Below are 72,089 nucleotides of genomic sequence, written 5' to 3' on the forward strand. Positions count from 1 at the left end.
GTATCTATTTTACATTAGCATTCCTGTAGCAGCTTGAAAGAGTGAGGTTAGAATGATATGGCTCTCTGTTTCAATATTTATATATTTTTAGAACTGTCACATTGAAAAGCTCCTAAAAAACTCTGTCTTGAGTACTCAACCTCAACCAGCAAACATCTTGAAAAGAATTAACACCCAGGTCTGAATTTGAGACTCCACTACACTAATTCCAGGTTACCTAGACCCCCAAAATTCACTTTTTTTTTTTTTAAATTACATTTCCTAAAATGGTTCAAAATAAGGCAGCAATGTGGTTGAAAATAACTTTAGGAGGACCTATAGTTAGGGAAATATATCAACTTCAGTCATTATTAAAAATATATAGATAACTACCTCTTCAACAATGTAGAGAGAACACATAAGGCAGAGCATTTAAACCTATTTCTGAACTTCTGATCACAGCTTTTTAGGATCTGGCGGTACATATATTTATTGTAATATTTGGTGCTTTCTAAACGCTAACTTGGCCAAAGGTTTCTAATGTAAAGAAATAATTTCAGGAAACATATCCTCATAGCAGTTCTCAAAGTATGGTCTAGAACAGCATCAGCAAATTCACCTCTCCCTCCATGACTCCCCTTAATAAAAAAGTGAACAGGAGAGAGGAGAAGAAATTTGTGTTTTAACACCCCACGTGATTCTGCTGCAGACTAGAGTTTGAAAATCATCATCCTAGGAAAACACTGTAAGTTAGGGATCCACTGTTAGTAACAGAGAACCGAGGTAACAGTAGCTTAAAGTATGTACCAGTTTTTTTCACCCATAAAAGAAACTGAAGTGGGTGGCTTTGATGGTTCAAATGTCATATTTTCACTCTTTCCTTGCAATAGAACTTGTATCCCCATGGTTTTAAAATGGCAGCTGAAATTCCAGCTACCATAAACATATTCTAGACAGTAGGAGAAAGCAAGACAGGTGAAGGAAAGTGAACCAAGTAATCCATCTTTTAAGTGTATTCTCAGATGCCCCAATGACTTCTGCTTCTTCTTATTTGTGATCTCTAGTTGAAAGCGAGGCTGGGAAATAACATTTGGTCATATTATTGCTCAGAATAAAAATACACAGAAGCCAGGGAGAATGGGTACTAGAAGGAAACCAGCAACTTTTAGAGCCTTCCTTAGAATAGAGCTAAACATAAAAAAATTAGGCTTTCAGAATATTATTCTGAATGAGCACTTCTTTTTAAAGATTTTATTTATTTATTTGACAGACAGAGATCACAAGTAGGCAGAGAGGCAGGCAGAGAGAGAGAGAGGAGGAAGCAGGCTCCCCATTGAGCAGAGAGCCCGATGCGGGGCTCGATCCCAGGACCCTGAGATCATGACCTGAGCTGAAGGCAGAGGCTCAACCCACTGAGCCACCCAGGCACCCCTGAATGAGCACTTTTAACCAGACATAAAACACCTTCTTTTGGGTGCCTGGGTGGCTCAGTGGTTTAAGCCGCTGCCTTCAGCTCAGGTCATGATCTCGGGGTCTTGGGATCGAGTCCCACATCGGGCTCTCTGCTCAGTGGGGAGCCTGTTCCCTCCTCTCTCTCTCTGCCTACTTGTGATCTCTCTCTCTGTCAAATAAATAAATAAAATCTTAAAAAAAAAAAAACCTTCTTTGATCTGTTAGAGGAATGGCAGCATCCTTGTGTAAGATAAAGCATTTTGCTCACTTTGACAATCAGAATAGTCATTTATCAGAATAAATATATACAGTTCATTGCACATAGGTTGAGGCTATGTTTAATATACACCGACCAAATGTCCTATGCAATTTTTGACAGGGTGATATGTCAAAGAACATGTAACATATGAAAAGCAATCAGTTAAAAAAAAATCCATTCTCTTCAGAATTGTAATTCCTTTTTCAGAAAGTAATTCAAGGAAAGGAGAAGCTATATGTACAAAGCTGTTCACAGTACTGTTATATATGGCAGCAAAGAAAACAATTAAGTAACTTGCAATCCAAATATCCTATAACAAAGGAAAGGCTGAGTGAATTATAGAGTGATCATTAGATAGCCATAAAGATCATGCAGGAACATGGGAATATAATTGTAAATATATTGGCAGTGGGCAGAGAGATAAAAAGCATACATGTATGTGGATAAGATTAGAAAAACATTCAGAGTGAATGGGGGAACCGTCCTACACTGTTGGTGGAAATGCAAGCTGGTGCAGCCACTATGGAAAACAGTATGGAGGTTCCTCAAAAAATTGAAAATAGAGCTACCCTATGACCCAGCAATTGCACTACTGTGTATTTAAAGATACAAATGTAGTAATCTGAAGGGGCACCTGCACCCCAATGTTTATAGCAGCAATGCCCATAGCAGCCAAACTATGGAAAGAGCCCAGATGTCCATCGACAGATGAATGGGTAAAGAAGATGTGGTCCAGGGGGAGGAGTCAAGATGGCGGAGGAGCAGCAGGCTGAGATGATGTTAGGTAGCAGATCAGCTAGATAGTTTATCAAACCATTCCGAACACCTACAAATCTAACAGGAGATCAAAGAGAAGACGAGCAGCAATTCTAGAAACAGAAAATCGACCACTTTCTGAAAGGTAGGACGGTAGAGACGTGAATCTAAAGCAACAGAAAGATAGACCGTGGTGGGAAGGGCCAGCTCCCAGCAAGCGGAGGAGCAACGAAGCACAAAATCTGAACTTTTAGAACTCTGCTCCACTGAGGGACATTGCTCCAGAGGCTAAGCAGGGCTGGAGTCATTGTGGGGACAGTGTAGTCTCAGGTGCCCCGGGGTCACTGAAGGATAGGGGGTATCTGAGTATTGCAGAGCTCACAGGTATCAGCGCAGGGAAGCCAGCTACAGAGACGAAGCTGAGGAGTGAGCTCTCAGCTCGGGGTTACCTTAAACTGTGATCTGTGGCATAGTCAGACCACTGCTTTTTGAGCAGGGACCCCACAAGTGACAAATCTGGGGATACTTCCCGCCTGGAAGAGCAGCAGTGATCTGCTGGGTTTGGAGACTCCAGGCGAGGCTGTGTGCCAGAGACAGAGACGCTCAGTCACAGGCTGGGTGAGCTCGACACGCAGCTGGAGGCCAGGGAGATGGGAGTGATTGAGCGCTTTTCTCTGAGGGTGCACTGAGAAGTGGAGCTTGAACTCTCCACTCCTCTGGGCGGGAGATTGGGAGGCCACCATCTTCATTCCCGTCCTCCAGAAAACTATGGAAAGTGTTCAGGGAACAAAAGCTCCTGAGAGCAAAACTGAGCGGATTACTTAGCCCGGCCGCTGGCAAAGGCAGTGCAATTCCACCTTGGGCAAAGACACTTGAGAATCATTACAACAGGCCCCTCTCCCAGAAGATCAGCAAGAACATCCAGCCAAGACCAAGCTCACTGATCAAGAACAGCAGAGTTCCAGAGAAGGAGAAAGCAAAGCATGAAATTCATGGCTTTCTTCCCATGATTCTTCAGTCTTGCAAAATTAATTATTTTTTTTAAATTTTATTTCTTATTTTAATTTTTTTAAGTTTTACTCTTTCCACTTTTAATGTTTTTTAACTAGTTTATCATAACAATACCTTTCATAAAAAAATCTTTTTGAACCTTCATTTTTATAGTCATATTTTATCCTTCATTGTATCTAACTTTATTTTTTGTATACACACAGGGTTTTTTCTTCTAAAAAGTTTCGGGATCTAACTTCTTCTAATAGATCAAAATATACCCTAAATCTAGCACAGGGCTTTGTTCTAGTCTCCAGCCTGAGCAAATTCTCTCCACTTTTTTTTCTTTCTTTTCCCAACCAACTTATCTTATCAATTCCTTTTTTAGAATTTTTAAAAAATTTTCATCTTTACAGTCATATTCCGTCCCTTCATTGTGTTTACCCTTATTTTTGTGTATGTTTTTCTTTCTTTAAAATTTGGGAGGTAGTTTCTTCTAAGAGACCAAAGTACTCCAAAAGTTAAGTGGGTGGCGCTGTTCTATTTCCCAGTCTAATATCTATATTTTCTTTCTTTCTTTCTGAACATTTTAACCCCTTTGTCCCCGCACAGTTTGGGGTCTCTTCTGATTTGGTTAACTCACATTTTTCTGGGGTCTTTGCCACCCTTTTAGTATTTTATTCTCTCCTTCATATATTCTTATCTGGATAAAATGGCAAGGCAGAAAAACTCACCACAAAGAAAAAGAATAAGAGGCAGTACCAAAGGCTAGGGACTAAATCAATACAGACATTGGTAATATGTCAGATCTAGAGATCAGAATGACGATTCTCAAAGTGCTAGCTGGGCTCGAAAAAAGCATGGAAGATATTAGAGAAATGCTGTCTGGAGAAATACCCCCCCCCCCTTTTCTTTTTAAGATTTTATTTACTTATTTACTTATTTGACAGACAGAGATCACAAGTAGGCAGAGAGGTAGGCAGAGAGAGGAGAAAGCAGACTCCCCACGGAGCAGAGAGCCTGATATGGGGCTCAATCCCAGGACCCTGGGATCATGACCTGAGCCGAAGGCAGAGGTTTTAATCCACTGAGCCACCCAGGTGCCCCATAAAAGCCCTTTCTGGAGAAATAAAAGAACTAAAATCGAATGAAGCTGAAATTAAAAAAGCTATTAATGAGGTAAAATTAAAAAATGGAGGCTCTTACTTCTAGGATAAATGAGGCAGAAGAGAGAATTAGTGACATAGAAGACCAAATGACAGAAAATAAAGAAACTGAGCAAAAGGGAGACAAACAACTACTGGACGATGAGGGGAGAATTTGAGAGATAAGTGATACCATAAGAAAAACAACATTAGAATAATTGGGATTCCAGAAGAAGAAGAAAGAGAGAGGGGAGCAGAAGGTATATTGGAGATAATTATTGTGGAGAATTTCCCCAATATGGCAAAGGGAACGAGCATCAAAATTCAGGAGGTGCAGAGAACCCCCCTCAAACCCCCCTCAAAATCAATAAGAATAGGTCCACACCCTGTCATCTAATAGTAAAACTTACAAATCTTAGTGACAAAGAGAAAATCCTGAAAGCAGCCCAGGACAGGAACTCTGTAAATACAATGGTAAAAGTATTAGATTGGCAGCAGACTTATCCACAGAAACCTGGCAGGCCAGAAAGAACTGGCATGATATATTCAGAGCACTAAATGAGAAAAACATGCAGCCAAGAATACTATAACCAGCTAGGCTATCATTGAAAATAGAAGGAGAGATAAAAAGCTTCCAGGACAAACAAAAACTGAAAGAATTTGCAAACATCAAACCAGATCTACAGGAAATATTGAAAGGTGTCCTCTAAGCAAAGAGAGAGCTTAAAAATAGTAGACCAGAAAGGAGGGGAGACAATATACAGTAACAGTCACCTTATAGGCAATACAATGGCACTAAATTAATATCTCTCAATAGTTACCCTGAATGTAAATGGGCTAAATGCCCCAATCAAAAGATACAGGGTATCCGAATGGATAAAAAAACAAAACCCATCAATATTCTGTCTACAAGAAACTAATTTTAGACCCAAAGACACCTCCAGATTTAAAGTGAGGGGGTGGAAAACAAATTTACCATGCAAATGGACATCAAAAGAAAGCTGGGTGGCAATCCTTATATCAGATCAATTAGATTTTAAGCCAAAGAATATAATAAGAGATGAGGAGGACTCTATATCATACTCAAAGAGTCTTCCCACCAAGAAGATCTAACAATTTTAAATATATATGCCCCTAACATGGAAACAGCCAACTATATAAACCAATTAATAACAAAATCAAAGAAACACATCAACAATAATACAATAATAGTAGGGGAAATTAACACCCCCCCCGAAAAGGACTGATCATCCAAGCAAAAGATCAACAAGGAAATAAAGGCCTTAAATGACATATTGGACCAGATGGACATCACAGATATATTCAGAACATTTCATCCCAAAGCAACAGAATACAAATTCTTCTCTAGTGCACATGGAACATTCTCTAAAATGGATCACATCCTGGGTCACAAATCAGGTCTCAACCAGTACCAGAAGATTGGGATCATTCCCTGAATATTTTCAGACCACAATGCTCTGAAGCTAGAACTCAATCACAAGAGGAAATTTGGAAAGAACCCAAATACATAGAGACTGAAGAGCATCCTTCTAAAGAATGAATAGGTCAACCAGGAAATTAAAGAAGAATTGAAAAAATTCATGGAAACAAATGATAATGAAAACACAATGGTTCAAAAATCTGTGGGACACAGAAAGGCAGTTCTGAGAGGAAAATATATAGTGGTACTAGCCTTTCTCAAGAAACAAGAAAGGTCTCAAGTACACAACCTAACCCCACACCTAAAGGAGCCAGAGAAAGAACAATAAAGAAAACCTAAACCCAGCAGGAGAACAGAAATAATAAAGATCAGAGCAGAAATCAATGAAATAGAAACCCAAAAAACAGTAGAATAAGTCAATGAAACTAGGAGCTGGTTCTTTGAAAGAATTAATAAGATTGATAAACCCCTGGCCAGACTTATTAAAAAAAAAAAAAAAAGGAGAAAGGACCCAAATAAATAAAATCATGAATGAAAAAGGAAAGATCACAACCGACACCAAAGAAATACAAACATTTATAAGGACATATAATGAGCAAGTATACACTAGCAAATTTGACAATCTGGGAGAAATGGATGCATTACTAGAGACATATAAACTACCAAAACTGAACCAGGAAGAAATAGAAAACCTGAAAAGACCCATAACTAGTAAGGAGATTGAAGCAGTCATCAAAAATCTCCCAAAAAACAATAGCCCAAGGCCAGATGGCTTCCCAGGGGGAATTCTAGCAAACATTTAAAGAAGAAATAATTCCTATTCTCCTGAAACTGTTCCAAAAAATAGATATGGAAGGAAAACTTCCACGCATTTTATGAGGCCAGCATTACCTTGATCCCCAAACCAGACAAAGATCCCCTCAAAAAAGAGAATTACAGACCAATATCCTTGATGAACACAGATGTGAAAATTCTCACCAAAATACTAGCCAATAGGATCCAACAGTATATTAAAAGGGTATTCACCACGACCAAGTGGGATTTATTCCAGGGCTGCAGGGTTGGTTCAACATCCACAAATCAATCAATGTGATACAATACATTAATAAAAGAAAGAACAAGAACCACATGATACTCTCAATAGATGTTTAAAAGCATTTGACAAAGTACAGCATCCTTTCTTGATCAAAACTCTTCAAAGTGTAGGAATAGAGGATACGTACCTCAATATCATCAAAGTCATGTATGAAAAACCCACAGCGAATATCATTTTCAATGGAGAAAAACTGAGAGCTTTTCTGCTGAGGTCAGGAACACGGCAGGGATGTCCATTATCACCATGCTATTCAACATAGTACTAGAAGTCCTAGCCTCAGCAATCAGACAACGAAAAGAAATTAAAGGCATCCAAATTGGCAAAGAAGAAGTCAAACTATCACTCTTTGCAGATGTTATGATACTTTATGTGGAAAACCAAGAAGACTCCACTCCAAATCTGCTAGAACTTGTACAGGAATTCAGTAAAGTGTCAGGATATAAAATCAATGCACAGAAGTCAGTTGCATTTCTATACAACAACACCAAGACAGAAGAAAGAGAAATTAAGGAGTCACTCCCATTTACAATTGCACCCAAAACCATAAAATACCTAGGAATAAGCCTAACCAAAGAGGCAAAGAATCTGTACTCATAAAACTATAAAGTACTCATGAAAGAAATTGAGGAAGAAACAAAGGAATGGAAAAATGTTCCATGCTCACGGATTGGAAGATCAAATATCGTGAAACTGTCTATGTCAACTAAAGCAATCTACACGTTTTATACGATCCTTACCAAAATACCATCTATTTTTTTCAAAGAATTGGAACAAATAATCCTAAAATTTATATGGAACCAGAAAAGACCTCGAATAGCCAGAAGAATGTTGAAAAAGAAAGCCAAAGTTGGTGGCATCACAATTCCAGACTTCAAGCTCTATTACAAAGCTGTTATCATCAAGACAGCATGGTACTGGCACAAAAACAGATACATTAATCAATGGAACAGAATAGAAAGCCCAGAAATAGACCCTTAACTCCATGCTCAACTAATCTTCGACAAAGCAGGAAAGAATGTCCAATGGAAAAAAGACAGTCTCTTCAACAAATGGTGTTGGGAAAACTGGACAGCCACATGCAGAAAAATGAAATTGGACCATTTCCTTACATCACACACAAAAATAGACTCAAAATGGATGAAGGACCTCAATGTGAGAAAAGAATCCACCAAAATCCTTAAGGAGAACACAGGCAGCAACCTCTTCGACCTCAGCCGCAGCAAATTATTTCTAGGAACATCGCCAAAGGCAAGGGAAGTAAGGGCAAAAATGAACTATTGGGACTTCATCAAGATCAAAAGCTTTTTGCACAGCAAAGGAAACAGTTAACAAAACCAAAAGAGAGCCGACAGAAGAAGATATTTGCAAAGGACATATCAGATAAAGGGTTAGTATCCAAAATCTATAAAGAACTTAACTAACGCAACACCCAAAGAACAAATAATACAATCAAGAAATGGGCAGAGGACATGAACAGACACTTCTGCAAAGAAGACATCCAGATGGCCAACAGACACATGAAAAAGTGTCCACATCACTCGGCATCAGGAAAATACAAATCAAAACCACAATGAGATACCATCTCACACCAGTCAGAATGGCTAAAATTGATAAGTCAGGGGATGACAGATGCTGGTGAGGATGCAGAGAAAGGGGAACCCTCCTACACTGTTGATGGGAATGCAAGCTGGTGTAACTACTCTGGAAAACAGCATGGAGGTTCCTCAAAAAGTTGAACATAGGGCTACCCTACAACCCAGCAATTGCACTACTAGGTATTTACCCTAAAGATACAAATGTAGTGATCCGAAGGGGTACGTGCACCCGAATGTTTATAGCAGCAATGTCCACAATAGCCAAACTATGGAAAAAACCTAGATGTCCATCAACAGATGAATGGATAAAGGAGATGTGGTGTGTATATACAATGGAATACTATGCAGCCATCAAAAGAAATGAAATCTTGCCATTTGGGATGACATGGATGGAACTAGAGGGTATTAGACTTAGCTAAATAAGTCAATCAGAGAAAGACAATTATCATATGATCTCCCTGATATGAGGAAGTTGAGTAGCAACATAGGGAGTTTGGGGGGTAGGAAGTATAATGAAAGAAGATGGGATCGGGAGGGAGACAAACCATGAAAGACTCTTAATCTCACAAAACAAACTGAGGGTTGCCAGTGAGAGTGTGGTATGGAGAGGGTGGTTGGGTTACAGACATTGGGGAAGGTACATGCTATGGTGAGTGCTGTGAAGTGTAAACCTGGTGATTCACAGACCTGTACCCCTGGGGCAAATAATACATTATATGTTAATTAAAAATTTTTTTAATTAAAAAAAAGATGTGGTCCATCAAAAAATATAAAATCTTGCCATTTGTAGCGATATGGATGGAACTTAAGGGTATTATTCTAAGCAAAATAAGTAAATCAGAGAAAGACAATTATCATATGATTTCATTCATATGTGGAATTTAAGAAACAAAATAGTGGAGCATAGGGGAAGGGAGGGAAAAATGAAAGAAGACAAAGTCAGAGAGGGAAACAAACCAAAAGAGATGCTTAACTCTAGGAAACAAACTGAGGGTTGCTGGAGGGGTATTGGGTAGGGGGATGGGGTACTTAGGTGAACGGTATGAAGGAGAGCATGTGATGTAATGAGCACTGAGTGTTATATAAGACAGATGAAACACTGAACTCTACTTCTGAAACTAATAATACACTACATGTTAATTAACTAAATTTAAATAAATTTATAAAAAAAGGAGCATTCAGAGAACTATAATGGTTTTGTCAGGATGTTAGAATTATGACTATAAATGATTTCTGTTTATATTTCTTTTATTCTATAACAATGAAAACAAAAAAGTAAAATAAATTCACTCAAGTCAGGGACCACAATTTTTCCTCAGATTCTCTTCTGGTTGTTTGTCTTCTCCATGATCCAATCCCGGTGCTCCCAGGAAGGACTTTGCTGCTCTGCGTGAAGGCCACACCTGAGGCCAAGTGAAGAGTCAACACACCCATGTGTGTGAAGACACTGATCATTTGTCTTTGAAGCAAAGTTCAAGCTGTTTGCTATGCATTTTCCCAGGAATATCTTTCCAGCAGTGGGAATAAATTTGCAATCATCTGCTCTCTCTGCCAGGGTTTCCCCATAATTAGTTTCACAAAATGAGAAGTCACATGTTCTAGTTCCTATGTAGATTTCTAGATCCCAAAGGCAATAAAAAACACATAGAACTGACTCCTAGGAATAGAGCCTAAGGGTCTTCAATATGATGCGGAATAACCCCACCCCCAACCAGTATCAGAAAAAGTCCAAGTCCTTCCACGAGATTACTGTGGATGCGCATCGGTTGCAGTCTGGCCAGAGTGAGAATTATCCAGAGGTTAAGAGTAGATGTTAATTTTTACTATGTCAAAGATTCCCAACATGGCCTTATTCCTTGAGGCAGATTGTGATTTGTGGATGTGACATGTGTACTCCTTGCCAGCTTGGGAGGCTGGTGACAATTATGGCTTTATATAGGATGACAGAGGAAAACTGGTCAGGGGCATTTTCCGAGTGGGTGGGAGGCATGGAGATCAGTCACGTGAAATGGTCCTTAGCTTTGCAGAGTAGGAAATGAGCCACCGACCAAACTTGAGGGCCCTGGAGGAATCCAAGTCAAGGGGCTCACCCTGAGGCAGGAGTCCTGGTGTGCGGGAGAAAAAGGCTTCATTCTCCAGGGACCAAGGAAGAGCTATGAAGAGCTCTCTCTCCTTGCTCTATAACTCCCACAAAGTAATCCAGCACAAAGGAATACTTGTATTGATATTTCACTTTAGGAGTCAGTCTGGAGGAGAATGAAGACAGAGATTCTGAAAGATTCCTTCAAATTGAAAAATTTAGGTCCAGGTGCCCATATTTTGTGGATAACCCACACAACAAACTCTTTAACTCTGAAGTGAAATCACCCGTGCTTTTCAAATACTGGGTGAGTGTCATAAACGGAAAGTCTTTGTGGGGAACCAGTACTATCAGAGAAAGGAAACATCACAAATGCCAGGGGTTTGGTTTTTGGAGCATATTTTATTTTTCAATCCTAGAGAATTAACATCTGCTAGCAGTGTAACACAAAAATTTAACATCAATCTATTTAAAACTCCTATAATGGGAACTATGTTTTTCAAAAATGGTAAAAAACAACACAAAACAAAAAAAACCCCAGACACACAACAAAAACAGTTGTAACATACATATAGTACATCCACTTTCCATTCGCAAAGAAGACTGTCATTTTTCTTTTCGTGAAATTTGTCAAAATATATATGTCTGTATAATATTCACATTCTGGAAGGCAAGAGAAATCTTCAAATTTAACTGTAAATTTAAACATTTTATTTGTGTATGTGTGTATGTATGTATACATATACATATATGTATGTATATACATATGTATATGTACACATATATATACATATATCTTAGAACCAAAACATTAAAAATAGCAGCAACATTGATCTTTAAATATTATAATGTTATAGTAGATTGTTCATATAATGTCGATCTATTTTAGTAGCTTTTTCATTATTAATATCTAATACAACATACAAACTTTAAGGTCCTGGTCTTGTTGCCGAGTAACTTAGAACCTAGATTCCATAAATACTATGCAAAGAATCATTATAAAACACAGACTACAGAACATTTTCTAGACCAGAAAAAAAAATCATACAGAAAGGTTTTAGCGGAAAAATCAGGTCTCAAGGAGGTTCAAAGACATGTAAGGAAACTGCAGGATTCCCAAGGCAAAAGAGATGACCTGACAAGCTCCCTGAAATGTTGAATTGAATCCCAGGAAATATGTCAATGTGGACAAAAAGGCACTGCCGTGTCTTTGTGAGGCCGTGTTTCATTGGAATATGGCATGAAAGTGATTAACAACTGGAAACTTTCCAGAGATAGAATCATTTCTCACCAGGAGGCAAGACACTGGACAGGAGATCAATATTTATTTTCCAGCCTTTACATTTATTCTGATCGCCAACAGCATAAAAAACAAGATTTCAGCAGGACCTTGTGTACTGAAGCCTAGAAGGTTGGAAAAACTGATCCAAGCCACTGGAACGATGTGCTGATCCTGTTGGCTTAAAAAGAACTCCAGATGTGGTAACAGGGATTTCTTTGAACCCAGCTTCATTTACAGAAGTTGCTCCTGCAACTGTGACTTCTTTTATATTTCAAAGGTTTTGCAGAAGTCAATGGTTAGGTCTCACAATGGGGCTGGATCTCTGTCTGCCCTGTGATGAGACTCAGCTCTGGTATTTATTGTTAACAGTTTGTTTTCATTTTCAAACCAGTTCACACACTGTTTTAATTGATTCTCTCTCTCTCACACACACACAAACACACACACGAATGTGTGAGGAAGCCAGGGTATGCATCCAAGTACTATCAGAAAAACAGAGGCTCCCACAGATCAAAATGACTTAACTTGTCACAGACACAAACACAATCAAACTCTAAGTGTCTTCTACAGAACTTAACTCTATCCAACAATTATTTTTTTTATTTTTATTTTTTTTTGGATTTACTTATTTTGGGGTGGAGAGAGGCAGTGGGAAAGAATCTTAAGCAGACTCCTCACTGAGCACGGAGCCCCACACGTGAGGCTCGATTTCATGACCCTGAGATCATGACTTGAGCTGAAATCAAGAATCAGACACTAAACTGACTGAGCCACCCAGGGGCCCTCAACAGTTACTTATTTTTAAGAAGAGGAATTTGGTCATAGTTGTTTCTGGAGAATAAAGTAATTTGAAGGGGGTAGGGGGAAAAAAGAGAAAGAAAAATGAGTTCCAGAGAAGAAGGTGAGAGAAGTGGTGCCACTTGGCTCTCAGTATCATAAACATTTTAAAACCAACAAAGTACATTTCACAGGTAGAACACAGGCACTTACAAAAATATTTACTCTAGTCTTCCAAATAGTCTCACATTGGCCTTGATTACTACATCTTTATGTAGATGCTGAGGCTGACACTGAAACATAAGATCAGCAAAAAATTTTTACATGAGTTCCATGTTTCCTGAGATGTAAAAAAAAATACTACAACCTGTTCTTACCCTGTTCCTGTCCCACTTCACCCCCGGTACAAGACAGTGACATTAAAATAGATGTATATTTGATTCGTCTGGTAGTTTTCTAAGGTGTAGGTTTTACAAAATACCATTAATGAATATTCTTCCTATGTCATTAAGAAACTTAAATTTTCCTCTATCTAAGCTGAGGAGACTTCAGTAGACTTAAATAGTTTTTGTAAATTTAAGCTTGGATTCTACTTGGATAGTTACTGGAGACGTAAGCAAAAATTTTAAATTACCGTAATAGTTAATTTAGAAAGCTGTCATATTTTACAAACCTTTTCGAGAAAATTCAGTGATTCTTAGCTTAATGGTTCCATAAAACAAAATTACACTAATTCCACTATAAAAGAACCCTACATATAAGGATAATCTAGGAGCTAGAAGACTTAGGTTCAACATTTGGGAGTGTAACACTTTGAACTATTAATCAAGTTCTTATATTTAATCAATAATTTTAAAGAACTAATTGAATTAAAAAGAGATCATTCACGAAGCCATTGTGTAACATGATGTGAAAGTCCTACAGATCCCTTTGTTTCTCTTCAGGCACCATTTATCCCAATCCCCTCAGGCCCCACCCAGCCTCCCTGACATTCACCCACTGTAAATGCCCCGCCAACAGAGTCTTTGGACTCTGAACTCAAAGGGTGAGGCACCAATAGGAAAATTATGCTTTGGCAAGGAAGAAATTGGACAATCGTTTGAGCTTTCCTGAGGTAGTGGTTTCTCCTTCAAATATTCTAATGGTTAAGAAAAGTCTAGGGAGCTGAATTAAAAGACAAGTGGAGTGTTGGTCACTGAACATAAACACTACCCTGAAACTGGTGGTTTCAATGGTTACATGATTATCCCACACTCCAACACCTTTTCTGTAGAATCTTGATTGCTATGAGGAAAATGTAAGATATTAAGGTTGCTGTGGGGCTAGGGCAAGCCTTGAAGGCATTGTACAACTCATTGCAATTTGGATTAAATTCCTACGTGTTTCTATAAAAGTACCTGGCATACAGCTGGAGCTCAGTAGTTTCTGAGCTCTGATAATGGACCATTTAGAATCTCTGATTTAGCTCCATAAGGTTACAAGGAAACAAACATAAAAACACCCAACCAAATTCAGGCTAATTGTCGCCTTTGTGCATGGAATTATGGACACCTCGCAAACTATGAGGAGGTTAAGTTCAAGTGGAACCCCAGTATGCCCAGTAGGGCATACAAGTCCATAAGAGCTCTATTTATCAGACACCTTCCTTCTATCATGATTTCATCATGATGTGATTATGGGATTTTTAGCCCTAAGTAAGTTTTTTGAAGATAAAGTGATCCATTGTCTCTGGTGCTCTTCAAGCATTTCCGCCAGGCATTTAATCAAGACAGGATCCACCTTAGAATCAAATTTATTAGCAAACCAATGCCCGTCATTTATCAGCCACCTTAATTCTGCCGCCCCAAAGATACACACACTTCGAAGGTGGGAGCCCGTACATCGTGGATACAAGAGGCCTTCGTGATAGTTCCATTTGACAAGGCGGGTCTTACTCTGCAAGTCAGACACATCTTGGGCTGACCTAGAAATCTCCCCAGGTATTCCTGGTACCCGAATTAAGGTAGCCCAAAAATGTTCATCCGGCGAGTACGTATCTTCAGACCAGGCAAAAAAGTCTTTAACGAGGGAGTTGTTGAAAATGTATTTCACAAATGCCCGACTTAAAACAAAATAAGCACTGCCAACAAATATCTCAATGTTATGAGGGGGGGCTTCCTTGGAGACGTTTGTCCTTACTGGTAGCTTTACATATTCATAAGGCATCTGTCTGAGTTCATAGTGATAAGTGAATCTTTTCATTTTACTGGTTGGGGGTTTCACCGTTTCTAACATATTTGCTCCGTTGAGTTTCTTCAACTCTGATACCAATTCAAAATTTGACTTCAATGGAAAATCTTGCCCACACAGATTGATAACGTATTTCCACCGAACTGAGGACTTGAGGAGGTCTGACAAGCAATTCAGATCGGCCTGGAGTCTGGAAATGTGCGCATATTGCACTGTCTCCAATTTGGAGGCAATGAAAACATTGGAGAAGCACTTGGCTAAATTGTTCATGGCAACTTTGAAGACATCAGGTGACTTATGGTCATAGTGGATGCAGTAAATATTGTGCTGGTGGTATATAGCATGGAGTAGCCTTTCAACCATAATGGCATCTTTGTGAACGACCAAAGAGTAGGCTATGGGGAAGCTCTTCTCCTCCCTTGAAACGGGCTTTTGATGGTACCTTCGCAGGGTCTGATAAATGTCACAGTCACTGGTTATTGCCACGACATCCTCATCATCCAAGTCAATGATGTCTCTCCTTCTTATTTCCAGACTCTTGCCGATTTCCAAAGGTGCCTGTTCATAGACCCCTGAGCAGTTCACGTCATACCTGACTTCATTCTTCACATTAGTGTACCTGTTCCTTACAAAAGGCGAGGTACTCAGGAAGGACTCGACCAAGTAAATATCTCTTTGAGGGAAGAAGAGGCTTTTCACATTTAGAAGCTTCAACAGGGAGAACAGCCACAGAGTTACAAATAAGATGAAAACTTTCTGCTGTGCTGGGTATTTAAAACATTTGAATGCCTTCATTCTGTAAGAGGAAAGAGGAGTAATTCAGTTGAAATATGAGAAAGAGAACTAAGAGAAAATTAGTTCAGTTCAATCAAAATTCACTGGGTAGTACCTTTTACATGCCAGGCAGAATGCTGGGCCCCGTGGTAAATAAGACAAGGTTCTCTCACCATTATGAGAATCCAGAAAAAAAAAGGAATGAGAATATACAGAATGATAGTATTTTGCGGTATCTGTGTTAACTATATCTGAATTGTGAGAGATGTTGGTTACCAAACAGAATGGCCAATTATGTAAACTCCTAAAATATGGGTACTGTGTAACTTTTACTATCTGCATTTCTGCTTAGCGTATTTGGGGAGAGATTACTCCAGTTTGGGCAGAACTGGTCTACACAGTTAGATGTCATTTAGGGGTCAGGGGAGATGCGAATGCCCCACCTGAGCCTAAAAGGGGCATCCATAGTGAGTCTCCCTTCAGATCCTTATGAGATCTAGATCTGAAGTCAGATGGGGAAAGCCCATTGTTACAGACTGCATCTTTATGTCTCTCCCTGACTCACATTTTGAAACCTAAGCCTTGGGGTGATGGCATTAGGAGATGGAGGCTCTGGGAGGTGATTAGAACATGAGGATGGGGCCCTGGTTGATGGGAGTAGTGCCTTTATAGAGCTCCCTTTACCCTTTCACCATGTGAAATATGGATTAATTACATTCACACCATGTGAAAAAGTCTGAGACTAGCCTGCATCTGCCCTTGTGGGACGATCCCCATGACACACAGTGAAAGGGAAATGAGCAAAATGTGTAGCTGTGTACAGTGTGCTCACATGTGCGTCAAAAAAAAAAAAAAAAAAAGTGATATAAATAGCATCTACACCCAAACAGCGCACGTTGGCAAACTTTTCCTTCCTCTGTCACAACCACTCAACAGCGGCCATTGTAGTGGGAAAGCAGCTGCAGATAATGTGTTAAAGAGAGGGCTTGGCTGTGTTCTAATAAAACTTTATTTACAAAAAGGCAGGTGGCTGGCTATTTCTAGAGGGATACTGTATAGACACGACACCAGGAAGAGGAGCTGCTTTGCAGGGCAGGATGGGACAGGATGGGGGATTAGCAGCCTGGGTAGGAAGAAGATTTATTAATCACCAAATATCCTTCTGTATTTGATTTTTAAAAAATGATTATATGCTTTTTTTTTTTTTCCTCAGATAAAAAACAGACTAATCAAATGGAGGCACAGATGAATTTATTTTGGAAGGAGCAGGAGCATCCCAAGGTCTGAGGACAGGAGGGCCAGCTGAGTTCATAGGGCTGCTTCAGAGAGGTTCAAATCCTGAGACCTGTGGAGGTCTGAGGAGTCCGTGTGCAATTTCTTAATGATGAGGGAACTGAAGTCTGGCTGAGGACAAAGCAAAAGCTGACACCGTGCAACCTCCACCCACCCCCAACTCCTGGGTGGGACATATGGGACATTCTTTAGGAATCTCCCAGCTATCTTAATGTTAATACCTTGCTAGAGGTAAAAACCTTGACAATGGTAAGGCCTCAAGGCCTCCAGTATCTTGTAGGTCCTCTTTAGCATATGAAAGTTCTTTTGAAACCTCCCTTTTTCCTTACCTCCGCCCTCACAACCCCTGGGCAGCAGCTCTTTCTGCCCAGAGGGCATGTCCCTGTGCTTTAATAAACCACCACTTTGCACCAAAGATGTCTCAAGAATTCTTTCTTGGTCATCAGCTCTGAACCTCACTTACATCCTAAAACTTCATCATTAACACATATCAGTAAATCTTACATGAGGACATAAATCCTTGTTCCCAATTTCCTTAGAATTAACAAGCCATTTGAACCTGATTTATTTTTTCATATTTCTTTACAGGTCAATTGAAATAGCTCTCCTGGGAAAGGCATGGCACGTCCACCTTCACTGGAAAGACTTTCGTTAAAGAACAACACCTTACTGACAACAAACTGTCCTCCCCAATACCACCACAGCCTCTCCCAGGTGGGTTTCTCTGGGGTCCTGTTTCTGAACTGCTCTTCTCACACACTCTGTCCCTAGTTCTCTGGACTGTGACACATTGCTGACACCTTTGTCTCCAGCCTCACCTGCTGCCCAGGCTTCTGACATGAACGTCCAGTTGCGTGATGGACATCTCCACATCTCCACCAGATATCCCGCAGGCACCCTACCTCCAATGAATCCCAGACTGAACCTGACATCTCCTCTCCTGTGTTTTTGTGTCAGTGTATGGTGAGACCAACCACTCAATAACCCAAGCTTGACATGTGAGAGCCAGAGTCTGACTCTTATCCACATTATCAGATCATCTCATAAAGACCATCCCTTCTTCTCCAACTGCATTAACTGATCAGCATCCAGGGAATGCCTGCCAGGCTTGTGGCCCTGGGTCTCGGCTTTCTGCTCCCCTGAAGCAAACTGAAGTGGGTTCCATACACTCAGGCTCAAGCCCAAGGTTCCTGCCAGTTGTTACAGAGCATGGGAGAATGGACTCTGGATACACAGGGCCACACAAACTGCTTGAGCATGCACTCAGAAGTACGTGTTGTGATAAAATTTGACTTACAAGATTTATCAGTCCCAAATCAACCTATCTCATCATTGTCCTAATGCATGGTAAGTAGGCATACATAGGAAGGAGCTTAAATAAATGGTTAGGATTAGAATGAATCCTACCCAAAGTAAATTTTTGCTTTTTCGTTTCTCCCTTTATTGGTCTAAGGGATCTCTACTTAGCGTCCGTTACTAGTTCCCCTGATACACAGTGGTATAATGAAAAGATCCCTCCCTCTCTTCTTTCTTTCCTCCCTCCCTTCCTCCCTAAGATTGTATTTATTTATTTGAGAGAGAGAGAGAGCATGAGTGGGTAGGAGAGGGAGAAGCAGGCTCCTTGCTGAGCTAAGCAGGGAGTCTGATGGTGGGACTTGATCTGGGGACTCCAGGATCATGACCTGAGCCCAAGGCAGACACCCAACCAACTGGGCCACCCAGATGCCCCAATCCCCTTAAATTTCTAGAGAGGCTTTGAAAGACTTCCAGAGTTGTTGTGGTGCTTAGGATGTACCATGTAACTATCATCTTCACGTATACATAAAAAAGCAAAGGCTGGCTCCCTGTCCTGTCACCCATTTCCAGGGGCTCCTTGCACCCAAGCTTCCCCATCCTTCCTAAGAACCCCTGGAGCACACACTTCCTGATTCCAGTCTGGTGCCTAGAAAGCCTGATTTGAGGTAGGGGGCATGGCTGCCTGCCCAGAAAGGGAAGGTGACTGGGCACTGGTGGCAGGGGCGCTGTGAGAAGTCCTGTGGGAACTGGCTCTGGGTCGCATGTCTGAGCTTCACCAGCCAGGGATGAAAGGTGATTTTAAAGCAACGAGGGGAGGGAACTGGGACAGCCCAGGCATCTGGCTGTCAGATTCTTCTTCTCCTTTCCTACTCTGGGAATCTTTAAGGAGGAGAGCTCCTTACGGATCAGCCCTAGACATCAGGGGAACCAAGCAGCCCCCCAATACCACCCTGTCCCAAGTCATCGGGGGAAGTGTAAGCCCTTTGGTGTGAAAGAACTTTTGTCAAATCCTGAAAGGGACTGTGGGCCTCTTCCCGGCTTTGGTGAGAATCTCTAAGGGCACGAAAGCCTCAGGAAGTGAGAAACCACAGTTTCCGACCGTGGCTCTGCTTTCCTCTGGAGAGAATCTGTGTGTGACACCCATGGGGAGCCACAAAGGGTACAGGTGGGCTGCGGGCAGGTACCTGCCCAGTGTGGCACCTGCCTCAATCCCCTGCCACCTGCAGCCTGAACTCAGGAGTCCCCAGGATGGGAATGAGCTCCTGAGGTCTGAGCAGACCTTGCTGGGGTCAGGCTGCAGTCCTGTGGGCCACATGGTTCCTAGGAGACGAGTGTAACGACGCCACCTTCTGCAAACACCCAATGCCGGCTGCTTCCTTCTTCAGGCCCCAGGAGCAGGAAGCAGGCAGGCGTTTTGCTGCCAGGAAGTAGTCTGATAATTACATTACAAATAAGTGCCCACCCACAGGAGAAGGGGTACTTCACCCTCCACCTGCCCAGACAAGTAAGGAGCCCGGTCCACTGCGGAGTTCACTGCCACACACGGGGACTAGGGAGGAAGACACAACTGAGAAGGACGTGATAACAAGGCTGGCTCGCTCTAGTTCAGCAGAAATAAGGTCTTTTTGGATAATTCAATAAAGAACCAACAATGATGGTGAATGAGGCCTTTTCCATAAACCCTGTTCTTTACCCCGCCTTTCCAGGCACTGTTTACAGCCTTAAAAGAAACAGCAGGCGCACAAAACATACACCCAGCTAAGTGATGATAATTGTAGTCAGGGCTAAGTGGCTACAACCATTAGCAGCTCTTCCTCGAACCCTCCTTAAGTCAGCAATCTCAAAACCCAGGACTGCCAAATAGCGCATGCTTGCCTTCCCGAGGGAGGAGGGAGAAGGAAAAATCAGGACACCGAGGAAGCGGCTGAGGACCAAAGCACTGACTCTGGTTTAGCTTAGGGACCAGGAATGAAGGATCTACCATCCGTATTTGCAGATTAGGTGTTCTCTGCTCCCTCCATTCTCCTGCCTCTCTTGCTCCCTCCCTGCACACCCACACTCCTCTCCAGTAACTCAGATGCGGAGGGCAGCGCTTGGGAGAGATAGTACGAAGTCGGGGAGAGGCTTCAGGATATTTAACCTCTGAAGCCCAGTTTTCTTGTCTCAAAATGGGAATGAGAAATCCCCTCGAGCTGCTGCGAGGGCACAGGAGCCCCTGCATGTGAATGGGGTCACCCCACAGAGAGGCACAGTGTACCTGACACCTGTGCCCATCGTGCCTGACTCCAAACCTTGGGGTTTCTAGTACATTACACAGGATGCGCTGACAGGCAGACAATGTTAAGGAAATGACTGACCCCTTTTCTGACCAACACAGGAGGTGGAAAGGACAACAGGGGAGCAGCCGAGAGCTAAGACCTCGCTCGGAGGCTGCACCAGAAAGGCGGATGCCACAGGGGTGCCACAGTACACGTCCCCTGCTCCAGCCACACAGCTGGGGCTTCTGCCCAGAGGAGGCCCTCCACTCATCTCAGAAACAGCCTATGGAGCACCTGCACCCTGGGCAAGTTGCTCAAACTCCCCCATCTCTGTGTCCACATCAGTACAAGTCTGCTAATCACAGCAGCCTCCTATAGGGCTCTGGAGGTTAAACGGGGTAAGGCATGCACAGTCCTGACACGGGACTGCCTGGCCAGTACTGGCTGTGGCTTCATCTTCATCATCATCTTCACCTGCATCACAGTCACCTGAACGAAGAGCTACCCCATCCTCCTCTGCATTGACTTCCTTAAAGATCCCGCCCACACCTCTGGTTTACTGTCCTTTTTTTTTTTTTTAAGATTTTATTTATTTATTTGACAGAGAGAAATCACAAGTAGATGGAGAGGCAGGCAGAGAGAGAGAGAGGAGGAAGCAGGCTCCCTGCCGAGCAGAGAGCCCGATGCGGGACTCCATCCCAGGACCCTGAGATCATGACCTGAGCCGAAGGCAGCGGCTTAACCCACTGAGCCACCCAGGCGCCCCTGTCCTGTCTTTTTAATCTACTTTCCATTTTCCCATTCTGACATAAATTCAATGTTTTAGAATGGATGCCTGAATGCTTCTAGGTACTCTTTATTAAATTAATATCAGCATTATTATGAACGTAGAGTTCCCAAGGAGTCGTTACATGGGGCAACGTTCTAGGTCCTCTGCATGTGTGCAGCCCTTCAGTGGATCTATGCGGTGAGCATGACCTTCATCCGTCTTTTACAAGACAGGAAACTAAAACCCGTGGGGACTGAGAAATCACCTAAGGTTATACGGAGCTAGGATCCCCATCAGTTGAAACTTGAACCCAGAGCATTGTGTTCCTGGGATGCATTCTTAACCCTCTAGGTAATACTAATACTGTCTCTTGGAACATAACGTTTTCCACAACAGTTTCAGTCCTTGAATAAAATTTCTCATTACTATGTCTTACCTGACCGTCCCAAAGCTGAAACAGGAAATGAACATCAAATCACCTCACCCTGAGACCCCTCCACCCAGTTTAAGGGATTCCGTACATGGAGAATTAGCCTGGAGCCTTGCTGGGGGAGGCACACACTCTGTTCCTGCGGTCAGAGGCTGGGGCAATCCAGGAGACCAGTCAACCTTCCGGCCATGGAACCCATCAAAGGAAAAGCAAGCTAGCTCACTTGAATTCTTGTCTTATATCCCGTCACTGACGATTTACTTGGTCTGGTTGGGGTTCTCTGAGAATAACTAACTAGTTTAGCAAACTTTCGGGGCGAAATTTCTCTCTGCATGAAGAATATCCCCCCTGTGGGGAACCCTTTAACTTCTTAAACGTGGTATCATTACATGTTAGCGTGAAAAATGGGATTTGAGAGTTGACTGATTTAGAAATGTCAGGATTTTGTTTGTTCCTAAAGCTTTACAAAGAAGAATCATCATTTAAGAACATTAATATAAAGATGAACTCACTATAAATAAATAAATAAATAAATAACCTCCTCATCTAGCTGAGTAAGCTAAGGTCCTTCTACCACAGCGTTTTGATTTCATTAAGGTCATTGATTCTGCCCTGGGTAACAGGCTCATCATCAAATCGAGAGAAAGTTTTGGAGAAGACCATCAGTGGGAGGATGACTCACCCAAGATGCATTTCTCTAACACCCCACAGCACCTGCAGAGTCAGTAAAGGAGCAGAAAGGCAAGGCTCTTGCCCAGCTGACCTAACATTCTCATTGTTCTAGAGGGAAGACAGCAAAGGCAAGTAATGATCAGACCGTGAGTAGGTAAACAGTAACCACGAAAAAGACAAGAATGACGTGACTCCGGCCAAAATACGATACAACTAGAGGACAAATCCTCAAATAATTAAGAGGTTATAGGCTCCAAAGGGAAAAGAAAGTGTTTTTCCGTTCTGTTTATAAAAGTAAACACTTCCATTTTAAAAAAATGAGAAAGACAAGTCTAAAGAAGAAAATAAAGCTCACCAGTAATCCAACCGCCTGCCAAAAGCATTCTGTTGGCCAGGATGTCCTTCCAGACTATTTTCAGTAAAAAGACACTGCTGTGGGCTTGCTTTTTTAACTAGGAGTCTCGCTATTTAGGTATTGTCTTATCTGTTTCTTGCATTTCACAATAAACTTAAGTCCTATTCTAAACTGTGTCCATAATTGTTAGAAACTAAACCACTTCTGAGGTCAACATACTCTTCTATGGGGAAAAAAAAAACCATTTCAATAATAGAATTTACTTTTCTGGGCCTTCTTCACCAAAGCTTAAATTATCGCATAATTCCTGCAGAAACCTAGAAGCAAAATCCTAAAACTGACAAGGACTTTAATGGTAATGGAGTTCAACTTCCTCCTTCTCTAGATGAGAAAACAGAGTCCTAGCCACCATTTTTTTTTTTTTCCATAGCAATCATTTAACACCGTTTTATTCTTGTGATGCCAGGAATGTGTTTATTCTGTTATGTACACGTTTGTACATCCAACTGCTCCCCCTGGAGGGCCTGGACAGAGCGGGGACTTTAATTGCCCAGGATTTAGAGCCCTCATGGTGGTATTCTGTCCAGCCTGGCTCGGCTGCTCCCTCAACTCAGACTGTTCAGGTCAAAGTCAATAAAAATCATCACGTTCCCAGATTCAATGGACCCATGCCTGTCATTTCCTAACGGTCTATCCTGAGCACTAATACTATTTGTGTTACTTATTCCACTCAATAAACCTACTAGGTCTATTATCCCTATCATTCATTCTTTATCCCCCCATCACTGTGCCCATTTTTCAGATTAGGAAATTGAGACACTGAAAGTAAACAGCTAGTATAGGGAGGACAGGATTTTCAACTCTAGCCTAATTTCAGAGCCTATGGTATTAACCACAATGCCAGGGTGCCTCTCCAATCTCTTGGCAGGAGTAGAACCCTGTTGGTTCTACATCTAAAATGTGTTTTGAATCCACCCACCACCACATCCACGCCATTCCACAGGAACCACCCAAGGCCAAGCCATCATTAACTCGTTGCCTCTAAAGGAAATAGCTTCCTCACTAGCCTCCCTTTTGTCCCTCTAATCCATTCTCTGTAATATAGCCAAAAGAATCATTTCAACACATAAATCAGACTGCTCTCCCTCTCTAGTCCTACTCCCCCCCGCCCCCCCCCACTTAAAACCCTTCACTGGGGTTTTACTGCACTTGGAATAAAACCAGAAATCCTTTCCATGGCCACAAGGCCCAGCCAGTTCCTGTCCTTACCTTCCTCTCTAACTGCATCTTATTCTGCTCTTCTTGCCCATACACTCTAAGCAACAGCTGCCTTCTCGAAGTTTCTAGAATGCCAGTCCCTTTCCTGCCTCAGGATCCTTGCACTTGCTGTCCCCATGTTTAGACCATTTTTCTCTGGATCCTGGGGTTACTGGCCCCTCACCGTCCTTCAAGCTGTAGGAGAAATGTCCTTTCCTCTGGTCCTCTCTGATCACCCTTCTCTAGTCTTTTTCCTGACTGTTGAATCCTTATTTTCTTTCAAGCACTCATCACAGCAGCAGTAACTTTGTTTGCTTGTTTATTTCTGTCTCTCTGACAAGCCTTGGTCTTGTTCTAGGTTCAGATCCAGGTACATACCTAACTGGCACAGAGTAGTCATTCAGTGGGACAAAATCAGAAGAACCAAGTTCTAGTCTGGGCTGTGCCATCAAAAACTCCTCAAGTCAGGGCCTGAGTGGCTCTGCTGGTTGAGTGTCTGACTCTTGACTTCCACTCAAATAATGCTCTTGGGGGTTGTGGGCTCGAGCCCCTTATGGGGTTCTGCACTCAGCATGGAGCCTGCTTATCTCTCTCCCTGCTCATGTATGTGCTCTCTCCCTCTCTCAAATAAATACATAAATAAAACCTTAAAAACAAACAACTCAACTCATCCTGGCAAGTCATTTAATCTCGGGTACATCCTTACTTCCCATGTGTTACATGGAATAATGTTTTGCTATCCGGCAACGAGATCATGAAGGTCACAGGCATGGACCTCTCTACTCAGGCACAGGACTGCAACCAGAAGAAATGGTTTCTTGGGAAAACTGGGAAAGGCTCCATACGTTGCGGTTTGGTTTTCTTTTTCTGAAATAGCACATGCATTGTTTCCTGCATTCTGACATTCTAATTTTTTTTTTCTCACTCCCTGATGACATTCTTTTTTGCTAATGTCTGGTGCAAATATCGTTCCTGCGGACACACACCCATCTTGGATTTTGAAAGACAGGAGAATAGTTACTCTAATCAGAAGCTGATTTTTCTTTTTCCCTCCATCTGCTCAAAATTGTTTGAAAGACTGACAACCAAAGAATTCCTTTCAAAGCAACCAGTTCTGGGCAGTTATCATCGGCTAACCAGCTCCTGTAAACTCCGTGCATGGCAGAAGCTGTATCAGTTCCCCTCGGTTCAGTATCTTTACGGGCAATTCTCCAGACAGTGTAAGACTGCAGTGACACGTTAGAGCATCCCTAAGGGTCATGTCCCATGCAGAGCAGGATTGAGGACACCACAGCAGTGCGACACACAAAACACACCCTCAAACAGGGTCTCTGCCCGCACTCAGTAGCACTCAGTTGCTCAGACTGTCAAGCTAACACTGCCTGGGTGCAGGAAAGCGGACCCTCCTCATCGGAGGGGAAGTGGATGGAGGCACCTGCAGAACTTGTCACAGCTAAGAGTTTCGGTCTACAAGTAGGAACTCTATGGTCACCACCTTCGAGACTGAAGGTCTGAATGCAAAAGGTAGGCATGAACATCAGGGTGTCAACACTGATTAACACTGTTAATTCTTTCAACTAGTAACTTCACTGGAGTTTCTTCATTTTGGGGAGACTTATGGGGGTCATTTAAAGTCATAGGAGAAACGAGCAATCCATACCAGGCTGTATTTACCAGATGGTGGTCCCCCAAGGTCATCAGAAATCTGGGCTGCTGCAAAAAAGTGCAGAATTCAGGCAGGTTTTTATAGTCACAAAAATTGGGAGGTGGCCAACTTGGTTCTGGCTTTGGTGCATCTGGTCCACAGGGCAAACATCAAAAGCTGATTGTGTATCCTGCTGGGCAAAAGTACTGGGGTAAGTCTTTAGCAGGAAGTCTAAAGGGCCATAAATAATACTATCGAATGAAGTTTCTATTTTGTAATGATTTGTGACCCTCATTATGTTGCAAGACATTGAGAGATTTTTCTGTAGAAAAAACCAAAAATATAAAAAGGGTGGGATTTCAAAATATCTACACCCTTAAATTTTAGCTTCGATGGAAATGGCTTAAATAAAATGCTTCCTCCTTTTTAGATAGAAAATATTACCCCCCAAAAGTTAATTAATGGATCTGACCTCTGTCTCTCAAGCTTTATGAACAGCAATGTTACATTCCTTTCTTAGTTCTTCTCTTCTCTGCCTTCCACACTTAGCCGGACACAATACAGAGCCAAATATATTTTTTATGTTCTAAATGTAAAATGTGGGTTGAAAATATCTTGGCTTCTTTTTCTACATGGAAGAAAAACTGAACCGAAAAACATTTGTGTCTTTCTTTAAAATGTATGCTAGAAGGAGAAAAAAAACGTTCCTCACCCAAGGTCGGCATGTAATTTCACCCCCCAGAAATTTCTAAAAGCACTTATTTGGTTTATGTCTACCTCCATATTTTATACTGTCCAGAATTAATTCCTCAAAGGTTAGGTAGCAGCCGATGAGGTATAGTAACTCTGATTTGCATGTGTGCACTTAAAGTGGAATCTTTAATGCCCGTAACCACATCACAGAGGCAGCACAGGGATAAACAGATGTGAATGAAGGATACGGATGGCAGAGATGGCTAAAGGCCAGGCCACAACTCTCTGTGAATGGATTAGACACACTCTGTTTTAAATAATCAGAAAAGTGTCTTTGTGTGTTTTCTGTGTTTCGTTGATGTGGTGGGGAGCTGAGCTGGAGACTTCAATATGCTTTGGGACTCCACTAAAAAACCCAAGACCAGCTACCCTAGTGTGACTTCATCATTTCACAAAGATCTGTGCTTCTTGGTTGAAAATGTATGTACATTGTGTGTGTATAGACACCACAAAGTTAAGACCCAGGAATTTAAAATTAAGATAAAGGGGCGGAACAAATACAGTCTGCAGTGCCTGAAAAAAGTTCTGACCAAAGAGGAATTTCCAAAAGCAGGGATTTCATGTGAAATGTCTGCAGAAGTCCAATCTAGAAATGACTTTCGGAAACTCTCCAGTTGGCATCTCCTACAAGGATGCATGCTAGCAACGGTTTTAATTAAAATAACATGTCTCAACATACAGGTTTATATTTGAAGTTAATACCATGAAAAAGTAAAAGATTTTTTAGTTCAGAACAGTCTAAGCAAACATACACACCCAACTACACAGAATGCAAAAACAAGAACCAGACTCCTCAGATTTCCACGTGGATTATAAAGTAACAGTCATTAAACCGGTCTGATAAGGGTGCCAGAACAGAAAACAGCTCAGGGAGATGAACTCGGAAACAGACCCAACAGGTAAGGATGTTGTCTACAGATCTGGTAGAGATGGTCAGTTGCGCCCCAACATCCATCCTCCCTCCCATCTTTTTTTTTTTTTTTAAGATTTTATTTATTTATTTGACAGACAGAGAGATCACAAATAGGCAGAGGGGCAGGCAGAGAAAGAGGGGGAAGCAGGCTCCCTGCTGAGCAGAGAGCCCGATGTGAGGCTCCATCCCAGGCCACTGGGAATCATGACCTGAGCCCAAGGCAGAGGCTTTGACCCAACTGAGCCACCCAGGTGCCCCCCCTCCCTTCTTTTTTTTTTTTTAAACATTTTATTTATTTATTTGACAGACAGAGATCACAAGTAGGCAGAGAGGCAGGCAGAGAGAGAAGAGGAAGCAGGCTCCCTACAGAGCAGAGAGCCCGACATGGGACTCGATCCCAGGACGCTGGGATCATGACCTGAGCTAAAGACAGAGGCTTTTACCCCCGGGGCCACACCCTCTGACCCCCCCAGGCGCCCCCCCCCTCCCTTCTTTACTGAGGACCCCAACATCGTTGCTGGCAGAGATGTACCCCCCCCACAGCCTTTCCGTTCAGCCTCCAATGTAGAGGAATGGTCAACGCAGGATACTGTATGGTATCTGGAACATTCTTTACAGGAGCCTGATTCAGGGGGAGGTATGCCATTTTGTACTTTTTCCCCTTTGCTCACTTTTCTGCATGGAACTCTGACATGATGGTTAGAGTTGCAGTAGCCATGTTGGGGCCATGACGAAAAGGTCAAGGAGTCTCAGAGACCTCAGCCCCGAAATCCTCAAACCACTGAACCAGCAGCAGGAAACACCCACTCTGCCTTCTTGTTACATGAGAAAAATAAGCCCTTGTATGTCGAAGGAACTTTGCAAAGAGGCACTTTAAATGATGACCATATGAAAATGGCAACGCTCGACATACAGACACAAACACACAAGCAAGATGAAGCTGACATTTATCTAGGTTACAACAACTGGTTACAACTCCTGTACGACAGTACAATCCTGTAGATGGTCAAGTGTGAAATTCTAAGTCTCAGGTGATGTGACCTTCTCAACTGTGTTCAGAGGCAGATGCGGACTTCGGGTAAACATTTGAGCAGAACAGCCCCCCTGATTTACCAAATGAACTCGGATATTGGCACCCCCATGCTCACCCCACATCAGGTAGGCACCACTCAGCTCTTAGCAAACCTCTGCTTTGCAGGGTTCTAGCCACAGGCAGGGGGGCGGGCCCCATGATCCCTGAAAGTCACCTTGCAGGCAGCCTGCCTTCTGGTGTGCTTATGCATTAACAGGCTTGTTACCTATTAAGGAAGGTATCAGTACCACGTAGGGTGACCATGTTGCATCATGCTTCCCTCCCTCAACCGCCTGACCCCATTCCTCTCTTCCCTGCCGCTCCTGAACCCCTGCATCTCACCCTCCTGCTTTCTACCTCTGTGTACAATGTAACTGGTTTGGAAAAAGCAGTTGAAGCCAGTGGTTCTGAATTTAAGTCCTGACATCACCAAGAAGCTGTCACCAGCCTAATGAGTCCTCTGCCTCCTTCCCTGAGAAGGTGGGCCAGGGTGCTAGTATACGGATGCTGGGATGACTAACTGAGCACACGCACTGAGCATTCTGACAGGAGAGCAGACAGGCATATACACGGCACAGCAGTAAGGGGTCAAAAACATTTACACGAGCGACAGCTGTAGGAGGAGCACCAAAGATCAGAGGCCAGCGGCTGTTCTGCAAGCTAGGACTGGGCTTCACCCCCAACCTGCCACCAGCACGCCTGCACCCAGAGACCACCTCTGAGAGGCAATGGCCAGATTGCAGCCGCAGGGCCGGATGGCTCAGAAGCCATACCAAAGGTTTCCGCAAGGAGAAATCAGCCTGTGACCACTGTAATATTCTTACAACTTTTCTGTAGGCTTGGAGTTTTTCAAAAAGGATCCCCCCTGCCTTTTTAAGTGGGAATCATAGGGTAAACAGGACTGTGCAGGATTCCAAGCCTTCAGAAGTCCCTGCCTCCAACGGGATTCAGGCAACTCATTTTTAGTAGCATGATCTTAAACCTCTCTGTAAGTCTGGTGCCACTGCTATCTTCCTTCCGCAATTATAGGTTCCAAGTCTTCTGTGGTTCACTACTTTGCTATAAAAAATATCTTCTCTTTTGTTGTTCCATATTTGTTGGAATCTAGTAATCTAGTGATCATAAAAATATTCTTTCTTCTATTATTTTATTGTGGTTAAATATACTTAACATAAAATTTACCATTTTGATTATTAGTGCTAAAAAAATCTTAATCATAAAAATATTCTTTCTTTTATTATTTTATTTGTGGTTAAATATACTTAACATAAAATTTACCATTTTGATTATTAGTGCTAAGAAAAAAAAAAAAATCTCTGCTTCTTGGTTTGTCCTAGAAAAGCCATTCCATAAATGTTGGAGACGACATGGGTGGATGACGGTGGACAAACAGATGGAAGGATGGATGGGTGGATGGATGGACGGATGGACGAGCAGATGGGTGGACGGACAGATGGATCCAGTTAAAATTTCAACCATTTTTAAGTTCTGCACCATTAGATATATTCATGCTGCTGGACAATCATCACAACATCCACCCACAGAACTTTTTCTTTTTCCCCAGCTGAAACTTGGTACCCGTCAAACACTAATTCCTTGTTTCCCCCTTTGGCAGCTCCGGGGAAACATCCCTCTGCTTTCTTTTTATGTATCTGATTCCTCTAGGACCCTTGGAGGAATCATAGTGTCCATCCTTATTGTACTTAACATGTCTTTGAAGCTCATCTATGCTGCAGTGTGTCAAAAGTTTCTTCCTTTCAAGGCTGAATAATACTCAATTGTATGTACACCCTGCACTTTGACCATGCGTTTGTCCACGGACACCTGAGTGGCTTCAGACTTTTTTTTTTTTTTTTTTTAAAGATTTTATTTATTTGACAGGGAGAGAGCACAAGTAGGCAGAGAGGCAGGCAGAGAGAGAGGAGGAAGCACGCTCTGCGCTGAGCAGAGAGCCTGATCTCCCAGGACCCTGAGATCATAACCTGAGCCCAAGGCAGAGGCTTTAACCCACTGAGCCACCCAGGTGCCCCCCAGTCTTTTGACTATTACGAATAATGTTGCTATAGACAAGAGAATACAAATACCTATTCATGTCCCCGTTTTTACTTATTTTGTGTATGTTTTATATATACCTTCATCCTTATATCCTATTTCTATCCCCCTTCAGCTGGTTGCCCATCCACCCAGCCAACGTTTACTGTGTGCCCACCACGTGCCAGGGAGGGGCTTTGTTAGAATCTGGAGAGATAGGCCCAGAAGCTGTCCTGCCTGGAGGAATCCAGAGAGAAGTAAATAGTGAGGTCCTAGGTGACCTGACAATACAACCCAAGAAATCCCAATTTTTTATACAATTTTACTGGATACAAATATTTCAGAAAAGGTAAGTCAGCAGCTAGCATGGAGAAATGGTTCTTGTGCTAAGGGATTTTCTTGCACAGTGGTGATTATATGTTCCTCCTTTTAAGGATCTCTTCCCCAGTTCCACATCCCTTCCTTCAGCTCTGTAATCTCCATAATCTCCATAGAAGTGCCCCCCCGCCCCGCCCCCGCCCCTGCCGATCTAGTCACTGCAGCTTAACTGGTGTCTGCCTGGTGTGTCACTTCACTTCTGTCTCCGGACCCATCTGTGACTACATTGAGCTCTGGCCGCCTGTGGGTAGGGCAGGGTGCTTGCTGGGAAGACGAAAGGAAGGAAGAACCGGGTGGAAGACCATGGCTGGCCAGAGCAAGCCCCTCCTTGCTGCACTCAGGTGGAATGTACAGGGGGTGGTGGTGGTGAAGAAAGGACACATCTATGCAAATATTCCAAACATGCCACAGTGATGCAAAGGAGCAGAAGGAAGAGAAAAGGAAGCTTGGCAAGCCCAGGAGCTATGGTAAGCCTAGTTCTTCCCGGTCGTGGGCACAACTGGCCACCCTCTGCTGCGGTCTGAATGAGCGGCTATCTGTCATGGGCTGTCTGGATCTGAAAAATGGCTGGGAGAAATAGCAAGGTTTGCAGAACCTTTAGAAATAGGTCCAACCTGTATCCAAGAGCAGACAGGCTGATCGTCTAAGTCTGAACATAGACAGAAAGCTCTCCTCCAAAGGGTCGGGTGGCAGGGGTGGGGGTGTGTGGGGGAGAAAAGCAACCAAAGAGCGAGAACTACACAGTATTCCTGGAGATTTACTTGAGGGAACAAAGAGCTCCCTTACCACCAGGCACTTTTTTTTTTTTTTTTTTGGTTGCCTCAGTAAGGGAGAACATCCCATCAAGAGACGTTTGGAAGCATCTTGGAGAAGGAAAAGGGGGCTTAGATTTTATTGAGCCTTTTGCAGTTAGGTTTAAGGCTAGTGTTTCAGTGCAGGGGGGAGGGTTGTGGGAGAGGGCTCCAACAGGACTGAATAAGGATCATGACTAAGATTCCAGGCACTTTTTCTGTGCTCGAGCAACCATGGCTAAAAGCATTCTTGCCATCAAGTTGTTTTGCTTTTTGCATTCTTAAACTTTTTTGGTGCAATTATATGATCTAATTTTAATTAACTTAAGAATCTCCCTTAAGAATCATATGTGAACAAAATTCAACATTAAGGAAATTTTAAATAACCTGAATCTCTTGTCTAAAAGTGAGCTTTAGCACAGAAGTCAGGCGGTCTAGAGCTCGGCCGTGGCAGTGAGGGGTGGCGTGAAGCACAGAGAAATGACAAGGCACAAGTATCACTTCCGATTACTTTGAAATTTCTGTCCTCTTAATCTGCCATTACATAAGCCGAAACTTACCTCTGTGTTACCTACATGAAAAACCCCTAAGCTGACAGTATAAACAAAGCAGGGAGAGGGCAATCCTCATCATGGACATGTAGTTCCTGACTGTGTGTCGGCAGGTGACTATATGGGATACTGGGCTGTGGGTGGTGGGTGCTTGCGGGTGGGGACACCGAGGCTGGAGTCAGAGAATATGGTCCTCACGGAGCAACCCCATGAGGGATGTTTCAGAGCAGCTATAATTTAAATGCAAACAATGATGGGGCCGATGACAATTCTTCAGATGTCAGCTGCACAAGGACTGCAAAAGATGCCAACTTTTTAAGCCTCATTAACTGTAAGGAAGGCCTCTAACAAAGATACTCACATCGTTATTAATTCCTCTGGCCAGGACATCAGCAGCCAAATCAGCAGAGGACACAAAGGTTTATAGGAAAGAGGGCAGAAGGAGGATCCAAACAGATTTAGACAAACTTGAATCAGGTACGATGCAGTTTAATGCTGATTAATACAAAGACTAACATGTAGGGCCAAGAAATTAACTGCACTTGTACCAGATGGAGAAATGGAGTTTAACAGGAGTATTTGCAGAGAACAGTTCAGGGTTTGGCAGACTGTAAGTCTGGGAGGAGTCACAGTTTGTTGGATAGGAGACTGCCAAAAGATTTTTTTTTTTTAAGGCAACAAATGCAAAGCGAAACCCAAATCAGTGTGGTCCTGGACAGTATGAAAACCACAGAGCTGCAGAACATAAGGCCCAGAGCACTCTTAGAAAGCATCTTCCGGACACCTGGGTGGCTCAGTCAGTTAAGCGTCTGCCTTCAGCTCAGGTCATAATCCCAGTGGTCCTGGGATCCAGCCCCGAGTTGGGCTCCCAGCTCAGGGGGGAGTCTGCATCTCCCTCTCCCTCTGCCTGGCGCTACCCTCTGTTTGTACTCTCTCTCTCTGTCAAAGAAGTAAATAAATAAAAATCTTGAAAAAAAGAAAGCATCTTCTACTGGGCTAGACCTTGGGGCAGAGGAAGGGATGGGTGGTGTCTGGGTACAACCCTCCACAAGGGTACCGACTGACAGAAGTGAAGCAGAAGAGTGACCACAGGAGGGAAATGGAAGGTCAAGACTGAAGAAGTAAACATTCCAGAGGAATAAAAGTTGGCTCCAGGGGCGCCTGGGTGGCTCAGTGGGTTAAGCCGCTGCCTTCGGCTCGGGTCATGGTCTCAGGGTCCTGGGATCGAGTTCCGCATCGGGCTCTCTGCTCAGCAGGGAGCCTGCTTCCCTCTCTCTCTCTCTCTGCCTGCCTCTCCATCTACTTGTGATTTCTCTCTGTCAAATAAATAAATAAAATTAAAAAAAAAAAGTTGGCTCCAAATATTAAAAACACAAGCTGCGGGGCCCCATCCCCAGAAGGTCCAATTCAAAAGATGTGAGTGGTCTTGGAATTTCCATTTCTAAGTTTGCAGGGGATGCCGGTATGGCCAGTCCAGGGACCACACTCTGAGAGCAAGTGTTCTAAAAAGAAAATTGTAATTCAGAAAAAAAAATATGTATTTCTGAGATTTTACTAAGATACCATGGCCATTCCCTGATAAGTTCAAATTAGAGAGAATTTACTAGTTTTAAAAGCCCACACATTTATTTTGAAGATTATGCTCTTTTTAAGATTTTATGTTGCTGAACTCAAGTTCTACCTTTACTTCTGACCCTTAGTGTTTCTTATTAGTTCAGCTTCATAAAGCAAAATTTTGCTTCTGTTTCTGCTTTATTTTCTGACATTTTATACGGCAGGCAGTCTCCCTTTGGTCTTCCATGCCTCCTGTCCTGTGTATTATACTCAGCAGGTCAAGCTTCATTACATATTAAATGTGACCTGTTTTTATCAAATGGTATCTGGCTTCCCACATCTTCTAAAATAGTAAATTTTTAAAAAAGATTTTATTTATTTATTTGACAGAGAGAGAGAGAGAGAGATCACAAACAGGCAGAAAGGCAGGCAGAGAGAGAGGGGAAAGCAGGTTCCCCACTGTGCAGAGAGTCCAATGCGGGGCTTGATCCCAGGACCCCGAGATCATGACCTGAGCCGAAGGCAGAGGCTTAACCCACTGATCCACCCAGGCGCCCCTAAAATAGTAAATATTGATCCAGTCCTTTCCCCCAAGAGTCCACACTGAGCCCACCATGCCCAGGGGCCCATTAGGTTTCAACCCAGCTGCATTCAATTCCTGATTAATTTTATTTGATTTTACATACTTGAAGCTTTGGCCTTTCGATCCCAGTAGGAAAATTACCAGCATATGGGATGCATATAAAATGACATGCAAAACAATGCAAATAAATACAAAACATACACCTTTAAATTGTTTGGGAAAAGTCTGTAAGCTAGGACATTGATACTATCTGCTTTGCTTCTCTATAGTCTGGTGAACAGCGACCAGGTTCTTCTAATACCATTTATTTTCCCTGGCCCCCAGCACCTGACACTTGTTAGCGTGCTACACAGAGGACGTGCCTTTGCCTGGGAGCCAGGTAAATGGGATCCAAGCCTTAACTTCGCCACTGTTTGGTTCTATGGCCTTGTACAAGTTCTCGAAGTTCTCTGGTTCTCAGATCCTACAGCTGGCAATGATGGAAGGGGCACAATCACAATAAAAATACCAGCACTAAGGCTTACAGAGCACCCACTAGGGGCTGGCGCAGTGTACACATGCACACAGCGTGTCCACACTTTGCATGCATGACTCACACACACTCCCCTCACAACAGCCCGGGACAGGGTACCATAAAGGCACCACGCAGGTGTGGCGCTACTTCTGGGCCCGGGAAGCTCGGCCAAGGCCACACGCTCGGGAGGTAGTGGGACGGCGGCCAAGTTTGGCTCCAAGGGCCCCTCTGCCCTGATGCTGCAGCTTTGTGACACAATTCCCATCCGTGTTTTCCTAAACACGAAGTTTGCCTAGCCTATGAAGTAAAAATTTAAATTTCATGCTCATTTGTGCTTCAAAATATTGTTTCTGTAAGACAGGACTTTGATATCACAATCCCGCACAGACTGTTTTTCCGGAAATGGACTCCAGACAGCCTTTCCTGCCCACTGGCTCCATCCCATTCACATATAAATTATGTGTGAGGCTCTCTCATCTTAAAAAAGCCATTCCGCCGTCCTGCCTCTCTCTTGAGGAGTGGCTTCCAAGAAGCTAAGCATGGAGGCCACTGCCAGTGCTCAGCCCATACCACGCCTCACCCCACGCAGGGTGCTCACTCCCCGTGGGCTTTGGGAGAGACACGCAGCCTGGCTCTCACCCTTCCCCATGAAGGTAGGGGCTCTGTTCAGGCCTGCACCCCTGTCCCATCCACCCCAGGCTTTGAATAGTGCCCCAACACAGACACAATCAACCAAATCTATCTTTCCTCCAAACTCTACCCCTCTCTAATGTTCCCTCTTTTGTAAATGGCAGCAACACCTGCTCAAACCTGGAGGGACTTGCCCTGCCCTGTCCTACACAAAAGTAGTCACCAAGTCACTCCAGGGTCTGCCTTGAGTCTGAGCACTTGTGTAACCCTACTGCCCCTGGCACAGCCTAGCCCACTAGGCCTCTCACACCCTTGCAACAGCCCTGTTTACCTTTCGGGAACCTTAGATCCACTCTCAGCACAGCAACCTAGGAATTCTGAATGGAAATCTCACCAGGATACCCTCAGCAGTGAAACTGTTCAGAGGATGTATTCCACATATCAACCCCAAAGCATGGCATCATCTTTTCCAATGGACTTCTCCATTCCATGAACTCTCTGCTAGCTCTCCTCTGTCTTAGGGCACACCATTCCCTGGGGGGAGAATGCTTGCTTCTTCCTTCTCCTCCCCGCTTTGCCCTTAGTGTAAGCCACTCCCACCCACCCTTCAGGCCTTCTGACCTTAAAGCTCCCCAAGAAGGCCTCCTGTCTCTATCCCAGACTCAGCGCATCTGCTCTCCCACAGCACCCAGCACTGGCCTGACCCACAGTAAATGCTCAAAAAACCTGGACCGATAAACCTGGACGGATGAATTGATTTTTCAACCCTGCATCACATAATCTCACTATGTTGCTGTTTTCTTCCTGCTTCCCAAAGGAAGAAGGAAACTCTTTGAAGCAGACACAGTTACACTTCTGATATTGGTGCCAAGATAAGCCCCAGGTCACCAACTCATACTCCCCAAACCAGCTCCGGAGTCAGTGATTCAAGAGAGGGAGGGGGAAGAGAGGAAGCTGGGCACAGTCATGCATACTCTCTACTTGGCACACCTCCCCCCAGCCATGATCTGAGTTCGTTCAAAGGCAGATTGCTAACTATTTACTGCTTGCCTGTCTTGAGAGTACTTCCTTAGCATGATGTCATCAAGTGCCAACTTTGACCTATTCCCCAATTATGCCATTCACCCCTACCTAACTCTGCCGTGATTATTCTGGCACTTAGCAAATTACTGTAAACTTTGGAATGAGTACAAGTACTAAACAGGAGGGGAACCCTCCCCAATTCCCCTATCAGTTTTTGAAAGTTACTACCATACAACCGAATTCTTTGGCTATTGTTTATACGCTAATAAAAGAAGATAATACAACAGCATCCTAATTAGTGATTTCTCAGACAGTACCTGATCCTTAGAAAGTGCAACACAGGAAATGTTCTTTGCAATAATTAACTTATTTTTTTTAAGATTTTACTTCCTCAAGACACCATCAAAAAAAGCTGTCAAAAGGGACACTGGGTTCTAGAACGCCTTAGGCTGATAAGTAGTTTAATAAAGGCACGTTTTGGGGCGCCTGGTTGGCTCAGTGGGTTAAAGCCTCTGCCTTCGGCTCAGGTCAGGATCCCAACCTCCAGGGATGGAGCCCCGCCTCAGGCTCTCTGCTCAGTGGGAAGCCTGCTTCCTCCTCTCTCTCTGCCTGCTTCTCTGCCTGCTTGTGATATCCATCTATCATATAAATCTTTTTTTTTTTCATGTAAATAAAATCTTAAAAAAAATAAGGGTACGTTTTACGCGTGTAGGATCAAAAAGGGTGACTTCTATGCCTACCAAACTGCATGGATACTTAATATTATTCCTGATTCCCTTAGTATTCTGGTTTGTTGCTCTTCAGTTTTACGGATGAGAAGAGGACAGAATAAGGGCTTAAGGGCTGACACCACCTCTTCGCATGCCCAGTAAGGGGGTAAAAGCCCAAGTTTCCCAGGCTACAATGACCCCGAAAACCTCCCAAAGACAGGAAATTCAGTTCTAAAACTTAACGAGCAATACCCGTTCACTCGCCCTGTTCGCCTAAGATGGTAAACTGACTTGAGTGTCCAGACCTCTTGGCTCGGATGCCCGGAGGCTCCTAGCCTGCCGGAGAGGCGCTGCCACCTCGCCGGGGGAACGTCCCGGTCAGCTCTGCGGCAGGAAAACTTGACCTTAAAAAAGCGCAGAAGCCAGTCCCTGGGAGGGCACCGCCGGGAAGTCCGCCCCGCAGCTTCCGACCCCCAAACTGGTAAGACACCCCCACTTACCCTGCCAAGCACCTAGTCCTAACAGAGAAGCCACTGGAGCAGCCCACTCCGGAGCACCGCATCCGCTCCCGCCCACTCACCTCCCGCCTACCCCGGGCGAGGACGCCCACGGCCGGGTCTCCCGCAGCGTCGCTCGGCCCGAGGCTGGGGCGAAGCTGGCGGGCTAGTCGGGAAAAGCGAGCGTCGTGACCCTGCCTCTCGGCGTCCCTCGCCTGAGCGGTTCTTCCTGGCGCCCCGGCCGGGAGGTCCTAGATTGCGCGACCACCGCCTCGGGAAAGGGCGCATGCCGGAGCCGCGTCCTCACCGCTTCGGGAGAGTCTGGGGAAACCCTGGTGCGCACACGCCGCGCGACTCCCGGCCGCCGCGCGGGTTCCCGAAGTTGCGGCGTCCGCTTGGCGCGCGGCGGGGTCGCCCACAGTAGCTCCGGGCTCCATCTGCGCGCCGACACCGGCAGGCGCGCAGCCAGGCGGGGGCTCAGCTCGGGATCCCGATGCGGCACCCCGGGGCCGACGCCCCAGCTCTCACCCCCGAGAGCAACGCGGCGCCCAAGTTTTCCCCAGCGGGAAAGTGAAAGTCTCGAGGGGGTAAGGGTCCCGGCGTCCCGGCCACCCCGCGGCTGGGATCCGAGCCCCGCACCCGCCACCGCGGGACAGCTCTGCTCCCCGGCCCCGGGCGTTCCTCACTGGCCTGCGTGGCCAAGTCGACTTACGAAAGGGAGCAGGGGAGCCCCGAACGCGGGGTCCCCGCGGCTGCAGAGGCCACCCCGGCGGGGTCCGCGAGCTACGCTCCGGGATCCCGGCCTCTCTGCGGCTGCAGCGGCTCGCTCCCGCCTCCTCCCCTTTCGCCAACTCGGCGGCGCGCCCTGCTAAGGGAGTTGCTCTCCCTCGGCCGGGGGTGGGAGAGCGGCGAGCGGCCCCCGTGACGTGGAGAAAGGAGGAGCGCCGTCGCCGCGCTCCTGCCGCGGGAGCTCCCCGCCCCTGCACTCCCGGGTCCCCGCTCCACGCTTGGGACAAAGTTCCGAGGCGCGCGCGGCGCGCTGCACTCCGGCTGAGCCGCGCTGCTCTGAGTGTCATCCAGGTTAGGTTTCCTCCCCGCAGGAAACACACAAGATCCCAGGTCGGGAGGGCCAAGAGACTTGCCCGAAGTCGCTCAGAGGGCGGTGACAAGGCAAACTTAAATCTGCGACTCCTTGCTTTTCCCCAAGGCTGTGCTCTGTGGGGCTCTGGCCTGCAGGAATCGCCTGGCTCTCATTGGCGAGCCGGGGACAGTGTCCCACGCAGCTTGGAGAAATATCTAGGAACAGCGTGGGAAGGTGGAGCTTTATGGCCACTAAATAGGGTACAAAGTTGTTTTTCAATCAGTGCCTACATGCCAAATAGACACTCTACAGCCCCCTCTTCACCCTAAAGCGGGGGTGAGGGCGGTAGCCTTGAGGACGCAGGATCCAGTGCCAACCCTGCTCACTGAATAATTGAAAGCAAGCACAGACGCGCTTAACCAATTGGGCAGTATTGAAATACATCAATTTTGTGTTGTGGGCGTGATGCAGGCAGACTAGTCTGAGGACTCAGAGTGACCCGGGGTCCTACAGATCAGCCAAGTCTACAGGCAAGATGGAGACCAAATGCTTGCCAGGAGGAAGCGAAAACAGAGTTTATTGAATACCTGAGTACAGAGAAGAGCCGAGAGAGTGTGTCTGGGAGACTCCAAAAGGGGAATAAATCTAGTGGTTGCTTGGGTTTAGGGATTTCTATTGGAAAGGAGTGCAGGGTACCTGCCTTCAGTAATCCAGGATATGGTCCAGTGGAAGGTGAGTGACAGGTTATTAATAGGTGTTAATTTTATAAGTCATGGAAGGTACAGGGCGTTGATGCCAGCGTCTTCTCAGGTTTGTTCAAAACTAAAGTGTTTGGGATCTGGGTAGATGTTATCAGGTGTTTGAGGGCCTAGTGCAAAGCTCAGAATGACTAACTTTCTTGTTACCCCCTTGGAGTGGGAACATACTTCTTTGGTTTATTTAGATGCAGGAAATGGGACCTAGCAGGAAAACAGCAGAGATGGAACCCTTCTAAAAATGGAGTCTCTTCGGTTTTCCTGTTTCAGATACTTTACTAACTGTGCTGGCAATTGCCATACTTCCGGAAGTCTCCTGCAGCACTCCTGTTTGTTTCAGGGCCAGAGGATCCTAGGCCCTGCTTTATAGAACAGGAGGGGCACAAGGTAAGTCAATCACGGCAAGTGTGTTCCTTCCTTCCTCTGTCCGTCTATGTTGGCTAAGGGCATGCTATATGCCTGGCTGGTTGGTGGAGAGTCATATAGGACCAGGCCCCAACACCCCATGAATCCCAAAATGGGAGCACTGCATAGGACGCCATATCCTTTACTCCCAGTATCCTGAGTCTGTCCACAGTAGTAGAAACTTGGAGACAACTCTGCCTTTTAAAAAATTCTCTGTGCCAGGGGAGGGAGTATTTTCAAGCAGACATTTTCAAGTAAATGCCTGCTTTGCACTTACCTCCTTTTCCCCAGTGGAACCTCCATTTCCTGCAAGAGTCTTTAAGGTCAATTAACTCACCCTTCTGCTCTCCCTCATCTGCACAGGACGACGATGATGATGAGAAAAGCAAGTGAGGCTTCTATCATTCATCTTGGGTGCCATTCTAAGCAACTTATGTAGACTCCTTCAATCCTCACAGAGTTAGTAGGGAGGTGCCGTTTCTATTCTGATTTTACACATGAGAAAGGAAGCAAGTGAAGTGTGATAACTTGCCAGTAAGTGGAATAGCCAGAACTCAGACCCGGGGGTTCTGTCCCAAGTATCCAGGTTGGGAACAATGGAGGGAACCGAGCCCTCCATCCTGGAATTCAAGTGGTCCACCAGCACACATCAGCCCCAACTCACACTAGCTCACACCAGTTCACACCACACATGGAGCATCCAATGATCTCAAGTGCTGTGAAATCCACACTCACATAGGGTTGATCCTATTTTGAATATATCATATAAGCCGTAATCTCTTCATTCACTTGCTCCCCTGTCTCCAAATCCCAGATCCATCTTTTTGTCATAAAGCAAACTGTTTCAGAGCACCTGGGTGGCTCAGAGGGTTAAGCCTCTGACTTCGGCTCAGGTCTTGGTCTCAGGGTCCTGGGATTGAGCCCCGCATCGGGCTCTCTGCTCAGCGTGGAGCCTGCTTCCCCCACCCTCTCTCTGCCTGCCTCTCTGCCTACTTGTGATCTCTCTCTCTGTGTCAAATAAATAAAATCTTAAAAAAAAAAAAAAAAAAAAGCAAACTGTTTCTATGAGGGGACCTTGAAAATGCCTTTAACATCAAATGTGTAAACATTGTTTTGGATTGTTCTGTATTCTGACCATACCAGCTCTTTTCCTATCTTCTGCTTTCACTGCCTTCAATGACTCCCTTCCCTTAAAACAGTGCCCCAGGTCTTCTAAAAGCCAACTATCCAAGGCTGGATATGGTCTTTTTTACTCTGGCCTGCAGGCCTCTCCTACCTTTGACAAAATGCTCAGCATTCCTGGATTCATCTCCCAGGGCTGCGTAACAAATGACCACAAACTGGGTGACTTAAAACAGCAGAAATGTAGTCTTTCACAATTCTGGAGCTAGAAGCCTGAAATTAAGGGGTTGAGAGGGCCACACTCCCTCTAAAAGCTCAAGGGAAGAATCCTTCTCTGCCTCTTCCTTGATTCGGGTGGTTGCTGGCCCTCCCTGGCATTCCTTGGCCTGCAGAAGCATCACTCCAGCCTCTGCTTCCATCACTGCATTCTTTGTCTGGGTCTCCTCTGTGTCCAAATTTCTCTCTTCTTTAAGGATACCAGACGTTGGATGTAGGGCTACCCTAATCCAGTATGACCTCATCCTAACTCCTTTATATCTGCAAAGACTCTATTTCCAAATAAGGTCATGTTCACAGCTTCTGGGTGGACATGAATTTTGGGGAGACACTATTCAACCCAGTAGCATCTCTAAAAATCGTTGTTAATGAAAATGCTTGAGCTAAGAATGCAAAGAGGTATAAATCACAGGCCTTCTCCTCAGAGTAAGACACTGTACCTACAGATAGAGTCTCTATACCCAGAATGTAGTTTAGCAGCAAGACAGGAGATGTCAAGAGCCAACTGACTGGGGCCAAATGACAATCTAATGGGCCAAATGAGAGCTGTGCCCAAGAATTCAGCCAAGGGGGCAGAGTCACTGAGGACACCACTAAAGGGCTTTACTCCAAGCAGAGGGTAATCTAAGCATGTCCTTGAAGGAAAGCAAAGATGAATCAGGAAGGCTTATCAAAAGCACAGCCCTAAGGGCAGTATGTGTGCCAGGCAGAATCTTACTTCTGAAATTTCATTGCAGACATGAGAGACTGAACAGTTGTGAACACTTACTGTATAAGTGTACTACTTTGGCTATAATAATAGTATGTGGTAATGCCATAGCAATGAACATGCTTTATAGTGCTCTTTCCTTTCATTAATTTCATTTGTCTTTGTGACAATCCTGAGTGTCCATAGAGAAAAGGACAGCATATCTTACAAGGATTCTGGAGCTCAATAGAGGTGCAAGTAACTTGCTCAAGTCAAACAGCAAATCAGTTGTAGAATTGTTTTGAAACACATTGGCCTCAATAGTCCTTGTTCAGGAATTTCCTTGCCCCAAGTGAGCTTTCACCCTGGGTGAGAGCCTTCTAGTACTGGTTGTGTTGTTCCTGGCCCAAGGAAAGCATTTGAAGAACATGGTAATCCTGTAAGAAATGAAAAGCCTTCCTCAAAGACATGTGAATTCCAAACTGGAATTGTGATAAACCTCCCCCAGACATCCGAATTGGTTTCCCTAAAACTTCTGGTGATTTTTGACTGTATTAAAGAATCTCTTTTGGCCTTCAGAGACATAATAGGATACTGTGGCCTTCTGAGAACTCAGCTGATCATCTTACAAAAATAGAGGTTGAATGAAACTCGAAGGCACACAGAGACATGGGTGAGAAGTTGAATACAAAAGACCATAAATTATATCACAAAATAAGTTGGCAAAAACTGATAATCACAACTTAGTGTCTGATCTCATCAGTGCGGAGTCATGCACAGAGGACCAGATCTTGGCAGATTTTAAGGACTTTCTAATAAGAATCTGTAACTGTGGCTACAGCTGGAAGCAAGCAGAGATTCTAGCCTTGGACTGAGTATCTGATGATTGAATGTGTTTTCCTGGATTTTCCTTTACTAAGTAAGCAGGGAACTTACTGTATCCTCTGCGGGTTGTCCTCAAAGGTATATTTAAGGATGAACTGCTTTTGAGTCTAGTGTGATTCACTGAGTTCTTGCTTGTGCAAAGTGCTATACTGGTTGCTATAGGAGAATACAAAAATACAGAAGACGGTCCCTGACCTTGAAGAAAAGCCCATCTAATTCAGAAGATTAAAAATGGTATAAGCGGGGCTGCAATAGAATTCTTTTTTTTTTTTTTAAAGATTTTATTTATTTATTTGACAGAGAGAGATCACAAGTAGGCAGAGAGAGAGAGAGAGGAGGAAGCAGGCTCCCCGCTGAGAGGACCCTGAGATCATGACCTGAGCCGAAGGCAGCGGCTTAACCCACTGAGCCACCCAGGTGCCCCAACTGCAATAGAATTCTTAAGCAATTTCTTATCACTTGGTTGACTGTTCCGATGCAACTTCTCCAAACCAGGCCTTAGCTTGCCACCCCTTTAAAAATAATGCCGTACAGTAACTTCATATCACCTTCTAGCCCTTTATCTTTCTCCAGGGCCTTTATTACATTCGTCACTATCAGAAATTGGGTTGTTGCCTTGTTTACTCTGCTCCTAGACATAGTATCCGTAAGGACATGGAATTGTCTTGGTTTTTTTTTTTTTTTTTTGCTATATAACAACTAAAACAATGTTGGGCATATGTTAGGTGCTCATTAAATATTTTTTAAATAAATTAAGTACATATTAATCAATGGAAAATGGCCCAAGACAACTTGAATTAAAACAGTGTTTCTCACATTTGCCTGATAAGACTTATGTGGACATTTTGATTCAGGAAGCTTCGAGTGGGGCCCAGGAATCTGTATTCTTAAGAAGCATCCCAACTAATTCTTTTAAAGGGGTAGTTGGGGAAACACGGGATTAATGCAATGATTGGTGGTGGTTGGGAGAAAAAAGTGAAGTGATGAGATTAGTTTCCAAAGATCAGTGGCTGCTCACTGGAATCATCTGGGAGAGATGAAAAAAATCCTGACAGCACAGACACTACTCCAGATCCATGAAATTAGAATCTTTGGGGGTGGGTCCTGGATTTGGGCCAGGTTTTAACATTCATCGGGTGATTCTAAAGCATTCCCAAGGCTGAAAATATTTTGTAGAAATATTTTGTAAGTACTCCAAGTATGTTACTGAGTTGTGCCCCTCTTGCTTCCAGCTTATGTCACGCAGCTGGAATCCTTGATCTCCTAGTCTAGAAGAAACGTGCAGAAACTTAACACAATAACTCCATTTGGGGACAACTATAGTAACTTCTTGCTATTGTAAAAAAATGTTATCTAAAGCGACAACTGAATAAAATCTCATATACTTCATGGCTAGAGCAGAAAACAATTATAGTATATGGAAGGTGAGAAATCCAAGGCCCCTTGGGCATAGCCTAGGTGATTAGGGTGAGTCATAGAGAGCAAAAATGCTGTGCTTTTAACAAAATGGTAGAATGCATAGGAGAATACTGAGTTTCTCTTGAATGCCTAGAGAAAGAAAGATGACAGGTGGCCCAGGAGAGGGAAGGGGGCAACGTGGACAGAGTCTAGAGCAGTGGTTCTCAGTGTGACTGCATATTAAAGTCACGTGGGGAGTTTAAGAAATTACTGATCCCCAGACTTGTTCTCAAAGATTCTGCAGTAATATGTGTGTGTGTGTGTGTGTGTGTGTGTGTGTGTGTGTGTGTGTGGTGTGGCAAGATTGTTATTAGAGGTTTAGGGAGGAGAGCCTGGGCAAGTTACCCCTCATAATAACAACAGCTATCATTTTTTGAGCAGCCACAGTGGCTGATGCCTGCTTTACAGAGCCTACCTCATTTAATCCTAACAAACATCTGGGGAGGGAGGCACATTGCTAGCCCCATTTACAGAGATGGAGGGGTAACAAGGTTCTGTAACCCTAGAGAGGGTCACAAGGTTCTGTAACTAGAGGGTGGTAGAGCCAGGATGTTGGCCCACTGCCTGCCCTCATGTCCACTCTCTTGTACTGTTTCAATTGAGACAGGCTCTGATGAGAAGGTCATCAAGGAGAAGCTCCCTAGGCCGAGGTCATGTCCAGTAATTCAGTTTTGTGCTCTGCTGTGCTAGGACTCCTTCCCCTTTACCAGGCTTCATAGGAGAGCTGGGTGGGTGGTGCTTTGGGGGAAGGACAACTGGGTGAGAATAGTATGAGGCAGAGGTGTATGTGAGGTGGGGAGAGCTCTAGTGGCTGAGAGCAACGTCCAAGGACCAAGCTGATCAGGAGGCTGATAGAGTGTCATAGAAATGCTGTAGAGTGGGGAACATAGGTCCCTTCTTGGGAAAATGTAGAGAAACAGGAGCAGGGGGACATAAAATGGGGTGGTCATGGACTCTGCCCTTATGTTGACTATGCAGCTCAAGTCATTCCACTTGGATCTAAAGAAAAAGGACATCCACAATTCGAGAGAGTTAGGGCTCTCTGGGCTCACATGACTACACATAAAATAATTTGTGGCACAGAGCTGGGTTCTTCCAAATATGACTATCTACTCTTTTATTTATCCTAGAGATACACACACACACATTTTGGCAAAGAGGTGTCAAAACTTTCTTAAACCTCTCCATATCCACACCAGCATTTTTTGGTTTTGAGCCATTTGTACACAAAGAAACATAATTTTTGTTTTGCTCTGTGTAATCATCTCAGGACAGTTAATGTGTAGGCAAAATGAACAGAGAACAAATATGCAGTGTGTGGCTGCAGCTGTTGGGTGATTAGTGAGGCTCCCCCACCAGCTGGTGACCTGCCTTACCACTTCCGCACTTCTGGCTTTGAACGAAACGACCCAGCTTCTTACCTCAGCCAAACTGTCAGACATCATGGAATGTTAAGGTGTCTTGTGAAAATCTAAAAACAGAAATGTTAACTGCTTTTACTTTTAGAAATACCACTATTTACATTACAGCTTCAAATGTTTTCATCTGCTGTTCCTACTTTAAAGCCCCTGCCAAAGTAGCCTAAATGAAAGAATATGAAGTTACAAATATGTCCAAGGAATTTAAGGTTGACCATGCAGCCTGTATTCAGGGTTTAAGTTAAGATTGAGACAAGCTGATCTGACATGGCCTCAAATTCCGTTCCTCTTATTTAGGTGCTAGAAGAATTAGGGACAGGAGAACCTTATGATCGAGTTCAAGCAGAAGCTTACTATAGCTCTTGGCTTTAACCTGTTTAAGAGTGATATGTGTCCAGTTTCCTTCTGTAAAATAGGCTTCAACATAAATGAGCTGAGGGGAAATAGGACAGGGAGTCCAAAGAAACCCATGGAGGGTGCTGTTACCTCTCCACATACTGAGCATCTGAAGGGACTTAAAGTCCAGGTTGTATGGGCACATGCTTTCATTTAAAAACAACAGGATGGTTCTCCACGAAAACTGAGTTTGGGCAATACCTCAGATGAATTTGCTTTACTAATTTTTATACCTGGAATACCCTAGATTGAAAAAGAGAGAGCCCAAGAGCAGATACCCATGTGTTCATATCACGACTCATCCAGTAAGACTTCTGCCTTCCATTTTCCACCTCTGTCTGTCTGGGCCTGACACTACCTGTCATTCACCGAAGTGAGCAAACACTGACTCCCTCAGAGTGTGTGGGTGGAAGGAGTCAATAGGGTCATCATCACTCAGGATGATGTCAACACTCTTAGCATCATTTAACATATATATCCAGGCAGAAACTTTTGGTTGAGAAAGAGGAACCAGATGACGCCTGATAGCATGAGTTCTGAAGCCAGACAACCAGGTTTGAATCCCCGCTTTAGCACTGGGTAGCTGTGTGACTTTGGGTCGAGTTACTTCACCCTGTACCTCTGTTCCCTCATTTGTAAAATGCAGATAAGATCTCCTCCCTCATAGGGTATGGTGAGGAATTAAATGAGTTAATACTATAATAATGACTGGCATAAATAAAGTGCTCGATAAATATTGCTCTCTCAGCCCTACCTCTCCCCTTCCACATTTATTTGTTTCTGTGGGATTTTTTTGTTTGTTTGTTTTGTTTTTTTTTTTTACTGTCAGAGTGTGGAATCTGTACAGCTAGCTAAGTACTCCCCTGCTCGGGGGCATATACTTACTCCTCTTGGCCGGTTAACCCCACTTCCCTGGCCAGTGACTGATTTACAAATGGGCAGATGGTACAATTCTAGCCAATGATACACAATGTCCAGGAGTTGGTGATGGTGTCCAGAAAAGATGTGCATTGGAAGAAAATATTTCTTTTCTTCTAATGATGCTGTTTCTGTATGTCCTCCTGCCTGTAACAGTAGAGCCACCTTGGCATTGTGAAGGGAGTTGGAAGCAAGATAGAAGCAACAGTTACAATGTTGAGTTGAAGAATGAACCAACTCTGAAGTTTCTACATCTGGACTTGTTATAGGAAGTAATACGTTTTCTTTATTGCTTAAGCCATTTGGAGTGGGGTTTTCTGTTATTGTGCCTGAAACATCCTAACTGGGTGGTATTTCTTGAGCATCTAGTATGCTTGAGATAGTTTACAGGAAATAAAGTATAAAACTCTAAGCCTGATCTTGCTCAGTTTCCCAGCTACTTTGGGGAGAAAAGCTATGAAAACTAGTAGTACCAATCTGTAAATATTAAGTGCTTGGATCGGGGTGATCTGAGACAGCAATACATGAGTTCCTATATGAGGAGAGGGCTCAAAGAATAAAGAACACATCACTGGGCAGGAGAAGGAATGTTCTAGATAGTATAAGCAAATGTATGGGAGAATTAGGGATTGTATTCACCTGCTTGAAGTGCCATAAAGGAATACCCCAAACTGGTTGGCTTAAACAATGGAAAGTTATTTCTCATAGTCCTGCAGTGTTGAGATCCAAGATTAAGGAGTTGACAGTGTGGGTCTTATTCTGAGCTCTGCGTCCTTGGTGTGTAGATGGCTGCCTTCTCACTGTGTCCTCACACAATGTTTGTTTGTGCATGTGCATCTCTGGTATTCCTTGGTGTGTCCAATTTCTTCATATAAGGACAATAGATTATATTGGGACTTAACTTACTGACCTAAAGTATTTTAACTTAACCACCTCTTTAAAGGAACTATTTCTAAATATAGTCACATTTTAAGGTCTCAGGGATTAGGACTTCGACATATGAATTTTGAGGGGATACAATTTGGACTATAACAGGGGTGCTAAAGGATGACTTCCTCTTAAGAGTGAGTCAAAAGTTAGAGATGATTGGGAGATGAAGCTGGAAGGTTATTTTAGGGCCAGAGAATAGTGGGTCTTGAATGTTGGGCCTAGATTTTACTCTTGTAGCAGCAGGGAAGGAAAAGATCTTTAAGAATAATTTGGCACACCGTGCCATAGGTTTTATAAAGAACTGGGTTGAAATGGGGCAAAATTCCAGTTGCATTGACAAATGACTGAACTCGGGGAGGTAAGTTGAAAGGAAACAAATGAAAGAGGAAATTGAGGAGAAAAGGACACGATGTGTGGTTGGCCCTTCTCAGCAATCAGGCCAGTGGAAGTCTGTGCCATAATAATTCAACTCATGAACAGGAGTATTTTTTAATTTTTTAATTTTTAAAAGATTATTTATTTATTTATTTGACACACAGAGATCACAAGTAGGCAGAGGCAGGCAGAGAGAGGAAGGGAAGCAGGCTCCCTGATGAGCAGAGAGCTCAATGTGGGGCTCGATCCCAGGACCCTGGGATCATGACCTGAGCTGAAGGCAGAGGCTTTAGCCCACTGAGCCACTCAGGTGCCACAACAGAAGTATTTTTATCCTAATAGGATTGTGAAGCCTGGAACATTGTGGTTCCACCTTTCTAACACAGGAATACCTGTCTGAAAGGGAATAGGCTTCCCTGTTGGGTATGGAGTATCCCAGGGGTGTTCAAGTTAATGTTATAGAAAGGATACAAGTATCAGGTAGGAGATTGGATTATAGCTATTATTGGAGGTCCCTTATATGGCTTATGGCCAGAAGTTTGAGGGTTTCAACCCAGAAAAGACAAGACATCTAGCAAACACCCAAAATGTTGTCTTCTTTCAGGGATTATATGGTGTGACATAGCTCTCTGGACTCTAGCCCTGGTTGGAGTAGACCCTTTTGTTGTTTAGTTTGGGCAACACCAAGCATGCCTCAAGGGCACTGGATATTTTGTAACTTACCAGTTAGGGTATACATTTTTTAATTGGCTAAGGAAATTTAAGAATTTGATCATTAACATGAAAACTCAGATCTTCAAGCTCTTGTACTATAAACTTACAGTATATGACTTTTGTAAATTGTAATAACTAAGCAAAATACCTTTTTAAGTTATTCTTTAAAAAATATTTTTCAAGTTTCAAAAGAAATATGTGTTTTCTTAAGTTGAAAGTACACCGCAGAAGTATCCTTCCACACTTCCCAGTTTAACTTCCTTGGGGCAGGCATGGCAAATCATTTTCTTGGTGGCATTCCAGACTTTTTATTCAACATACCTCTACCCCCACCCCACACACATATTCATATATACAAGTACACATTTCATGACTCATCAAGTATATATAGAATACATGATATAAATACATGCATATTTATATGACTATATATATTATACACACATTCAAAGGCACATTTTTTATTTAACACAATCAGGACTTCTACATTTTTTAAAAAAAGATTTGAGAGAGAGGAAGCATAAGCAGGGGCGAGAGGGAGAAGTGTGGGGCTCGATCCCAGTGTCCTGGGATCATGACCTGAGCTCAAGGCAGACACTTAACCAGCTGAGCCACCTAGGCACCCCAGTGAGGACTTGCATTAACCACTGTTTAACAATGTACATTTTTTTCATTTATATACACGAGTTCCCATGCTAAAACATATATTTGCAAAGGAGTCATGTTTTAAATATCTCCTTAAGTAATAAAAGCCAAATAGACCACCTCATGTACATTATTCAAGAATTAGAAAAATAGGGAAGTCTAAGAAAGTGATGGCATAATAATCTTGTCAGTTCTCAAATATTACAACTTGTAGGGGCATTCTAACCTAAACATTTTCAGTGGACTCTCACAAGAATAAAAAATGATCTGACATCTTTACACTTTTAGTAATATGAAACCTTTCCAGGTGCTTTCTTTTCAGATAATTGAAACTTTTAACAGTAAGAACACACACATATAATCAACTTCAAAGTTTGCCAAAGAGCACATGTAGTTAAAAGTCCCCCTTTCCTCTCAGCTCTCTAACCCCATGATTTTTCTACCCGCAGGCAAATGTTAACCAGTTCCCTATATATTCCAAAGATACTTCAGATTCTGTATATTTAATATAAAAAAAATACAAAAATGGGTATTCATCCTTTCTGATGGCTGAGTAATATTCCATTGTATATATGGACCACATCTTTATCCATTAGTCTGTTGAAGGGCATCTTGGCTCTTTCCACAGTTTGGTGATTGTGGTCATTGCTGCTATGAATATTGGGGTACAGATGGCCCTTCTTTTCACTACATTTGTATCTTTGGGGGTAAATACCCAGTACTGCAATTGCAGGGTTATGGGGTATCTCTATTTTTTTTTTTTAAAAGATTTTATTTATTTATTTGTCAGAGAGAGAGCGAGCGAGAGCGAGCACAGGCAGACAAAGTGGGAGGCAGAGTCAGAAGGAGAAGCAGGCTCCCTGCGGAGCAAGGAGCCCGATGTGGGACTTGATCCCAGGATGCTGGGATCATGACCTGAGCCGAAGGCAGCTGCTTAACCAACTGAGCCATCCAGGCGTCCCGGGGTATCTCTATTTTTAATTCTGTGAGAAATCTCTACAGTTTTCCAAAGTGGCTGCACCAACTTGAATTCCCACCAACAGTGTAAGAGGGTTCCCCTTTCTCCACATCCTGTCCAACATTTGTTGTTTACTGTCTTATTAATCTTTGCCATTCTAACTGGTGTAAGGTGGTATCTCAATGTGGTTTTGATTTGAATTTTCCTGATGGCTAATGAGGATGAACATTTTTTCATGTGTCTACTAGCCATTTGTATGTCTTCTTTGGAGAAGTGTCTGTTCATGTCTTCTGCCCATTTTTTGACTTGATTACCTGTTTTTTGTGTGTTGAGTTTGAGGAGTTCTTTATAGATCTTGGATATCAGCCCTTTGTCTATAGCGTCACTTGCAAATATCTTCTCCCATTCTGTAGGTTGCCACTTTGTTTTGTTGACTGCTTCCTTTGCTGTGCAGAAGCTTTTTTTTTTTTTTATTTTTAAAGATTTATTTATTTATTTATTTGACAGACAGATTACAAGTAGGCAGAGGAGATAGGCAGAGAGAGAGAGGAGGAAGCATGCTCCCCGCCGAGCAGAGAGCCTGACGTGGGGCCCAATCCCAAAACCCTGGGACCACGACCCGAGCCGAAGGTAGAGGCTCCAACCCACTGAGCCACCCAGGCGCCCCTGTGCAGAAGCTTTTTATCTTGAAGTCCCAAAAGTTCATTTTTGCTTTTGTTTCCTTTGCCTTTGGAGATGTGTCTTGAAAGAAGTTGCTGCGGTCAGTGTCGAAGAGGTTACTACCTACGTTCTCCTCTAGGATTTTAATGGATTCCTGTATCATGTTGAGGTCTTTCACCCATTGAGAGCTTATCTTTGTGCATGGTGTAAGCGAATGGCTGAGTTTCATTCTTCCTGTATGTAGTTGTCCAATTTTCCCAGCGCCATTTATTGAAGAGACCGTCTTTTTTCCATTGGATATTTTTTCCTGCTTTGTCGAAGATTAGCTGACCATAGAGTTGAGGGTCCGTATCTGGGCTCTCTACTCTGTTCCACTGGTCTTTGTGTATGTTTTTGTGCCAGGAGATTATGCTGAGTGAAGTAAGTGCAGCAAAGTCAATTATCATATGGTTTCACTTACTTGTGGAACATAAGGAATAACATGGAGGACATTAGGAGAAAGAAAGGAAAAGTGAATTGGGGAAATCGGAGAGGAAGATGAACCATGAGAGACTGGGGACTTTGAGAAACAAACTGAGGGTTTTAGTGGGGAGGGGGCGGGGAGAGAGGGGATGGGTGAGCCTAGTGGTGAATATTAAGGAGGGCACATATTGCATGGAGCACTGGGTGTGCTATATAAAGTATCTTGGAACACTGAAAAAAATAAAAATTTACAACAATATCTTATCCCAAAGTCTAGCACTTGTGAGAGTTACTTTTATCGCAGCTTAACTTCTTTACCCAAATGAGAAAAAAAGGATGGACTCAAGCCATGAAGTTAAACAGCTTCTCTGGGTGCCTGAGATGGTGACACATGAAGAATAAGATGGCAACCAAAGGAGGAAAACAGACCCTTAAGAAAACTTACCAAGTTTCTTTTACAAAAAATATCTTTCTTAAAAAAAAAAAAAAGAGAATCTTCATGATGATAATGTACCAAAAGTCAAAGGTGAAGTATCCTATTTAAAATAATCAGCCCCCAAATCAACATTTGATTCATTTTTGTTCTATGACTTATCAGTTAGTTTTATTTATGCTAAATTTTATTTATGCTAAATTTAAATTTTATGGAATTTAAAATAAACCTTTTTGATAATTTTACATTTTGTTTATTTGGACATCAAATTCTCATGTGAAATAGATTCACTTTATTTGGGCCTTTTACGGACCAATTATCACTCTTTTTTTATCCTTACTTCCCTTAAGGAACAACTGTTATTTATACAAAGATAGAGGTGTTGATTGAAAGATTACATTTACATTTATGTTCGTAAAATCAAAGCCAGAGAATCAATATGGTTTAATTCAAAAAGGCCTTTATTTCAATAGCAAAAAGGTATTAATTGTACTATAATAGTTCAAGTTATATCTTTTTTTACAATGGTAAACACACATTTTAAGTAGCAACTCATGAAGGGTGTGTTAAAATAGGCTGTCCAGCCCATAAAATATGAATGTGGGTTAATGAACAAATGTCTAATAAGTTACTACGAAAACAAAGCTTTAGAATGTTAGCTCTTCACATTCCACATAGAACTTCCAATGCTGATCCATTATATGGCATGGGAGAAGTTCTTGATCGCTGATTAATAGTACTTCATTTATTTGTAGATAATGTGGAATGCTTTGCATTGACTCTCTGGAAGTTCCTGTTTAAAGAAGTGCCAATAAATTAAAAACTGTCTTTATAAAATAATATTTAAATTTACTTATTACAAATCCTAGACCCTTGTCAAATCTATGAGCACACAGAGATTTTGGACCAGTCATAATTTACTCCATTTTTCTTTTCTTTTTTTAATAGACTTAATTTTTTATTTTATTTATTTGACAGAGCAAGAGATCACAAGTAGGCAGAGAGGCAGGCAGAGAGAGAGAGAGAGGGAAGCAGGCTCCCCACTGAGCAAAGAACCCCAAGTGGGCCTTGATCCCAGGACCCTGAAATCATGACCTGAGCCGAAGGCAGAGACTTAACCCACTGAGCCACCCAGGCGCCCTAGACTTAATTTTTTTATTTGTCAGAGAGAGAACAAGCAGAACTTTGATGTTAGAAGTGAATTTATATATCATCTTGGTCTTGGACCTGTTTTACAGATGATGAAACAGAGTCAGAGAGGTAAAATGGGTTGAATGAAAAGAATTCATAGGTTAGTGATATTTCAGAAGTGAAGTATCCGTTAAAATACTGAACCTGATTATTTTTGCTTTTGATCTATTAAGGGAAATTTTTTTAAAAACTAGAGGAAAAAGAAAAGTGAAAGCTAAAATTATTTTTAACCTAACTAGTTAGCCTGTCATTTTGAAGTGCTAATTTAGGCAACTAGATAACATGAATAGTTGCATGAGCCTATTCTTTTGCCTAGTGATGAATCTCACAGTTCACTTCAAGGAGACTTATGCAGAATATCTAACATTTGGTTATATTATTTGAGAAGGATGGCTTTCTCTCTACTTCTTTCATGAGCAGAATGGTTCTTTAGCTGTGCAGTGCTTGTTGGGGACGAGGAGCAGCAAGCAGAACCACACTCACTTATATGGCTATTTTCCTAGTTGTACTGGGCTTGAGAAGTCTTGTAACTTGCTTGAGATCACACAAGTTTGTATGGCCTAGAAAAGTGATTATCCATCTTCCAGACTAATACCATTTTCAGTGAAAAATAATAATAATAGCTTATATTTATTGAATGTTTGCTATATGTTAACCAGTAGCCAGTCATTTCACAGCAGCTTCCCATCTAATCTTCACAACGGTTTTATTCTTGGTTTATTGGAAATTGAGGCACAATTCCTCCAATTGAGGAATTTGTACAACTACCTTCAGAAGCCTCAGTCATCCTTTTCCTGCCGTGGTGTTTTAGACTACAAACAGCCTTTTTCTCAAGATAAGCTGATGCTGATTTAGTTTTATCTTGGACATAGAAAATGGAATGAGACTGGACACCTGGGTGGCTCAGTCAGTTAAGTGTCTGCCTTTGGCTCCGGTCATGATTTCAGGGTACTGGGATCGAGCCCCATATCAGGCTCAGTGAGGAGCCTGCTTCTCCCTTTGCCACTCATGAATTTAAAAAATCTTTAAAAAAATTTTTATATGTAAAGTGTTCATGTTTTTTCTGCCTTTGTTGCACAGACATGAACTCTGGAGTTTTACTAGTTGGAAGCTCCTCGATGGCTTAATGTATATGCAGTGGTCTGGCAGGGGGCCTGGCATATGGCAGGTGCTCAACAGAAAATTAGTTTTCTTCTCTTTTCTCTTCTATCAGTAGATGTATCGTCCATTTTATGAATTAGGTCAAAGTTAATCATGATACGATGATGAAAAATAATTATGATTAAAGTAATGAAAAACAGGGAGCCTGGGTGGCTCAGTGGGTTAAGTCTCTGCCTTCGGCTCAGGTCATGGTCTCGGGGTCCTGGGATCAAGCTCCGTATCAGGCTCTCTGCTCAGCAGGGAGCCTGCTTCCCTCTCTCTCTGCCTGGCTCTCTGCCTACTTGTGATCTCTCTCTGTTAAATAAGTAAAAACAATATTTTAAAAAAATTTTTTAAAAAAGGAATGAAAAACAACACGAATTGTAAACAGGAGCTGAAGTAAACACCTTCTGCTCTGTTATCAGGCACGCATCTTCCTTACGTGTTTAAGTTTGAAGAAATTCTTAACCACATAAAACAGAAGCACCTGTGAGTATGTGTGCTTGATTACACATACTTCTACCAGCAATGACGCACAGTAACAGCACCGAAATGAAGAAAACTTCACCGAAATGAAGAAAACTCTTCCTCTAATATGTTAGAAGAGTTTTCTTCCTCTAACATATTATTGGTAGGGCAAGGACAGCTTTTATTAGAAACAAAAAAGAGTCTATTTTTTCTGAAAAAGCATGTTCTATCTTCAAATGAAGAAATAATGTTAGTAGGTCCCCTCAAAAGAAACTGACATTAATTAATTATGCAGTAAATTAATATGCAGTAAATGATGGCTTGGGAAAATAAAGATTTCAGGAGATAATTTTTTTTCTTAGATGAATACATTTGGCATAATGTGCTTTGACTGTCCTAATACTATGGTGACAGGTGATAATAGATATATATAAAGCTGACTTTTCAGGTAAATAATGAAATGTCATCTACCTTAACAGATTCTTTTTAAAGAACTGTGGAAAAGGTTGATATGTCTGTCCACAATGATCACAAATTATGTAGAAGTTTGGGAATGTTCATTTTTTCCCCTCCAGTTTATTCTGAAATATCAATGAAGATTCCCTCAAAAACACAGAAGAGAAACTACAGCCAGGTAGGCAGTGAGAATTGAGGCTTGAGAGGAACTTGTGAAATTTCAAGGAAAAATGCACCATAGATTCCCTCTATTTTACAGCTTCTAAGGACTTTAGGGAGAGGTACTTCAGGATTTCATCAACAGAATTTCATTTTTTAAAGGCTGGTGTTTGTATTTTTAAAATCTTTAGTTAGAAATAATATATGCCTTCAAATGTATTCATATACCATATTGTAACACTCTAGAGTCCACCAACACACTAATCTGGGTTACCAGTTTAACTAGTTTCTGTGCAGGACTAGGAATAAAGTTCTTCCATCATCTCTGATTCATTGAGGAAAGTCTTGAAAATGGCAAGATTAAAAACTTTTATCACTTATCTTCATGACTCGGGATTTTCTTGATACTAGCATTCCAAAATGGTATGTAGAAATCAACTGGATATTGAGTTTGCTATTTGTCCCATGAAGTGTTGATACCATTTGATCAAAGTTTAGGAAATGGTTACAAAAGCTAAACAGATTAATGATTTCTCATAAAGAGGGGGAGGAGGAAGTGTGGGGAGATAGAGGGATATAACTTTTAAAAATAAATGGTTCAGAAAATGTGAAGGGCCATCACTCTTATATCTCACAGTCAGAAGCAGAAAGTTCAAATAAAGGAGATAATACTAACTAACCAAAATTCCATTTACTATTTGTTGAATTCTTCACAACAAACTCCATTCATTATAGCCTGTGAGATCTAGGCATGTCTACTTATGAGGACAGTCAATCACATGTAAATCCAGTTTTAAATTAGCACTCCTTAGGATCGTATTCATGCTTCCATCCAATCATTATTTATGCGATGAATAAACATCATTTAATAAACTTCCACTGGGAAGCTACTTTGCCAGTCTTTGGGGGAATATAATAGGGAGCAAGAGTTTAGAAAAGTCACTCTAAACTCAAAGACCTTCTCTGTCAGGCGGTGAACATTAGGTAACCAGCAATTATTTATAACATAAAGTGATATGCATAAAATTTGCCTATTTAGACAAGATCTATATAGTTCTTAAAGAGAACAAACTGATGTTTACCAGAGAAGAGGGGGTAGAGGGTGGGTTAAATAGGTGATGGGGATGAAGGAGTGCATTTGTCATGATATACACAGAGTGATGTACAGAAATGATCAATCACTGAATTTGATACCTGAAACTAGTATTACACTGTATGTTAACTAAGTGGAATTTTAAAACTTTTTTAAAAAGTAAATGAAATTGAAGAGTTGCTCTCTCTCATTTTACCATGTCCAAATTTCATTTTTTTCCAATATCTATTTGCTTGGTTCCTGTACTGGGTCATCTAAACAAGATCTGGCAGATCTGAAAATGAAGGGGAGTGCTACTAATAATTTGGCTGGATTGAGGACTGCGGTGGCTTAGCTGGGAAGCATCATTACTCTAGCTTTGGAAAATGTAAATAGCTCTTCCGAATTCCTGTATTCCCAAACAACACTATTTTGGACTGATCATTAAAAAGTGTAAGAGAGGGGTGCCTACGTGGCTCAGTCAGTTAAGCATCTGCCTTTGGCTCCAGTCATGATCTCAGTCAGGGTCCTGGGATTGAGCCCAGTATCAGGGTCCTTGCTCAGCGGGAAGCCTGCTTCTCCCTCTCCCTCTGCCTTCTCCTTGCTACTCCCCCGGCTTGTACTGTCTCTCTCTCTCTGTCACGTAGATAAATAAAATCTTAAAAAAGTGTAAAAGAACCGATTATGTTCATGATCTGAAGTGGGCTGATGAAATCCATAAGGCCTTGTTTATCCTTTAAACTCTGTGCACTCTAGAATGTCAGTTCCATGATTTCCATGACCATGTTTTGATATGCAAAAGAGGGAAAAGATTGTCTCTTGGATAGTTTGCTTGTTAAAGAGTTTACATTTTTCTAACTTGCCAGGTCTTTGGATTTCTGTCAGGTACTATAAAACCACATACAAAAGAATCTTAAATCAAATAGGTTCAAGTAAAACTCCCAACAGCAGCCTACAGAATGCCAGCAGGTAGAGGGCCCCTGGAGTGACTCAGTAGGTTAAGCATCCAGCTCTTGGTTTTGATTCAGGTCATGATCACATGGTCCTGGGATGGATCTCTGTGCTCAGTGGGAATTCTGCCTGAGATTCTCTCCCTCTCCCTGCTCATGCTCCCTCTCTAATAAAATAAACAAATAAAATCTTAAGAAAAAAAAAAGAAAAAGAGGGGCGCCTGGGTGGCTCAGTGGGTTAAGGCTTCTGCCTTCGGCTCGGGTCATGATCCCAGAGTCCTGGGATCGAGCCCCGCATCGGGCTCTCTGCTCAGCAGGGAGCCTGCTTCCTCCTCTCTCTCTGCCTACTTGTGATCTCCATCTGTCTAATAAATAAATAAATAAATAAAATCTTTAAAAAAAAGAAAAAGAAAAAGAAAAAGAGAAAAGTAATGCCAATAGAGACCCGCAGATTCTTAGGCCCAGATTAAGGCAACAAGAAACTGGCTGGCCTATGGGCCCTCCATAGAGTTCATTAACATTTTCTGATATAGCTAAAGGAAAGAAAATACAGTATTTCTGAAAGAAATTAGTAACAAGAGACTTGTTTATACTGCAGGAAACAGAAGCAGCTATTCAGAACCCATTTTTTTATTTATGCTCACTTAGCAGGGGCACTGTGAGCCCTCTTTTTTTTTTTTTTTTAAAGATTTTATTTATTTATTTGACAGAGAGAGAGATCACAAGTAGGCAGAGAGGCAGGCAGAGAGACAGAGAGAGGAAAGCAGGCTCCCTGCTGAGCAGAAAGCCCGACGCGGGGCTCTATCCCAGGACCCTGGGATCATGACCCGAGCTGAAGGCAGAGGCTTAACCCACTGAGCCACCCAGGCATCCCACTGTGAGCCCTCCTGAGGAAGGAGAAGCATGGCTAGGGTTGAAAATGCCTGCTCAGAACCAGAAAATCTGAGGAGATAACCTTTGTGATACAAGGAAGATACTGTATTTCTGTTCTGATTCTTGGGGTTAGAAACTAGGAGGATGAAAGTTTTGCTTGGCTTTTGTGTGTGTGTGTGTGTGTGTGTGTGTGTGTGTGTGTGTGTGTGTGATAGAGAGACAGAGAGAGCTAGAGGTTGAGGGAGGGAGGCAGGCAATGCATGCAAGCATGAGAGTGGGTGTGGTGTGGGATCGAGCTGAAGGGCTGAATATAAGAGTTTTCAAATTATTATCTTGTAAGAAATCAGATACTAGTTACTAGTCATTCAAAGTCTATAGTCATGCTGCATAAGAATCATTTAAAAAAGTTCAGGTTCCTGGGCCCCACGCCAAGTTTTGATTAGGTAGAGCTGCAGTGAGAGTTAGGAACCAAAGACCAGAATTTACTACAAGAACTCTGTCCAATTTAAACCCTTTAACTTCTTCATAATTTCTGTTTTACCTGACTGGTTTTCTCAAAGTGATGAAAAGCACTTTGAGGCTATCTTCAGACTACTGGGGAAAATGTATCCTATTCTGGAACCAGTTTTTGAGAACAAAGCAGGACCCTAAGAGGTTACAGTGGATCAGGTATAAAGTTAGAGAGGGAAATAGTGAATTACTAAGGTTTGTTAGGAAGGAATGGCCCTGGGGAGCCCCTGGTTAGGGGCTTAGTGATAGTAATCCTTGTTTGTTTCTTGACTCTGGTTACCACAGAACTATCGTCTCCTGTATTGTATCTCCTTTCTGACTATACTGTCCCCAGCTGGTCTGAGGCAGGGACACTAGTGGAAAAAGAGAGGGTGCTGCAGCAGAGAAGGGTATGTTTGTTTTACAACCTTAGTTATGTTTGTTTTACAGAAATGTGCGCTGCCTCTCTCCAGATCTTTTCAAAATCCGCTGCTAATTGGTGAAGACTACATTCTCTTCAGTTTTCTCAGGTTAAAGTCTATTCCATCAGATAAAGCACATTAGTTTACACTAATGAGCAAAGATTTATTTTAGTACTTGCTTTTAGAAAACTCACCAAATCATGCCTGCAGGAGGGAAAAAAATGCCATTTTTTCTTTCTGTATGATACTTTAAAAAATCTACCCAAAGTAAGTATAGCATAGGTTCAGAGAAAGGAACTGTGAAGGAAGGTGTCATTTAAAAAATTCTACAATCAACTGTGGTTAAAAATGCAGTGTTGTAAACAAACAGAAAATGCCAAGTGTTGGTGAGAATATGGGGAAATTGGAACCCTTGTATATTGTTGATACGATGTAAAATGATTCAGTTGCTGTGGAAAACAATTTGGATGTTCCTCAAAAAGTTCAACATATAATACTATATGATATAGCAACTCCACTCCTACATATCTATCCCAAAGAACTAAAAATAGGTACAAATACATGTATACGTGTGCTCACGGCAGCACCCCCAACAGCCAAAAAGTAGAAACTGAACATCCATCCCGGCAGGACTCTTGAAAGCATTATGCTAAGTGAAAGATGCCAGATACAGGAAGTTATATGATTCCACTTATATGATACATTCAGAACAAGCAAATTCATAAAGACAGAAAGTCGACTGGGAGGCATATAGAAAGGAGGATTGTTGAATGCATGTGGAGTTTCTATTTGGGTAATGGAAGTTGTTTTAGAACTACTCAAAGGTGGTAGTTGCACAACATTGTGAATGTACTAAATATTATGTTAAGCAAAACAAGTCAGTGAGAAAAGATTTCACTCATATGTGGAATTTTAGAAACAAAACAATGTACATTCAGGAGGAGGAGAAAGAGAGAGAGACAAATCATGAGAGACTCTTAACTATAGAGAACAAACTGATGGTTGCTGGAGGGAAGTGGGTGGCGGATGCGCTAGCTAGATGGGTGATGGGCATTAAGGAGGGCACAAGTTACAAGTTATGATGAGCACTGGCTGTTGTACACAAGTGATGAACCACTGAACTCTGTTCCTGAACCATACTGAACTCTATGTCAACTAACTAGAATTTAAGTAACAACAACAACAACAACAAAATACTATTGAATTGTTCACATTAAGACAGTTATTTTCATGTTATACAAAAAAAGCAGTGCTGTCTCCATAGCTTTGGGTGCCTTTCTCATGACTAAGAAATGGCTGTAGGTCTGCACGTACCTGAAAGACAAGGTTGATGTTGTTGAGGCACCACGACTGGCTCTGCAGGTATGGGCACTTCCTCAGAAACATACTTTAAAAGCTCCTTCCCCAGATATGTCACCTGCACATAATTAAGCACAGAATTTTAAAACTCTACATTTCAAAAGAAGCAAATACATCTATCTGTTACAAGTTTTACCTTCAGTCAAATCTGCTCTGCCACCTTTTCTTTTTTTTAAATTTTATTAGAACCAAAGATACCCATTCATTTACTTAATATCAACGGATGCTTTTGTGCTATAACACGACTGAATATTCACAACAGACCATAAGCCCATGAAGCCTGAGATTTTATTATTTGGCCCTTTAGTGAAAATATTTTTTGACCCCTGTTGTTTATCATTAATTTTCTCATCCATTCACTTGTTAAACAACCATTAATCCAGCATCACTACTTTATAACATTAAAAAATTAATGTTGTACTAATAAAACCAAGCCATAAAATAGTACTTTTCAAGAACTCAGACACTTAACTGATTAATATTTCAGGCCTGTGCATTCAAATTTTTTGGCTTTTTCTGGTTTGTTTGTGAACTTATTAGCTATTGTTTATCACCCAAATATCAGATCTTAGGAATACCCACACACAAACATGCTGGTTGAGGCTGATGCAAACACTTGCCCTCTGGTTGCTGTCTTTGGGTTCCCTACTCCTAGTTCTACGGCAGTCTGATAATAGACCCAGAAGCCTAGGTTCACTGTAGTTAAACTGTCCGGTGTCCACTCAAACTTCCCTTCCTCCTGGATGCTTTCTTAGAACTTCCTAACTCCAACAATCAGTCCCTTCCTCTAGGCCCCCATCACTTTTATGCTCATATTTGTCAAGGCACTTATCCTACTAAAGGGAAATTATGTTAATATGTCTGTTTCCATTAACATAAGCTCCTTGAAGACAAGGTCTGTGTCATAATTATTTTTATACTCTTGGCACTTCACATAGTGCCTGACAATTGCAGGGGGAAAACCCTCTGAAATTCCAGCTCTTAAGCAAGAATCTTAAATTGTTTAACCTCAATTTGTACATTTGTAAAACAAGTACCTCCAGCTTATTAGGCTGTTGTGAGGATAAGAATAAATAATATATGAAAAGCATTTGGCATACTGTCTAGCACATTCTGAGTGCTCAATAATTGCCCGTTATTTACCAGAATGAGGGCAGACAGAAGAAAAAGGGATCTGGAAGGTTTAGGCCCCCTCTGGGCTCAATCCCATAACTAAAGGAACTTTGTAATGGAAATGGAACCTCTCAGTCTACCCAGTGTGCTAACCCATCACCATTTGCGGTGGAAGGATAGATGAGGCCTCTGAATGCCATTGGTTAGCTCTCCAAACAACTAACAATTAGAAACAATGGGTTTTGTTCATTTTGTGCCCAGACAATAACCAAAACACCTTCTATACCCATCAATGTGCAGGTTCAGTATGTTCTCACCAACGTTTCAGATTTAAAGTATATTTTTATCCGTTAATACTAGATAATATAAAGTAGTAAAACTATACCTTAGTAGCCTTAGAGGTCATGAGTCCGTACAGATCTTAAATACACCACTGGGGTAATTGAGACATCAAAAGTACACAGCTTTAAGAAAAATCTACCGAGGGGTTCCTGGGTGGCTCAGTGGGTTAAGCTGCTGCCTTCGGCTCGGGTCATGATCTCAGGGTCCTGGGATCGAGTCCCGCATCGGGCTCTCTGCTCAGCAGGGAGCCTGCTTCCTCCTCTCTCTCTGCCTGTCTCTCTGCCTGCTTGTGATCTCTCTCTGTCAAATAAATAAATAAAATCTTTAAAAAAAAAAAAAAATCTACCGAGTTAAGTACCTAGTTCCCACAAGGTGGGAGTGATTTATTCAACAAGGATAATAATATATACATCTTAAAATGAACAGGCACTAGGTCACTCCTGGAAACTGTCCATTTCATAATAGTGTCTGTGCTCTAGTTGGCTAAACAGTCATCACATTTGCATATAACTGAAACTTTGACTTCTCAACTAAATCCTGAATGAAAATCTAGCTCATATGCCTTCTCTCAGAGGCATGTAGGAAGAGCTGTAGGCGAGGTTCTTAGGGTCTTAGACTGGATACTGCCAGCAATCTTGACAACTTCACCACTCAAAATCCATTTTGGGTTGGGTGATGGGATGCCACCTTCCCCCAGATGAAAACAGTAATAAAGCTGGAATTAGGGCAAGGTATATTCTGTAAGGATATCTATAGGTTGTTGTATTCTTCCTTTTCTAAAAAGTGGAACTGCAGGAAGGGCTTTATCCTAAGGCCACTAATTCTCTCCCAGAAGCTCTTAGGCAGAAGGTCTATTATCCTCAGAAATCAGTTTATGCTGACTCCCTAACAGCATACTTAGGGAAGAAATGGCATGAATGCGTGTGTGTGTGTGTGTGTGTGTGTGTGTGAGTGTTTGTCTGAGTTAGGGTGGAAGGATGATTCAGTTAGCCACTATCCTGGAAATGGAGTTAATTGGCCAAGTGAAATTATTAATTAACTTTATTTGGTAAGGTCTCTGAAGAAATAAAGTTTAATCTCAATTGTCATTAATTGCAGTAACAAATGTTTCTCTATATCTTACATTCTAACATGCATCAAGAAAAAATGTAAAATACAACCCGCCTTTAAGAATTAAAGAGGTGTCCAAGAACTTTTTCCCTGCTAGAGCTCCATTTGAAAATTTGAAAATATCAGTCCATTTTATCTATGTCTTCAGGAAAACTATTTGTTGGTACTAATGGGAATCTGTTCATGGATGACCAAATGACTGTTTTAATTCCATTTCAAGTTTTATGAAGCAAGTTCTTTTTTTTTTTTTTTTTTTTTTTAGATTTTATTTATTTGACAGAGAGAGAAATCACAAGTAGGCAGAGAGGCAGGCAGTGGTGGTGGGGGAAGCAGGCTCCCTGCTGAGCAGAGGGCCCGGTGCAGGGCTTGATCCCAGGCAGAAGCTTAACCCACTGAGCCACCCAGGCGCCCCATGAAGCAAGTTCTTAATAAATTTGCACTACCCCAAGAAGAAGAAAGAGGAAAGGATAATTGTTTTTAATCTCGGGAGGTGAGGGGGAGGGATGGAGGAAGGCAAACAAGCAAAAGAAAACTGTCAGAAAAAAAAAAAAAAAGAAAAAAGAAAAGAAAACTGTCAGTTTTCTTTTAGGTTCACTGTAACACAAAAATACATTTTGGCTAAAAAGTAAAATAATTCTCAAATATATGAGAAGGTAGTATCAAAATGTAGTAACTGCCACGAAAGAGCTGATCCTGGGAAAATGATGATGGAAGCAAAGTTCATCTTCATACCACCTACCTCCTCCCAATCCCCATCCTAAAGTCCCCCCTTCTCTACTTTCCATGGGTACTCCATGCAGCTCCAGGCAAAAGAAGGGCAGTACGACTTTCGTATGTTATCAAGATTTACCCCTCTTGGATATTTGTATTTTAAAAGGACCCACATCTCAATGTGATATACTACATTAATGAAAGAAAGGACAAGAACCACATGATCCTCTCAACAGATGCAGAAAAAGCATTTGACAAAGTATGGCATCCTTTTTTAATTAAAACTTTTCACGGTGTAGGTATAGAGATAGATATCATAGAAGCCCACAGTGACTATCATTCTCAGCAGGGAAAAACAGAACTTTTCTCCTAAGGTCAGGAACATGGCAGGGATGTCCAGTATCACCACTGCTGTTCAACATAGTACTAGAAGTCCTAGCCTCAGCAATCAGACAACAAAAAAGAAATAAAAGGCATCCTGATCAGCAAAGAAATCAAACTCACTCTTCACAGATGACATGATATTTTATGTGGAAAACCCAAAAGACTCCACCCCCAAATTGCTAGAACTCATGCAGGAATTCAGCAAATCAGTTGCATTTCCATATACTAACAATGAGAGAGAAAAAGAAATTAAGGAATTGATCCCACTTACAATTGCCCCAAAAGCTATAAGATACCTAGGAATAAACCTAACCAAAGAGGAAATACATCTATACTCTCAAAACCATAAAACACTCATGAAAGAAATTGAGAAAGACACAAAGAAATGGAAAATGTTCCATGCTCATGGAAAAACAAATATTGTAAAAACGTCTATGCTACCTAGACAAATGCAATCCTTATGAAAATACCATCAACATTTTTCACAGAGTGGGAACAAACAGTCCTAAAATTTGTATGGAACCAGAAAAGACCCTGAATAGCTAGAGGAATGTCCAAAAAGAAAACCAAAGGCGGTGGAGTCATTGCAGACTTCAAGCTGTATTACAAAGCTGTAATCATCAGGCAGTATGCTACTGGCACAAAAACAGACACACAGATACATGGAACAGAATAGAGAATCCAGAAATGGACCATCAACTCTATGATCAACTAATCTGTGATAAAGCAGGAAAGAATATCCAGTGGAAAAAAGACAGTCTCTTCATTAAGTAGTGTTGGGAAAATAGGACAGTCACATGCAGAAGAATGAAACGTGACCGTTTTCTTACACCACACACAAAAATAGACTCAAAATGGATGAAAAACCTAACTGTGAGATAGAAATCTATCAAAATCCTAGAGGAGAACACAGGCAGCAACCTCTTTGACCTCAGCCGCAGCAACTTCTTCCTAGAAACATGGTGAAAGGCACGGGAAACAAGGGCAAAAATGAACTACTGGGACTTCATCAAAATAAAAAGCTTTTTCACAGCAAGGGAAACAGTCAACAAAACCAAAAGACAACGACAGAATGGGAGAAGATACCTGCAAATGTCTTATCAGATAAAGGGCTAGTATAAAGCACTTATCAAACTCAACACCCAAAGAACTAATAATCCAATCAAGAAATGGGAAGACATGAACAGACATTTCTCCAAAGAAGACTTACAAATGCCCAACAGACAAATGAAAAAATGCTCAACATCACTTGGCATCAGGGAAATACAAATCAAAACCACAACGAGATACCACCTTGCACTCATGAGAATGGCTAAAATTAACAAGTCAAGAAATGACAGATGTTGGTGAGGATGCAGAGAAACAGGATTCCTCTTACGCTATTGGTGGGAATGAAAAGCAGCCACTTTGGAAACAGTATAGAGATTCCTCAAAAAGTTAAAAATGGAACTACTCTATTACCCAGCAACTGCACTACTAGGGATTCACCCCAAAGATACAAATCCAAAGGGACACCTGCACCCCAATGTTTATAGCAGCAATGTCCACAACAGCCAAACTATGGAAAGAGCCCAGATGTCCACCGACAGATGAATGGATAAAGAAGATGTGGTAAACAGATCTACAATGGAATATTATGCAGCCATCAAAAATGAAATCTTGCCATTTGCAACAATATGGATGGAACTAGAAGATATTCTGCTGAGTGAAATAAGTCAATCAGAAAAAGACAAATATCATATGATGTCACTAATATACAGAATTTAAAAAACAAAACTGATGAATATAGGGGAAGAGAGGAAAAAAATGAATAAGACAATATCAGAGAGGGAGACAAACCATAAGAGACTCTTAGTCATAGGAAACAGGGTTACTGGAGGGGAGATGGGTGGGGGGATGGGGTAACAGGGTGATGGGCATTAAGGAGGGCATGTGATGTAATGAGCACTGGGTATTATATAAGACTGATGAATCCCTGACCTCTACCCCTGAAACTAATAATACATTATATGTTAATTAAGTGAATTTAAACTAAAACAAAAACAAAAACCAAAAAGGCCACCTATCTCCTTTTTTGTGGTGTGGTGTGATCCTATATATCCACGTCTCCTGAATAGAAGCTAGGCTCATAGGAAGTGTAAGTTAAGACCCTGGGGATGATTAATTGACCAATGAGGATGGCTGGCAGTTGAGATCAACAATTTTCATCACTGTTTTAAAAAAGATTGATTTTAGCGGGAAAGCGCACAAGTTGGAGGAAGGGCAGAGGGAGAGGGAGACATGCAGACTCCCCACTAAGCAGGGAGCCTGATTGGGGGCTTGATCCTGGCATCCTGAGATCAATATCTGAGCCCAAATCAAGAGTTGGACATATAATTAACTGAGCCACCCAGGTATCCCAGTAATTTCCATCACTTTCTTTACTCCTACCTCAACCTTCGGTATTTTGATATTCCTAATCATGGGGGTAGGAGGAATTGTTTTACAAAGTGTGTTGGGTGACGGGTAACCATACAGAAAAGTTAATACTAAATCCAAAGTAGTGAATTTATAAGGGTGGATATTCAGAGAGTGAGTCATTTGAATGGGAAGTATGTTTGCACAAGAGAGCTGTTAATGCTTGTTCGGTCACTGCCCAAAAAGGCAGTCTGTTTGTCGTTTGCAAATCCAGTCCTAAGCATTCACAAAAATAAACTGTCATTGCCATTCTTATTTTCATACCACAACTGTATCACAAAAAGGCATTTTTTTTCCCTGTGGAAGTAGACAATTTTTGCTGCAGAAGAATGAGACTTGGCATAAATTCATGAAGACAGTTAGGTAATACTGTATGTGCTCTTATGAGTTCAGGGCAACCTGTTTCCAATGAAAGGAATGTGGCTTCCCTTGTGTCATTGTTGTAAATGTAGAAAATAATGTTTTTATTAAAAATAATTTATTATTAAAAATAATAATAATTTTTATTTTATTTTTTAAACTCTAAACATAAATTTTAACTTATTGAGATATAATGTATATATAAAATGCATTCTTTCAAATGTAGAATTTGATGAATTAAGAAAAAAACACATTGTGGTAACCACTACCCACATGACATATAGAATATTTCCATCACTAGCCCCAAATTCCCTAGTATCTTTTCCCAGCTAGTTTCCCCCACCTCCTGGACCTACATAATCCATGTGATTTTTATCACTACAGGTGAATTTCACATAAATATCATACATTATGTAGAGTTGACACTTGAACAACATGGGTTTGAACTGCAGGGTGGATATTTTTTTAAAAATAATAACAATATGGGTTTGAACTGCAGGGTGGATATTTTTTAAAAAATGATAATAATTAAGGAACCTTAAGACCAGGTTCTAGTCCTGGTTCTGGCACTTAACTGGCCTTGAGGCTAATCAAACCACCTAATCTCCTATAACTCTGGTTTTACATCCATAGATAAATAGTCGACTTTCTTACTTCATGAGGTTGTGAAAAAATATATGTAAAAGGCTTTATAAATCACACATGGCTATGCAAGTCCTAGAATCTCCACACTGGAAGGGTCTTTAGAGACAATTAGCACTACTACTTATTTTATATGTAAGAAAAATGAGGATCAGAAAGGTTAAATGACTTGATCTAGATCGGGGATTCTTACTCCAGGCTGCCTATTACAATTACCTGCAAAGCTTTTTAAAATATTACCACCTGGTCTTCAATTAAGACTATTAAGTCAGGGCACCTGGGTTAAGCCTCTGCCTCGTTCAGGCCATGATTTCAGGGTCCTGGGATTGAGCCCCGCATCAGGCTCTCTGCTCAGCAGGGAGCCTGCTTTCCCCCCTCTCTCTGCCTACTTGTGATCTCTTTCTGTCAAATAAATAGAAAAAATCTTAAAAAAAAAATTAAGTCAGAAGGTATGGGGCTGTGGTCCACCAAGTGATTCTGATGTGTAGGCAGAATTGAAAACCATTCCCAGATCAAGTAACTTATCAACAGTAGAACCAGAAACTAGCTTGCCTCCTGTTTTCCATCCAGAGATCACTCCGCCATATCAGGATGATACCTAACAGCCATGAGGCTGCACGAGTGAGAGGAATCCGTGATGCCCAGTGGGGAGTAAGCATCAGGATTCCCTGTATAGCAGTCCAGCTGCTTGGGTAGGAAGTATGAGTCATCTGTGTCTAATGGCTCTGTCATTCTGTCTGAGGCAGGATAAGACTTAGTTTTCTGACATTACTTACCTAATGACCAAATATTCCTGGACTCATAGCCACACCAGCAGTCTCAGAATCAATCAGTAGAAACATTTACATTTACTAATGTAGCAAAAAACTCCTGTCATTGAGAATTGACTATGAATTCAAGAGTTCCCTCAAGACAAGAAGAGGTAGAGGTTTCTGTGGTAAGTTTTCAATTAGCAATAATTGCGCCTCGGATAAACCTCCTTGGCTACGATACTGCCACTGCGCAAAGCTCTGTGGTAAGTTTTAAAAGAGGGTTTTAAATATTGTGAAAACTCTCACCAGGGTAGTGTTTCTCAGTCTAGGGGATTTGTTAGAGGTACATGAGTCCCTATAGTAATTCTTACTTTTAAAGATTTTATTTAGTTATTTGAGAGAGTGAGAATGAGAGAGAGAGCATGAGAGACAGAGCGTGAAAGTGGGGAGGGTCAGAGGGAGAAGCAGACTCCCCGCTGAGCAGGGAGCCTGATGCAGGAATCTATCCTGGGACTCCAGGATCATGACCTGGACTGAGGCAGTTGCCCAACCAACTGAGCCACCCAGGTGCCCCCTATGGTAATTTTTTAAACTGTTTAGGATACTAATAATAAAAAAAAATCTAAGTCTACTTAGATAATCTGTATGAATATCTTACACCCAAGAATCCTCCTAATTGTAGTGCCTGCATTTGCCTTTGGCTTCCCTATCACATAGGTGTTAAACCATATGACTAACTGATATGGCTGATGAGAAAAGACCAGAGGCAACGTGATATATAAATGAGGCTTAAGTACAGAGTGAGGGCCAAATGATGTCACAGTCAGCTACTCAAAAGCAGAAAATGCAGTAGTTCCAATAAAGAAAAAGAGTGGGAGAAGTGATTCATCACTGGGCACACTAAGCAGAGGCATGATAAGCTCAAAAAAACTTAACTACAGAAACCAGTACCATATTCATGCTGTAGACTATTATAGCAAAATGATATAATCTATCACAAGTTTAAGAAACTTTTTAATAAAAAGGGATTTCCAATGGTAAAATGTTAATTCCTCGCATGTACATATGATTTATGAATTGTGGAAAGTACTGAGCAGGTGAAAAGCAGATGATCTGGTGACTCTGGGGGTGGAAAATGAACAAGGAAAAAAACCTTTAAGAAAAAAAAAAAAAAAAACCCCAACGACTATAAAGTAGAGGCAATCTAAGATGTAATGATCTAAGTGAAGGAACTAAAACACAGTTTTGGAAGCACCTGCAACAAAGGTCTAGGATACCAGAAAACAGATTACAGAGAAGGAAGGAGAGGAGGAGCTAAGAGGAATGGTGAGCAGAGCTAAGTGAGACAAAAAAAGAGAGAAGAAACTGCCTTTTATTACTCAGGCACTGCCTCTTACTGTAATGGACAGTGGAGGCTGAAGGGATTTGTAGTTCTGTTTAACAGTAATGGTGGATGTCTGAGGAGTCACACTTTCCTCAGTGAATCATTGCAAGACTGTTCCCTTAAGTGTGGCCATGGACATCTGGAGATGGCTGTTCATTGGACTTCAAGGGTGTCAGTCATCAATAGTCTTGAAATTGGTGGTTAAACTGGGTTTATAACTCAGAAGACAGAATTGTGGGGAAGACTACTAAGTCCAGGAAGTTGGAATGAAAAATATTTCTTTTGGGGGGGTGGCAACTGATGGATAAAATTGTGTTCAAACAAAAGTACACCATAACTTTTGTGGGTTTTCGGCTGCTTGCCCATTCCTTTGTCTTTAGGGGAAGTTATCCTTCATTGCATCAGAATACTAACATATAACTAAATGGTCAACACATCAGAGGTTTCAAATTTTCTATGTGGAGTCACAAAGACCTGAAATCACTTGGGAGGATAACAGGGGAAGATTGAGGGCATTTGAATTTCTGAGACTAGACGAGGACCAAAGAAGGAGAGGGCGTCAGCTGTCCAACTCTGTCCCTGGGGATTTGTGGCAAACAAGAGTTGTGGGAGAAAGCACATAGCATATTGTAGAAGGAACATGAGGACAAAAGCTAGCTTGGAGAACTTCAGATTTCTTAAAAAGTAGTTTTATCATAAAAAAATAGGTACCTTTCCATTTGAACATGAAGTTACAGATAAACTTAAGAATTACCCACCTTACTCCAAGCATAATTCCAAGTCACGTAACTGTCGCCTCCTAGAAGATGCTTGAGCCAGGTGACTGGATTTTGATAAATCTGACCGTTTTCTACCTTAATTTTACCACTCATTAAAACACTGGCTTTGTGGGTAGTCTCCTGAAATTCAAAATAAAACAAAAATTAAGAAGGAAAAATACCTGAAATATGTGAACTTCTGCTTTTGGTCATGATGAAGTAATAGGAACCAGATTTACCCTAACCAACAAAAAACATACAACATATATGGAGCAATGGTTTACAGCCAAACATCAGCCAACAAAGCACAGTGATGCCTGAGAAGTGAGAAATTAATGAGGTGAGCCTTCCAAGTGTCCCAGCTCACTGCCTTGAGAGTTTCCAGGTCATGGTGCAGGGAGAGGGAATCCAAGCAAAGCCTATGGACTACCTGAGTTGAGGAGAAAGAGCAGAATCCATGGAGGTAAAGTGCCTAGAGTTTCCAGGACAGAATACTGCAGAAGAAATAAATACAAAGAGAACTTTGAAGATCTTCAGGGGGTCCTCTTCAAGTATTCACCTGAGTAGTGGCTGGCCATATTTGAGGGCAAATTACCCAGGGGTGGGAAAAGAACCACCGGAGAAGAGTAGAAGTAATGACACCTGCCATATTCGAAGGTTAGAAATAGTACCTGTTCCCAAGAGCAAGACTAGAAAACTTCAAAACTGGTGGGGCTTTGGTTGGGTACAGAATAGCCTTACCTCGGGAGTGGGAAATAATTAGCCCTAGATTGAACACATGCTCCAATCCTTCTTACCAAATCTTAAAAGCAAGACCCACAAGGATCAAATTATTTCCAAGGAACTTAACTGTATCTTAGAACAGATCTACAAAATATTTATAAGAATACAAAAATATCCAGCATCCAACCAGATAGATTTCACAATGTGTGGGATTCAATAAAAAGTTAATAGGCCTGGAAAGCAGTAGGAAAATACAACCCAGACAGAAGAGATAGAGCAATGAACTGAAAATGACAGAGAACTAGTAAGAATGTTAGCATTAGCAGATAAAGACATAAAGTAGTTATTACAATCATATTACACAT

At 42.2% G+C, this 72,089-nt stretch overlaps 2 protein-coding genes and 1 pseudogene across 5 annotated transcripts in view; all 3 read right to left on the minus strand.

Moving 5' to 3' along the window:
• Positions 1-11,175: 11,175 nt before the first annotated feature.
• GCNT4 (glucosaminyl (N-acetyl) transferase 4) lies at positions 11,176-38,724 on the minus strand. 4 transcript variants are annotated; one of them, XM_059418082.1, is made up of 3 exons: positions 37,914-38,724; positions 25,846-26,020; positions 11,176-15,877 (listed from the first exon to the last, which is right to left on the minus strand). In XM_059418082.1, exon 3 carries the CDS (start codon positions 15,874-15,876, stop codon positions 14,515-14,517), a length of 1,362 nt encoding a protein of 453 aa, XP_059274065.1. In that variant the 5' UTR covers position 15,877; positions 25,846-26,020; positions 37,914-38,724; the 3' UTR covers positions 11,176-14,514. The 4 variants fall into 4 exon arrangements, with proteins under 4 accessions (XP_059274065.1, XP_059274067.1, XP_059274066.1 ...); XM_059418084.1 differs by having other exon boundaries at positions 38,543-38,624; XM_059418083.1 differs by lacking the exon at positions 25,846-26,020.
• A 14,212-nt stretch (positions 38,725-52,936) lies between these two features.
• The window catches only part of ANKRD31 (ankyrin repeat domain 31), a 151,290-nt gene continuing 132,137 nt past the window's right edge, over positions 52,937-72,089 (minus strand). Inside the window, 4 exon segments of the mRNA XM_059416379.1 lie at positions 52,937-53,204; positions 57,116-57,181; positions 60,940-61,046; positions 71,002-71,142. Coding sequence (XP_059272362.1) covers positions 53,057-53,204; positions 57,116-57,181; positions 60,940-61,046; positions 71,002-71,142 — 462 coding nt within the window. The 3' untranslated portion in view covers positions 52,937-53,056.
• On the minus strand, positions 68,953-69,117 carry LOC132028897 (U4 spliceosomal RNA; annotated as a pseudogene).

The sequence above is a fragment of the Mustela nigripes genome, chromosome 12 (assembly GCF_022355385.1).
Source record: "Mustela nigripes isolate SB6536 chromosome 12, MUSNIG.SB6536, whole genome shotgun sequence".
NCBI lineage: Eukaryota > Metazoa > Chordata > Mammalia > Carnivora > Mustelidae > Mustela > Mustela nigripes.

Excerpts from the sequence above, each read along its gene's own strand:
- GCNT4 (XM_059418083.1), bottom strand. The coding sequence starts at position 15,876 with ATGAAGGCATTCAAATGTTTTAAATACCCAGCACAGCAGAAAGTTTTC.